Source organism: Callospermophilus lateralis (assembly GCF_048772815.1).
Source record: "Callospermophilus lateralis isolate mCalLat2 chromosome 11 unlocalized genomic scaffold, mCalLat2.hap1 SUPER_11_unloc_3, whole genome shotgun sequence".
NCBI lineage: Eukaryota > Metazoa > Chordata > Mammalia > Rodentia > Sciuridae > Callospermophilus > Callospermophilus lateralis.
The window spans coordinates 5,223,516-5,295,604 of NW_027510155.1; the positions used below are offsets into that span (position 1 = coordinate 5,223,516).

At 36.5% G+C, this 72,089-nt stretch overlaps 1 protein-coding gene, 1 long non-coding RNA gene and 1 other non-coding gene across 3 annotated transcripts; 2 read left to right on the forward strand and 1 right to left on the reverse strand.

Moving 5' to 3' along the window:
* Positions 1-2,359: 2,359 nt before the first annotated feature.
* On the forward strand, positions 2,360-5,086 carry LOC143386028 (uncharacterized). The gene is made up of 3 exons (XR_013089530.1): positions 2,360-2,388; positions 4,062-4,184; positions 4,991-5,086. It is a non-coding gene; the product is annotated as an uncharacterized LOC143386028 (long non-coding RNA).
* Positions 5,087-11,002: 5,916 nt separating this feature from the next.
* LOC143385978 (transport and Golgi organization protein 1 homolog) lies at positions 11,003-37,036 on the reverse strand. The gene is made up of 13 exons (XM_077107907.1): positions 36,835-37,036; positions 25,034-25,122; positions 24,716-24,793; positions 24,519-24,629; positions 23,228-23,299; positions 22,926-23,030; positions 22,162-22,284; positions 21,955-22,063; positions 20,859-20,914; positions 20,680-20,770; positions 20,367-20,508; positions 15,565-15,666; positions 11,003-11,156 (listed from the first exon to the last, which is right to left on the reverse strand). Exons 1-13 carry the CDS (start codon positions 37,034-37,036, stop codon positions 11,003-11,005), a joined length of 1,434 nt encoding a protein of 477 aa, XP_076964022.1.
* LOC143386033 (U6 spliceosomal RNA) lies at positions 31,147-31,253 on the forward strand. Its single transcript, XR_013089534.1, has one exon. It is a non-coding gene; the product is annotated as a U6 spliceosomal RNA (small nuclear RNA).
* Positions 37,037-72,089: the final 35,053 nt, after the last annotated feature.

Below are 72,089 nucleotides of genomic sequence, written 5' to 3' on the forward strand. Positions count from 1 at the left end.
TCATTCTTAACATTCAAAACTAATACTTGGTGTTAGAAGTTAGCAACGGTTGCTATCTTTTGAAAGAGTGAATTGAATAGGGTGTGGGGAAGGACACTCCCAGGAGGCTGATCATATATTTCTTAGATCTGATGCTAGTTATACAGGTGTATTCACTTTGTGAAAGTTCAGCAAACTGTGCTAACAATTTGTACATTTTAAAATGTATATGCTCTACTTCAACAAAAAGTCTTTATAAAAGAAAACTACTAAGAAGCTATTTGTAAAACATTTGTCCAGCAAAATAATAGAGACCTCCTACAGCTTAATAAGATAGACATCTCAATAAAAAATCGAGCAAAATATTTGAACACACTTCAGAAAAGAGGAAATCATTTATTTGATTTATTCGAAAAGGTGCTCAACCTTATTAATCTTCAGAGGAATGCTAATTAAAATGATTGATCTCTTGATACCAAAATTGGCTAACATGAAGAATCTGAGAAAACAGTACCTAGTGAATATGTGGAGCAATGGGAACACTACTGCACTTGGGCTATGAATAAAAATTGGCACAACCACCTTGGGAAATGGATTGTCGTTAAATAGTAGGTATGGAGGTAACATGCCAGGTGACTTAGTGATTTCTCTGTTTCAGAAATGGGTGCTTATGGGCACCAGAAAATGTTCAGAAGAGTATTTATAATAGCCTTGTTAACTATATCCAAACACTTGAATTAATTCAAATATCTATCAACACAAGAATTTGTACATAAACTGTAGCATATTTATACAGCCATGTACTACATAATAGAACGAACTTTTCTACAGAAAAATTCATATATGATATACATACATGTGAATATGTATGTATATAAATATAAATGTATACATATTCACATTTTTCATAAAATTTCAGAGGTGTTTCTTAGCTCTCTGAAGTTCATCCAAGATGTCCAGGTACAAGCCCCTCTTCTAAAAGTACCCTCATTTGTCAATCAAAGAAGATGCATAAAAGGTATTATGTATATATTTAATGATATCAGCCTGAGCCCATTTAGGTTTGTTAATGCAACAGTGGAATGCAGCCTCCAGGCCTTCCCATTCTTGCATTTGTCTGTATTGTCTTCATATTTGTTTAAATTAGAAAGTGATACATTTTTAACAGCATTGTTGAGGTATAATTTGTATATCATAACATTTCCCTTCTGTAAGAATAAAATTCATTGATTTTTGGCACCTCTATAGAGTTTTGCATCTGTCACCACTATACAAGTTCAGAACATTCCCATCACCTCCCAAAATTTCCTCAAGCCACATTTGCCATCAATCAAATGTGTATTTTCAAATATAGTGTGTTGATAGCTTCATGTATTTCAAATAACTCATCATTAAAAATAGCATAACACATTGATGAATAGAAACTTGAAAAACATCAACCAAAATCTTTTGTTAAATGTATTTTGAGGTTCTGTATACATACTTGATTAAAATCAGCTTATTTGCATCTGTTCTCTATTGGTAGTTTCAGAAAAGGGAACATACTGAACAGTTGATTTCTTCCTTCATATGTTCTTGGTGGGTGAATATTGTCATGTTGTTCTGGGTGGGTTTTTAGTTTTAAAAATTTTAGTTGGTTTTGGGGAAAATGTTCAGTTATACAAATGGCCCTTTTATATGGCAGTCTGTATAGTACTACTTTCTTAGAATAAATCATACAAAATAGAATGAAGAATAGAAGTTAGACTATATAGTTAAAGTAAAACATAAATATCAAATTGTAAATTATTCTTTATTAGGAGTAACTAAAGGAAAGAATGTATTGATCAACTCTGATATTAAATGTCTCAGACTTTAGAACAGAATAACAAGTATTTTAAAAGCTTTTCTTGTCTTTGTTCTACCACTTCATATTAAGATGCTGAGTATAATATAGAAGTACATATGGAATATAAATATTATGTGAGCATATTATACTATTATGTATAATTGGGTTTCCTCAAGTGATGTTTTTAACAAACTTTTATTATACATACTATACACTATTATTATAGAAATTATTATTTCTGCTTAAAGGTGATTGTATGGTTGGGAAATGCAGATATATTATGTGTAAAATTAAATATTTTTCTAAAAAAGTATAAATCAGATGTTCATGAATTTTGGACATAAAAATACATAATGCCTAGCTAGTTCTTAAGAGGTAGGCTATATTTTCTGTTTGTCAAAGTATTTACTCTGAATTATTGGTGGAGCTATCTTTTATTGAGGTTTCTCTGTTGCCAGGTACTTTATTACCAAGGTTGCCATCAGAACCGGGAATGACATTACTCACTATCAGGATTGAGAAAATTGGTCTGAAAGACCCTGGACAGTGCATTGATCCCTATATTACAGTTAGTGTAAAGGGTAAATAACTGGCAAATTGCATTATGTTTTTTCTCATATGGGACAAAGTTTTTGACAGGGGATGGTCTTGTATATGTGACAACTTGCTTTAATGCATTCTATAATGAGGCAAAATCCTAGAAGAGATCATAACAGAACATAGTTCTGAAAGACTTACAAAATATATTTCCTACTTGCTTTTGAGTTTGTATAGATTTTTGCTCTTCAGATTCCAGCTAACATGCAAACTAAACATACACATTGTCCTTAACAGCAGCTACAGCCTTCAGGATGTAGATTAACCATAGCACTCCTCACCTTCCATGGGTGTGTAGTTTTCTACATAAAGCCCCATGTCCTGTTTTCCCATCTCTCCTGCTTCAGCCCCTCTTCTTCCTGTGCTACTGAGGTATCTACATAGGTGAGTCCTACAGAGGCAGATGAAAATCAGGGGACAGGGAAGTAGGGTGCGTCCATAACATCCATGCCCTGAAAGCAATCCCGTGGGATGAAGATGTGATAAAGGAATAAATTATACCATTTTACAGAAATAACTATATTTAGTACAAATGGCTTATTTTAATCTGTAGTTTTGCACCAAAGGAACAGATCGGTGCTGAAATTAAATGGAGGAACTTTTATCATTGCAGAAATAAAGTTAGATCCATGGGTTCATTAGTGCTAATTAAAAGAAAAATATGACCACAAAGAAAAAGATTTATTTAAAGAACCTAATCCACAGCACTAATACTGGTACACTTTTAAATTCCGATGTTACTAGTTATCAAATATATAGTATACTGGAAAATATTTACATTGTTTGATAGACCATTTGTAAAACTGCATACTCATTCAGAAAGTATACTTAAAACACAAAAAATATTTAATGATGTTGTAAATGTTAAGTTACCTTTGCATATGTTAAACTGAAATATTTTATGTAAATATTTTTTAATTATTAAATGTACTAGATTGTTTTTGAGCTTTTTGAGACACATAAATGAATAACACATAAACACTGAGGAGTTATTAAATGAGTCCATGTTGAATTTGATTAAACTGAGATTTTAAAACCCAGAAAATTAAAACTATATATAACATACCATGTGGTTGTTGTAAATTCAGGGTATGTTGTAAACAGTATAACCAGAATTTAGATAATATATATGAAAAATTATTCATTAACAAAAGGGTTTTTGTTGGCTGTTCTCATCCATTCTTGGTTCTTAACAGGGAAATTATAAGGTTAGGTTTAAAGGCTTTTCTAAATAAGCCATATACTTGATCAAAGTTAGAAATTGGTGGCAGAGCTCCATTGTGGCAAAATTATATACTCCAGATTTTTTTTTTTTTTTTTTGCATAGAAAAATATAGTGGGCTATTCCCTAAGGAAAACATGTTTGTTCTTTTTACCACTTCACTATGAAGATCAAGTTTTGACCACTTGGCCATGTAAAGACTTCCTTGTCCCCTTCATGAGGTCTCCTATCCAGTCTATATTCATTTCTCTCCACATACCCCATGAACTTCAACAACTCTCACATACTTGCTCACACCAAATAGGAATTTCTTAGCCTGAGAATCTCCTCTCAGCTCTTTCCATGCCTCTTTAGGAACTGTAACCTTTTGCAGTTTCTAGATTTTCCATCTGTATATGTGAATGCTCATAAGCAGAAACTTATTTGTTTCTCCAGATCTGAATGGCATAGATTTAACTCCTGTGCAAGATACTCCTGTGGCTTCAAGAAAAGAAGATACATATGTTCATTTTAATGTGGACATTGAGCTCCAGAAGCATATTGAAAAATTAACCAAAGGTTTGTAATTATCAGATACTGACTTCTTAAGGACTTCTTAAGGACAGTACTTATCTGGGTTTGTGTTGATAGTGTACTTGAAAACAAGATCTTATGTCACATAGTTATGAAGATTGACTTAAAGTCAAATCAACAATTTTTTTAAAATATGAGAATTAGCAGTTGCATTATCTAGTTTGTAATAATGTGGTTAAATATTATTTGACAGGGAAGTATTTCTCATAATACAGAGTTAAGGAAGCAGGTTCTCTAATAGTTACCTTAAGTCCTTTTAGGAAGCTAATGATTACTTTCTAACAGTTAAGGAATTATTTTTTTTCTTTCAATAAGATGCATTGGGTAAAAAGATACTATAACTGGCAGTTAGTTTGTAAGAATATGGAAAGGACAATCTGGGCATGGTGGTTTCAGGAGGGAGAGAAATAAAATATCAAAGGAACTCTTTTAAATTTCTATTCTAATATAGGTGCTTATTGAAACCATTTTTATAGGTACTGCTGATACTTAAGTAACTTCTGTTTTTCTTGTGGTATTTAATATTTTACATTCTTTGGTAGTTTATGATTCTACCTGTGTACATAACTTACATTCTTGCTATACAATTTTGTTGTACTTTGTAGAATTAAATGATATGGAGAAATGTCACTCAGACATGGTAGAAGAGCTTGGAGTGACAGCCACAGTGAGTTATCAACAGTTGTGTCATCAGACTGTTTGACACATGTTACTTTGTAAAATCATAGGCTTCTGGTGACACATAAGAAATGTGTGGTCTCTGGCTTATGTGGTTTGTTTTAATTCCTTAGGTGCAGCTATCTTCTTTGAATTCAAACACTACAAGCCTAAAAAAAGGTTTACCAGCACCAAGTGTTTTGCTTTCATGGAGATGGATGAGATTAAACCTGGGACAATTGTAATAGAACTGTAAGTGATATACATATAGGATTCATACTGTTCTAATGGTTACTAGTTCATGTTTCTTCTTAGTCCCTCTTATCTAGAATGTAACATTGGAGTAAATCAATCATCAAACTATTTTAAATAATCATCTTTCTATTGTGGTTACAGATACAAGAAACCCACTGACATTAAAAGAAAGAAATTGCAGTTATTGACCAAGAAACCACTTTATCTTCATCTACATCAAACTTTGCACAAGGAATGATTCTGACATGAGTAATGTGGAATTTCTGTGAATTTTACCACTCAGTAGAAACCATCATAGCTCTGGGTAGCATATTCATCCTTCAGGAGGCAGGAAGTGAGCCGTACCTATAGGCCAGTGAGTCCCTTGCAAAGCTGTACCACAGAACTAAAGTCCAGCACCTCATTGTTATGACTCCTTTGGATACAAGGTTTATTGTAGATTTTGAAACATGTTTTTACTTTTCTATTAATTGTGCAATTAATAGTCTTTTTCCTAATTTACCACTGTTCCTACCCTGCTTCCTGGAACAATACTGCTGTGGTAGGTATGCTCATCTTCAAACTTTAAAATACAGCAATAAGAATGTGCTAGAGTTTACACATTTGCTCACTTTTGCTCCAATATGGTCTTTTGATTTGAATTAACTTCAAACTTTTGAATTGAATTGGGTAGGATAGTACCAGATTGCTTTGAAAGGAAATTGGATCAGTTATGGTCTGTCTTATAGGCTGTTCCTTAGAGCTGGCCTAAATTCACCCTCATCTGATAGTTCTACTTAGAAATAGTGTGCCTTGATCAGATCAATATCTTATATGGGAGTGGCCCCCAGATTGTAACTGTGATTTTTTTCCAGATGACCAGATTGTTTTTCTGAAAGTGAGCATATTTTTAGTCATGTTGATTAGTTGTTCTACATCACATTGCTATTGTTTCTAGGGTTAACATTAATGATTCTAGGGTTAACATTAAAACCATCTCTCTCAGAATAATTACAAATTTTTGGGTGGGTTTAAATCATGTCATCTAAAAATAATTGAGTCGGATGCTAATGAGATACTGCAGGAACAACTGCTGTTTTTCTGACAACTGATTGTGAAACCTTAAAACCTGCATACCTTGTCTTTATAAAGTGATGAGTATGCAAAATCTGGAAAGATATTCTATTTTTTTAATATAGGTAGATACAACTGCCATTTATTTCCTATTTAGATATATTGACATTCATATGAAATGAATGTCAATATATCTGAAAATATGCAGGTCATTAGCCTATTATAATTTCACCATTTACATTACTTTTAACTTAATGATGAGACATAAATAAAACTTTCATAGTACACAAAGTGGATATTTGATACACAGAACATAAAGATTTGTGAGGAGTTTTTTGTGGGTTACATGTAGAACCCATGTATTTTAATATTCACTATTTTAAATGAACAATGCATGAAGGGAATGCAATACTTGGCCTATTTTTAAACTAGTGTAAACCCTAATCATACCATCTGTTTGCTTTTTAAAACGAATAACAGTAATTTTAGCCCTTGCACTTCAAGAGATCTAGTCTTTAATTTTTCAGTTGTCTGTTAGGTCAATTTTGTTTACTAGATGAATGTTAATAAAACTATATGAGCCTGAAAGAATTCTCAACCAAATTTAGTCTTTTCTTTCATCTGGATTGGGTTAATTTCACAAGTGCAAAAAATAGTTCAGTCTACAGTAGTTCTAGGAAATGAAGAATTTGCCTTAATAAAATGTTCACTCAACTGAAACTCTGAGTAGTCAAAATTTCCAGACTGTAAACTTCTCAAGAGAAGGGCCTCATCTTCTTCATGTCATGTAAACTTTCCAAGGTGCTTGGCAGCACTCTGTACCCTGTGGAGTACTCAGTACCTTTTTGTTTGATGTTACTGATGTTGAAGTTGCTCCCTTAAAATCTACGATTAAAATGTAGCAAAACTGATACCTTGTTCTTTCTGTTTTTTCATTGACTATAAAACATGTATATCAAAGTGATAATTTAAAAAAAAACAAACCTTTTTTTTTGGTTGTAGATGGACACAGTACCTTTATATTTATATGTGGTACTGAGGATCAAACCCAGTGCCTCACACGCAACCCCAGCCCCTCAAAGTGATAATTTATATGAAGAAACATTTAGCATCCTTCACATAAGAATGCTTTTTTTTTAACTTCTATTTATTTATGTGATGCTGAGGATTAAACCCAGGGCCTTGCCTGTGCTAGGCAAGTACTCTACCACTGAGCCACAACCCCAGCTGCCACCAAAGAATGGGGTTATATGAAAAAAAAAGAGGATGCTTTGTATGAATGTCTTTCATCAGCATTAAACAAACTTAAATTGAACATTGTCATTAGCTTAGCTTTAATTCAGACCTGAATGACCAAACCTCCCCCGCCAAAAAGGTGGTTTTATCTTGAAGCAATTAACACAAAACAATCTGTATCTCACAAATTAGTTGTTTTAATTTACTTTCTAGTGTGGGAGGGGATGAGTCACTGGACAATAATTACAACTATAGCAGTAGTACTTTCAGGTTGAAACACTACTGCTTCACAAATGAAATGATTTTAGTAACTAAACTCAAACACAATTTGCTGGAGAGGACTTCTAAAACTTTTGAGATAGAAAAGTATAATTGAATCAAGGGACAGTATTCTCTCACAACCGGTATATGGGCATCTACCTTGGGCTTTGCTACAGAAGTGGTACAATCAGATGGATGTAAGGAGAGGAAACTATGGGTGGGCTCAGAACTGCTAAGATAAACTACGTAGAACGCATTATAGCTTACTAATAGAATAAATACAAAAAAGGCTTTAGAGGGAAAACTACTGTTGCTTTGAATAAAAAAATAAATCTGCCTTTCCTTGAAAATTTATCTTCCTAGCTGACATCACCTTTATTTAAATGCTATTTTAAAATTAGAAGTTATAGTAACTTCAGCATTGCCTTGTGTCCTGTAGAGGTTGAAAGACAATTGGTGTTTGTGACTTAAATTTTATTTTACATGGCTAAAAATGGCATAAGCTATTATATGGTTTTCCTCTTACACACAGTTGCTGCTTCTGATATTAAATGGAGGCTATGTAGATTGAATTCTTCCTAACGGACTCAAATTCTTTTTGATTCTGAGTCATCTTCAGTAGTTTAGAGATTTTGTTTCACAGAGATTTTGTTTCACACTGAAGCTTTTGCCTCTATTTTGAGAATACTTAGGGGACATAAAAAGAACAATGATATGTTCTAGGTTCCAACAATCCTATTACTTTCTAGAACTATAAAGCATGGAAGAATATGGTCTAGCAGTAAACAAAAGTACCAGGCTTTTATAATTTTATTTAAATCTTAAACCTCTTAAAATGTACTGTTAAAATTGCTGTAATTAAAATTACAGCTCTGGAGAGCTAGTTCTTAGAAACATTGTTTTAAAGACAGTAGTTACAGATTCAGGACTTGCTTTAATTGATTTTTAAATAAAACATATTTGAGAATCTGTAAAAAAAAAAAAAGAATTTAATTCAGCCCATAGTTGCTGATTAAAGACATTATAAGCCTTAGAGTTTCATTCATTCTTTCTCAGAGGATTATGCTTTTCTAATTTTTTTTATCATATTCCTTGAAAATCAGTGGCAAGGTGTACATTTTTTTAAAAGAAATTTCCTTATTTTTTATAGACACAACATACCACCCTATATTTTACTGTTTTAATGCAATAATGGAAAAGCAGTAGAACTTCAGGTCAAACAACTCTTGCTACTAATGTAAACTCATTCTCAGAAAACCATTCTCACATGGACAGTGGTTAGAAAAAAGTACATGAATGTGCTACAAAAATAGAGCCACAAGACTTCTCACAAGTAAAAGAAATTCCTCTGTATAAGTCCACAGTTGACCAAGGTCCAGCCTCCTTAACAGTGAGCAACAGGAAATATGCTGCCAAGTCACCATCTTCAGTTCTGAGAGTGAATTTACATGCTTCCCCAATGGCACAAAGTCTCATGACGATCCAATGAATCAACAGACACTTGGGAAATATTAATAAACAATTTTTTATGAACTATTACAACAAAGAACTTCAGCAAGAAGGAAAATGAAGTTTATGATCTTTGAGTAAACATTTTTAGCGTAACAGTCTCTGCGACCAGATATTTAAAGAGAAAACTCAAGCTTATAAAACACCATTTCTCTGTTATCAACTGGAATACACTAAAAATAGGATACTGGAAATACATGTTCTTAAAGCATTTCCACATGAAATGTCCATAATTATGACATTCTAAATCATTTAGCAATTGTATATGCTACATTAACTAAAACAAAGGTATTCCTTATTGCACATTTTAAAGTTGGAAGGATACTCTAGTTTAAGTGGGGGATATTTAGGGGGAAAATATTTTGGCTCCAAATATATACTGCACCAAGGCAGCTTCATTCTAAAAACATAAACCATTTAAAATAAACTTTTATATTTTGAAGCCAATAATCCTTCAACACAATGAATAGTTCATAGTCCACTTACACAATGAATAGTTCATAGTCCACTTTCTGACTAAGTGTCAGAGGTTAATTTTATGGGCCCTGTTTTAAGGCCTGTGAACAGCCCTCACTACTCTGAGAATCGGGTGTAGGTGGAGGTTCATCTTTAAAACCTGAAGACATTAAGTCTTTTGCAGCAGGTGGTGGCCCATAGTCTTGGGGACCATGAGTTGGAGGTGGTAATGGGGCACCAGGAATGAAGTACTCTCTTGGGCCAAATGAGCCTAAAGGTCTAAATGGTGCAGGTCCTGGAAAAAAGTCACGAGGGTCAAAAGGCAAATCCCATTGTCCAGGTGGAACACCTGGTGCATATTCTCTGAAGCCTATTGGTGGACGCATACTAGGACCTGGAAAATAAAAAGGAAGTTATGTAAATACCCAGAAATTTCTGAACTTGGGTGATTTCAAGTATGTTAATATAGTCTTTAATTTCTCCCAAGCCTAGAACATCAACTGGTGAACATCCTGACTTGCCAGATGAGGCAAACTGAAATGGAACAAGTTTAGGTTATAGCCTGGCCAACCAGCCATGAAGCAACATATTAAGGATTTAAACATGGCTCTACCTAGCTCCAGGCTTATCTTTTTTCTTTCCCTACTATATAATTGCAGAATTATTTCTATCTCACAAGAGCTCCGTTTATATTTGGAAGTACTATATTACCATGACAAGATGATAGATTATGAAATAAGAACTTTACTACATCAAAGAAATTTTGATAAAAGGAAATCCCACTATTTATTACTGTATCCATTAAAAATTCATGAAGTATTTCAGCATGGACTTTACACATGCCATCAGAATCAAGGTGCATGCCCTCCTGGAAAAGGCCTTCCACAGCCACCTAATTAAATCAGCAACATTTATTAGGTCACTGTTAAATCCTCCTCTTTAACACTTCCCTCTGACTTTTCTCAAGGTAAGGAGGGTTTGACTTTTCCTTTTCTATATTCTATAACCTACTGCTTATGCTTCCATTATGGGTGATTACAAACTTTATGTTATAGGATTTTCATATCTGTGACAAAATTTTAAGTTATGGCATGTGTCTCATCCACCTTTTCATCTATTGCAGTGCACATCAACATATTTTCAACAAACATCTGCAGAAGTAATATTTCTGGCTTTTCTCAATATAGCCCCTTATCCTTGTCTATGAGATACCTATTGCCTGTCTCAGTATAAGATTATGTAGTGTCCCATATGTCCCAAAAAAGTGGAGGAAAAGTTAAAATGTACTCAGCTGTATCCTTTCATTGTTAAGACCTGAGATAGCAACCAACTGTTTTAGCAAGCAATAGAAATGAAAGATGAATGTGATTTATAAGTCAATCACTACTGTTCAGATCATCATACCAAATGGTGGAGGAATTGGCCGTGGCCCAAAAGGCCCACTGAGCTGAAATGGCAGTCCATACCAAAAGGGAGGTGGAGGAGGCCGTCCCATCGGGGGTTCCATAGGGGGGCCCATGAAGGGTACCCCTGAGAAAGGAGGGGGCCCTTTCATAGCCATATTAACCTGCAATTTAAGATTTGAAAGCAGTTAAAAGTTTTAAAATTCCTATGTATTAAGACAAAGTACCAACACCGATAAAAGCTAAAACCCAAAACAGGCACCTGTCCAGAGAACACCATCAGTGCAACAAAACTCTACCCACCCCTCCTGTGTATTCCCACTGACAGCTTACAGAAGTTAGAAGGATTCCACAAGAGGGAGCAGTTTGTTAGTGATTATATCTGCACAGGAAAGGGAAAGGCAAGAGGACTGGCAGAGGTTATTAACAGAGGTGATTTCTGACCAGTATGTCATGCTGTATTCACTAGAATCTATTTCAAAGGGAGTCCCCCCACTCCCCATCACTTCCCTTTCATCACAATAGCTCATTACTTCCATATTAAGAATGAACAGAATAAAATGAAAAATCCATTCTGTACCCATGTAATAACAGCTACTATTCAGAGTATCTTCAGTAAGTCTTTCATAATTATTCAACCTCTGAGATCTGTAAGTAGACTGTCTTGTTTTAAATAAGAGGGAACAAAAGCAAATGGATTATCATAATTTGTTGAAGGCCACACTGCATATTAAAGGGTCTCAATCCCAGGTTTGCCTCCAAGCCATGCTTTTCCCACCTCTACTCCTCTATAACAACGGGTCTTTGCTCTCTTTTAAATCTTCTACTACAAAGGGGTTTGGGGGGTCTTATCTAAGCTGCCCTTAGATTGCTCCAGAGATGTATATTCCTGGAATATGTATACACTGGAACTTGAGAAGTATTTTCCAACACAATGCTATATACACAAATTAGGAAGACAAGGCTTTAATATTTACTTTATTTACTGTACATCATTTGAGATATTGATTTATCATTTCCTATGAGTAGTGGGTTTGAAACTAAATAATTAAAAATTTATTTTATTATAGAGCTGCAGAAGACCTACCAGATATAATAGCAATACAGTTACAAGAGAATGCACTTATGTGAACAAATGAGACCATTGCTTGGGACTGGCTCAAGAGGTCATTTCAGATTATCATCGTTGCACTGAAACAGTATTTCACTTTTAGAAAATCTGATACCAATCTAATTCAAATCACTCAAAATAGGATTTGCACAAATGGAGGAATTCTTAAATAGCATTCTTCCAAACAAAAATAAAAATGATGAATTATATAATTTATAATGAATTTACTTTGCCTTAGAACATTCAACACAAAACACCATATAAAGTTAGAGTGATAACTTTTCACATTCTGTAGTTCATTATAGTTGCACACACTTAAGCCACATTTCCAAGTTAAGGAGAAAAGTAAGCTCAATATTGCATGCAGTTTAAAGCAAACAAGATCAGTGTCATGCTCTGAATATCCTTCCCAGAAATGCACAGAATAAAACCCAATTCAGTTCTCAACCTCTAAGTACTTACTCCAACTGGATGCTCAGTCAAAGAAGTAATGGTAGAAACTGAGGGGGTCTCAGGTTCTTGGGGAACAGTTTGCTTTTTAAAAAACAAATGGGATAGTACAAATAGAACACAAAGAAGGATAAAGCAAAGAGCAAGTACTGTAGGAAAGCAACATGTTCCTGCACGACCACGTGATTCACAGTAACTACAGAACTTACCTTGCCCTCATCCGTCACCTTAGCTGGAGAAGAACTTCTGGAGCTGCTGTTCATGTGAGCTGGACCACATCCTGGGTCTGTTAGAGATCAAAGAATGGATTCAGACTTATTCTAACATGAAGAGAATAAAAATCCTGCATCCACAATTACAGATTCTTTGAAATTACTTGGTCTCTTTACCAGAGGCAACGGGTTTCCCAGATGCCTCAGAAGACCATTGAGTACGAGGTAAAGGTCCATCCATTGACCCTTGGGAAAGAAAGATCAGAGCCCTTGTATGTATTTTTCAGAAGAAATAAACCACTGGTGGACAGGTCAGGGTTCAACAATAACTAGAAAGCAACATTAAAAATGGGTTGCCCAGGGGTTGGGGTTGTAGCTCAGTTGTAGAGTGTTTGCCTAGCATGTGTGAGGCACTGGGTTTGATTCTCAGCACCACACCATCTACAATTAAAAATATTTTTAAAAAAATGGGTTGCCCAATACGTAAATCACAATTTATGAAGAGACTTAAGTAAAATAAAGAACTGCCTTGGGTTGATAGAACAGCAAATTAATTCGTACTGGTCCTAAACTTTAAGCTACAGACTTGAAGTATGTGTAAGTTGGCTTTTCTTTAGTCTGTATAACCTGACTTCCAATCTTACCAAGACTACAGTCCTATTTAGAATTGGAAATAAGACTCAGTATTTCATATTGGAAATATGTATGCTACATAAAGTTTAAGGCTACTTTTATAATATTTGGAAAAGGAACACCATAGAGATTTAATTTAAAGATAAAATTACTTTTAAATTTTACTTCACAATGTAAAATTTAAAAGAAAAAAACAATACAGGGACCTCCAGGAAAAAAAATAAATGTTTTCTATTCTAGAACAGATTTTACAGAAAACATTCACTAAGATAAAGTAAGAAATTATCTTCTATATATTGTACAGGCCCAAATTCTATGTTTTCATTAGAATATTCAAAAGGGAAAAAAAACCAAAACCTTGAAGCAGTTTACTATAAAGCAACATGTGAATGCTCACCAAATCCATTTCCAGGCATATCTCTTTGATTAAGAGTAGCAGAAGGAGGTCTCCCAGCTGGCTCTGCTGTCAGTGAAGGGGAACATTCTCCACCACTCATGGGGGATGGACCAAAAGAGCCATTATGGCTCAGTGGACCTAAAGACAACAATGCCATGTTACTACTTTAAGGCAGCCTTCTCCCTGACACCAACCCCCACACCTCCCGCTTTAGCAAATCATTCAGATTATTTCATAACCATTACACACAGAAATAAAAAGCAATTTACATACATTCTGCACCAAGAAATAAAATAGCTCCTTTTACAAAGTGCCCCCTACCTCTCTGAGGAGGATTTTGTAAATTTGGTCTCCCCGGCATTGGTTTTACAATCACAGGTTCATCTTGCCGCATTGCCATCTTTTGGGTCATTTCCAGTAGTCTTGAATATTGAGAAAGAATGGGCTGAATTATGAAACAGCAATCATAGATAATATCTAGCATAACCTTAAAACACTATAAAACATACAGTAAGATACCAAAAAATCACATACTTCTGTCTCAAATTAGCAGCTTCCCTTTTCTCTTCAGCTATAGCTCTTTCTGCAGAACGAGCTTTGAGCTATTAAAGAGAAAATATTCAAATTCAGTTGCGGTAGCTATGCAAAAAATAAAGAAAAGGGGAAAAAATCTTACCCAATTATCATGAGCTTTCTTCTCATGTATAGCAATCTGAAAAAGACAACACATTAAAAAAATGTTTTTAGGGATTCATTATAATAGCCTATAATTGTCTGTATTAGATATCAAAGAATTCTGCAACTACAGGACAGTATTAATTACTACCTGTTTTTTAAATGAGCGCTCGGTTTTCTGTAATTCTTCTTCCATCTCTTCAATTCTCCGCCTAAGAATTAAAACAATTGAATAAAATTTGAAACATTCTGACCATTTTCCCTTTATTCCATCAGCTATACTTTTAAAGACTTTTATCATACATAAGAAAAACATTTCTATAGTTATATGAATCCAGTGTGATCAAAACTAATACTACAGGCCAGGTGCAATGCCACATGCCAGTAGTCCCAATGATTGGGAAGCTGAGGCAGGAGGATCACAAGTTCGAGGTCAGTCTCAGCAATTAAGTGGGAACCTATGCAACTGAGACCCTGTCTCAAAGTAAGAAAAAGGTCTAAGGATGTAGCTTAGTAGTAAAGCACCAAAAATAAATAAATAAAATAAAAACCTAATACTAATAACTTCTTTATCATTTAATTGCTAGAGATTCTGAATTGATAAATTATAATTTCCTTAACTGTTCATCAGTGTGTTCTCAAGTAATTCTGCTAGAAATATCTTCCTCCTTAAAACTTTTTTTCTTTTTTTCAAATTATATCCATAGAAGATTTCCAAGGTCTATCAAATGCCACACTTTTGTGGGTCTTGATATAACACACAGCAAACTGATTTCTTAAAGAATTACTACAACATACGAAACCCCCAGAACTGTTTGCATTGACCAAGTTCCCTATGGTCTTGCCCATTGGGTACAAGTAAATTTTTGTTAACATTTTTCATTTGTTAAGTTGAAATTTATTTTTTCTCCTGTGTGAATTGAATGTGTTCATATCCTCTCGTTATTTATACTTCCATGCTATTTTCTTCTATCTCCATAATGTAAAAAAAAGATTAAAAAGAAAGCTAACACTAATTCATTAGACATTGACACCCTCCTTTAGAAACTGAACTCACTTGTAATTTTTAACTTCCTGTACAGCGGAAACCACCTTTTCATCTGCAGCTGACAGCTGCTGCTCTTTTTCTAGTCTCTCACATTCTTCTTGACTCTGTTTCCTAAAATAAAGCCAGTTATCAAATCAAAAGTTTCTCTTTATGAATATCACTTCCCACAATTCTATAAAATGCTTAGGCACATAAAATAGGAATTCAAACCTGCAATTTCATAAATCAAACTCTGGCGAATCACTTACATTTTCTAACTTCTCCTCTTAATTCTCTACTTACCAGTAAATAAAATAAATGTGAAAACAACATGTGCCCCAAGGGCAAGTCTCCTGTGTGTAAGATAATAAAAACTCACTTTACTTCAATGTGGAAGATCAAGACTGATCAACCTAACATAATTAAACATATTAGGATAAAGCAGGGGATAATTCTTTTCTCGTTTCTGCCATGGGTAGGACACTAAGTATATCTTTGTCATGGAGGAACTCTTTTCTCAATCCAAGACTGGTACCATATAGTCAGTCAAAGAAAAAATCTTCAAGAATATGTCTTTTAGCTATGCAATTAACCACAGAACATTTTTCACACTTTAGATATCTATTTCAAAAGAATTGTAAATTAAGCAAAAAGACAAATCTGAGTTTTGATAATGTCTATCAACCAGAAAAAGAAGCCAAACTGACCCACTGTCAGAGTATTATCTACTGACAAGTTTTAACTCTGATCATGAAACTCAAGATGTTCATCTACTGACACAAAGGTAGCCACATTTAATGATTTAAAAATACTATTTTCTGCTATCTTTGTACTACTTTAGCCATAGTTCCAATTCAAAAGATAATTAACTTGAAACTTAATTTTCCATAAATCAGAAGAACTACAGTAAAAAAGGATTACTGGTACCAAATAGAAAAAGGGGATAATATATTCTTATATAGCTTCTCATTTAATTCTTCAGCAAGTATTTTATGAGTGGCTATAATATACTAGTTACCTTGTAAGATGCTAAAGAATAAAAGAGCTCACTGTATCAGGTATAAATGATGCCTAAAGGAATATAATAATTTTCCCCACTGGCTTAAGAAGGAATATGGAGAAAACTGAATCTTGAAGGACAGAGAGAATTTTGTTTCCAATTATCAAAGAGTTAGTCTGAGAGCACTAAGAACAATCAAAACATCTTTATAAGAATATAAAATTAGTTTGAAGGGATCCAAGCTAAAAAGTCAGTGAAGATATATGTATGTGGCCAAGATCCATTAGAAAAAGGAATCTCAGAATTACAAGTAAGGCTGGCACTTTAAGGTACTTTTCTCCTATTGAAGATAACACAAAGATATGAGTCTGAACCAAGCCTTCATTAAATTCCTGGGCTTAGAGGAAAAATGAGGCTACCAATAAAGGGACCCTTAATAAAAGCCCTAGCCTTTGAGTTTAGATTAGAAAGTACTGCACACTTAAGTGATGAACAGGCAAAAAAATCCAAAAGGAACAATACTGAAACATTGAAAAGACAAGTCATTTTTGAATTATCTTAATTGGTGACTAAGTTTAAAGTGACAATCTTACTCAAGTAACCTCAACACTTTTCTATAAGAAGATAACTTCGTCTTAGTCCTCAAATTTCATCTATAATTATCACAACAATGTTGGCCAATCAAAACTGACCAGGCACTCCATAAGACAAAATTCTGTGAGAAAAAAATCCCACAGAAAAGGAAACCAGCTAATGGGGTTATCCGCACATGTTTTAAAATCACTGTGCTTTATATAGTCAAAAAAGTAAAGTCAAGATTATGAATTTCAGGGCTGGGAATATAGTTTAGTTGGTAGAGTGCTGCCTTGCATGCACAAGGCTCTGGGTTCAAACCCCAGCACCACAAAAGAGGAAAAAAAAGATTATGAATTTTGTCAAAGTATTAGAAAATATAAAACCAAGAAATAGTTGGGTGTGGTGACCTACCTACAGTCGAAGATACTCAGGAGGCAGAGGCAGAATTATGAGATTAAAGATAGCTTGGAAAGCAGTAAGACCCTAGTCCCTTATGAGAAAGAGCAAGGAGTCTGGGGAGGTAGCTCAATAGTAGAGCACATGGCTCAAGGTCCTGGGTTTGAGCTGTAGTACTGAAATAGGACTGGGGTTGTGGCTCAGTGGTGAAGCACGGGCCCCACATGTGTGGGGCAATGGGATCAGTCCTCAACACCACATAAAATAAATAAAATATTGTGTCGGGCTGGGGATGTGGCTCAAGCGGTAGCGTGCTCGCCTGGCATGCGTGCAGCCCGGGTTCAATCCTCAGCACCCCATACAAACAAAGATGTTGTGTCTGCCAAAAACTAAAAAATAAATATTAAAATTCTTCTTCTCTCTCTCTTAAAAAAATCCTATAAAAAATAAAATATTGTGTCCATCTACAACTAAAATAATATTTTAAACCCTGAATTTTTTAAAATCCTAAACTCAATGAATGATTTTAGCAACAGATTTGGGAAGTAAAATAAATCATAGCGCTTTTAACACAGGTCAGAAGAAAATATCCAGAAGAAGTAAACCCAGAATGTAGGAGGCAGGGGAAATCAAATTCTAATATGCATTATTATAATCAGAAGAGAGAATGAGGTAAAATCAACATTTAGAAAAAGACTCGAAAATTCAAGAAGTGTTTAATGGTCCAAACAACATAACTGCAAGAGGAAAAGTGGGTGGGGTGGGGAAAACTACACCTAGGCACTTCCCAATACAACTGTTAAAAAAACAGAGAAAGGACTACAGAAACTAGGGGAGGGATAAGACCAAACAACAATGATAATGGACTCCTTAAAGAAAAAATTTAAAACAGATGGTAATTAAATGGATATTTTAAAATTGCTAAAACTAAGTAACAGTCAAAATTCAGTAGCCAAAAGAAAGATCCTTTAAAAATGGAAACTGGTTTTAACTCTAATCATGAAGTTCATGTCAACCTAATACAGATTATAGCAATATTTAGTGAATAAAATACTATTCTCTGTTTATCCTTGTACTACCTTTGATACACTAATCAAATCTATCATTAAAGGACAATGTTCAAATAGAATGAAAATAATTTCAAATAAGAAACCAACAGTGTAGAATGCAGAACTACAGAAACTTTAAATATGTGTATAAATTGAATGAATGTCTTGTGGAGTTCACAGTATATGAAGTACTAACATACAATGCCACAACAGTTATCTGATTCAGGAGCTACTTAAAGCCCATAAAAAAAAATAATAAACCTATTAATCTATGTCAGGTTTTTATTAAATCCAGAATATATACCATGGCCTTTAAAATATGAGAAGATGAATAAAATTATAATTATATAATTATAATTCCATTATAATATATGATTACATCAAGCTTATACAGGGGATGAGGAAAATAATTAAAAATATTTAAACTATTAGAAAGATACAAGGAAGAAAAAAAGAACAGGTCATCAAATAGAAAGCAAATTCTTCATAAACCACAGGCACATATTGACATGGACAGACTTATATTTTAGAAAGTCCACTCAAGCAGCTATAGAGAAAACTACTACGAATTTGAAATAAGTTATATACAAATATAAAAAATGGAGAATGAAGACAGATGATCTAGGTTAGAAACAGAAAAGATGACAGAGGCATGAACTAACATAGTACCTGGGGATGAGTAAAAAGAGTACAAACCACAGATGATGACTGAATAAATTTTGGAGGAGTTGAGAAAAATAGTGCTACAATTTAATTGCATTAAAAGAAAATTAATTGCCATTTAGGTCATTCAGATTACTAGTAGGGACAGAGAAAACAAGTGTTCTTTTAAAAAAAAGTGATAAAATGAGAAATGTTTCTTTGAAACAGGCCAAGAATTTAGAACTGGCCTGAACAAAAATTTGAGATTCTAAAAAGGTCGCTTGGAGATCACAGAATTTTAGAAAAGTTAATGGAAAGGTTTCAATATTTAATGTATTAATTAGGCAACAGAAGTCAAAATACCTAAAAATAGTTAGGTCTGTAAGAAGGTCTGTCTTTGCTTTACAAGATATATATATATACACATACATACATATATATATGCCAAAGAGTAAAATCAGGTGCAAACAAATAAAATCTGACACAACCTATTTTTAGAGAATTCAAGTATTTTTGTGGATTAAAAACTTCAAATGAACTTTCAAAAAATAACTAGCTCCACACTGAGAAGATTAATATATAAATACATACTACAAACAAGTACTTCTGTAATCATAACTCCTAAGGTCCTTGCCACAGTTCAATTTTGTGTGAACATCTGAGATATTCAAGTACAAAACTTGTACCATCAATAAGTAAATATTATTCCTTTTTGAAGTTTTTATTCTACTAAAACATGTCATTCCAAAATCACTCAGTGTTTTTAAAGGTCCAGAGTTAGAGATACAAGTTCAAAACATTAGAATTACATAACTGATCACAATGAAAGGTAATTAAAATAAATAGGGGGATCATAGAAAGGGTCTAGAACTTTGAGAGGTATTTCCACATCAGTGACTGTTAATACCATTTTACCACTTCCTGCCTTCATATGAATTTGACAATTGATTACGATGTCCTCACAGCCTTAGTTTATGGTTCCAACTACCTCAGGACTCTTAAGACTGACGATGGAAAGAAAAATGCAACTTATAGGAAACAAAACACAAAGGAAAAAAGACAAATCTCTACTTATTACAACTAGAAGAAATTGTAAATAATCTTAAGAAAAGATAAAATTATCTATTAGTTCACACAGTGATAACAATAACAAACAATGAAAATCTTACTTTTGTATTGCCATCTCATCTTTCTGGTAGAGTTCATTTAAAATCTCCACTTTCTGCCTTAGAGTTTTGCATTCCTCTTCCAGTCCAACTTTAGAAGACTGTAGTGAATTGCAGTCACCTTCTTCTAATTTCTTTATTTGGTCTGTAAAGGATAAAACAGCTTATCTCTATATGTGTACAAGGACTTAAGAACTTGTTTGAGGGAGTAGTGCCAAGAAAAGTAAGAAGCATGAAAGCAAGAAGCCATTCTTTATCTTTCCAATAAAATTTTAAGTCTTTCCAACATGGCAATTTCTTCTCAAGAAGAACCTACCTTCTAGATTACATTTTGTGGACATCGAGGCTCTTAGCTTAGGTTGTAAAAGTTTTAGATCCTCTTCAACTACTGATATTGTAGTTTGTGTCTAAAAATTGCAGAAAAGAGAGGTATTCTTAAAAGTGAGGCACAGGAAGAATTCACAGGCACTATGGGACTCTTACAAAGAACTATACCCGAGAGACATCCATCATCTGCTTAATTTGATCTTTGATCTTCTCATTCCGATCACCTAAAAAACAAAAGACTTTAGCTTTTTCTTTCCTTACTTTTAACTCTATATTCTCCTAACTTCCCCAAACTAAATAATGATTGTGTTCAAACACCAGAAGAAAAAAAAAGCAATTGAATACCTAAACTGATTAGACTAATGACTTTTAAGAGAATTGCAAGCTTAGATTTAAAAAAAAACAAGAGAGAGAGGTGAATTTCAGGCTGGGGTTGTGGCTCAGTGGTAGAGTGCTCACCTAGTATGTGTGAGGCACCGAGTTTGATCCTCAGCATAAAAATAAATAAAAGTACTGTGTCTGTCTTAAAAACAAAACAAAAAAAGGTGAATTTCTAGTTTGCACAACTAAAATGTTATCTATGCTATTCTTGTAAGATAAAAGCTTTTCTTCTCTCTCAGATCTATCTTCACCTGGACAAGTAAGTGTCTTATTTAGAAAGATTCAATCCTCTATTTTCTCCCTGAATCTACTACCAGGTGTGGTTTGAAATACTTGCTATGTAAGCAATATCCAACTTGGGAGAAAACATCTGGAAATATTTTCCTCATCAGTAAACACTGTTACACTCCCTCTCTCTAGCTTTCTGATAGTCTCTAGCCTCTGTTCTCACAGCCTTAGTTTATGGTTCCAACTACCTCCGGACTCTTAAGACTGACTGTGGACCTTAAAACCACAGAGCCATAGAGATGATGATTATCAAAATCAACTATCATCTGCATAAGTTAAGAAACAAATTTCTCTTACTGTACAATGTTCAATACTCTAAGTATTGTATAGGATATGACTATTGTAGCTTCAGTGTACTTATTAATTTTCAATGGGATAGAAAAAGTCAGTGTTCTTCACATGCCTATTGCTACATTATACCCCAGCAACCCACCTCTGCCAATGCAACAGACATATCTATAGATCCAGTGATATGTGTCTACAACCCTGAAGCTTAAGAAGAAAATCAGCCAGCTGAAAAGTGGCATCTGTATAAATGCTTAATTAAAGACAGGAAAGCAAAAAAAGGATTCAACCTCCCTGAGACTGATCTTACCTGCTACCTCTCCGTTGGTTAATTCATCTGACTCATCTTCTCTATTTTGATCCTCAGATTCAGATTCACATCGTAACCGATTCAACTGTGTGATATAATTAGTCAAAACCTAGAAAAGAAGCAAAAGGTTGGAAGACTCTCGATTTTAATTCAGAAGATTTCAGGAGAATTCATGAGATGAAACATGTATTTGGAGTATAAACTTACATTAATAGTATCATCTTTGTGATTAAGAGCTACAAGTAAATCTTTCTGGGACTTCTCAAATGATTTGATTTGTTCACTGAGTTCAGCATGTGATGTACTCCAGTCTTTGACTTCCTGCTGCAACTGAAAAGTCAAAACACATGAATTCCTGTGGGTTAGGGAGGGGTTTTGCACTGGATACATCAGGACTACAAGACTTAGACAAAGAAATAGAGAACCATACTCCTCGGTGGCCTGCCTCAATCGAGGGGGTTGAGACCTTGGTTAAGGAAGAGGGCCGAGTGGCCCCAACTCTCACAGCTGCAGTAAGAACATCAGAGCTCTCAGGAAGTTGACCCTGTTTATTGCATTCCCCAGAAAATTGCTGCCAATTCAAATAATTTACCTCCAGCAGGAATGGCTGGGCACATATGACTGTCTCCTAAATTTAGATTCCTTATTATGTAATCTTCCCTTGGCCAGTGAATCAGTAACTACTCAAAAGAGGATCATAAAATACTTAATTTTCTGGTTTAAAAAGTTTCATTGAGGCTATGCAAGTAAATAACTGATTGACATTTGATAAGAAAAGCAATAATCCAAAAATCCAAAACAGATGGAGAACATATATATGCACTCAATTTAGGGAGCATGTTTAAACTTTGCATATCTAGAAAAGGTCCTACATGAATATTCCTTACCTCAGAAACAGATCCAAGAAAGATACAAGATAATGATATTCACTTCTCTAGTTTACATTATGTATGACATCAAATTTTCTTTACCTGCTCTTTCGTCTTCTTAAGTATGGCATTTTCTTTCTGAAGCTGACAGCATTCCAACTTCACCTTCTCTTCACGAAGCTTAGCTTCATTAAAGACAATTTGAAGCTAATGCAAAACACTAGAGTTAGTGAATTAATTCCAAAGAAAAAACAAAGTTATACTTTCCCAAACCAGACATCATATAGTTCTCATTTTTTGCACATTTTAGCACACTTCAAATTTTTGGTCCGCAACAAAACTAAGATGTAGTATTAATATCCCATTATGCCAACTATCCCATTAGCAAGAGTTGGCAGCTTTACCTCTGAAAATTCAGAAGTATTCACTGAAATGACATCTTCAAGCTTCTCTATAGATTTCTTATTTTCCATTATCTGCCAGGTGAAAACAGAACACAAAATATCCATTAGGATTTCAGTAGAAATAGTGATATGTGTGTGTGTGTGTGTGTGTGTGTGTGTGTGTGTACACACATATATATACTAAAAAAGATAAACACAACAAAATATTTGTCAAGCCATCCCATTACATTTCAGGTAAATGCAGGGGATCCAGCTTTGGACTAAGCAAAAAATCAAGAACTGAAAGAGATGAGGGAAAATGAAGTCATAAATATTTCATGGCATCCACAACCTTACTGTTTATGAGATAACCAGAAAAAAAGGTCAAAGTATAGAAAATCATAATGCAATAATAAAATGTTTTAAAGCATAGAAAATTAATTAATTACTGTTTCAAATAAACCAGTTCAAATTGGTAATTTTTTTTCTAGTGATAGAGAAAAAAATTTCCCAAGATAATTTTTAAAATTTTCTTATCTGAAGTAAAAAATGATAAAATTTAAGGGAGAATAGACTAATCTCACATACAGAAGAATTCCCAAAAATTTATAAAGATATTTGCTCCTTAAGGAAGTGGACATAACTCCCCAATCTTTGTTTGCAATGCCTGGGATTGAATCCTGGGCCTCATGCATGCTAGGCAAGTGCTCTACCATGAGCTGCATCCTGAGCTCGTAACTCTTCATACTTTAACTGTGGGCTGTGCATGGTAACTTCCAAAGAATATAATATGAAAAGGATTGGAAAGAATTTTTACAGTGAAGAAATCTGATAAATACTACCTCAGCTAGGTGATCAAGCTTACTTGGGGGTAGGATATTTCAGAACACACTCCCTACTATCTTTTGCAACTTTTATGTAATTACAGAAACTTATAGAAATTGAAAATGAAATATGTAAGTAAAATTTTTTTAAGTACAGAAAATTGATTAATTCATTACTCTTTCAAGTAAAAAGTAAACAAATACTGTTCAATTGGACAATAGTTTTTAGTTGATCTGCATGTTTCCAAGAGCAGAGCAAAGCAATATGAAAATTATCCAAGGTTGAGAATAAAAATATTTCCTAGGCCCATAAAAATAATTTGTTGTATCAGTACTTAAAAGTGCCACAAAATGGGCACAGACGTGGGTTCAACTTCCTTGACTCCTAATCTTACTTTAGTTAACAGCTGGACTAATTTCAACTTAACCAATTTTACAAAATATTTCAAAAGCCAAATTAAAGCAACACTTAGCAGCAAAACTCTTACCAAGTCGTGATTCTTAGCATTCTGTTCTCTTTCAGATTCTAACATAACATGAAGACTTTTAGCTCTCTCATCCAGAAATTCTTTAGCTTTTTCAAGAAGCTTTATTTTATCCTGGGAAAAAAGGTGTCAAGATTACTCACTCATTACATTTACTTTTGAGTTTAGAATGTAATTCCCCCCGAAGAAGGGATTTTTACCTTATATTTAGTTGCTTCACCAGAAAGAATCATATTTTGTTTCATGGTTTCTTGGATCTGTTTCTCTGATTCCTTCATCTATGTAAATAAAGCACTCAGAATTAAGATACACAAATTATAGTGCTACTATACAAGTTACTTCCAGACAAGTGACCCTTTCCAGAAGAAAGCAGTACTTAATACATATGACTGCTTAGAATTTGGATGATTTGTAGGAAATAATGAAATAAAAATTTTAAAATATGATTTTTAAATTAAAACAGGTAGAAATGATTCAAGCTAGAACCAAGGGAGAAAGAAACAAAAAAATAATTATACCTTCTCTTCATACTTTGAAAATTTCTGTATCAGTTCTTCATCTTCTTTCATGAAATTGATTATCTTTTGGGCAATTTGCTGTTCAGTGACTAAAAGGGGGAAATACACAAGATTATTACAATCACTAAATGAAATTCAATTACTCAATCTACTAAAAGCAAAGACATGCTATATGGTACTATGAGGAAATACTTCTTAGCATAACTATTATGCTTTTAAAAAGCAATCTATGCTTATTAGCAATAAGAGTATAAAATTATTAAAATTTAAGAAAAATATAAGAACAATGATATTTTGCTGGGCACGGTGGTGCACACCTGTAATCCCAGTGGCTCAGGAGGCTGAGCTAGAAGGATACCAAGTTCAAAGCCAGCCTCAGCAAGAGCGAGACACTAAGCAACTAAGTGAGACTTGGTCTCTAAATATAGGGGGTTGGGGATGTGGCTCAGTAGAGTGCCCCAGAGTTCAATCCCAGGTACCCCTCCCATCCAAAATGATATTTCAATTTAAGCTTATTTCACAGATGGGAAATACAGTAAAGTGTTGTAGCTTGATATTCCTCCCTTCTCAAAACACTTTCTTTTCAGAAAATGGAATCATTTAATTCTTTGCAAAGAAAAACGGAAATGAAAGCATACTGATTCACATTACCATTCTTTAAATTATCTACTCAATTACTTAATGCATGATTAAAACATTAGCATAGAAATACTCTTCAAATGTAATACATCTGCATTACATCAACATTCAAAGTTAATCTGCCCCAAATTAAAACTTATCATCTCCCTATCCACAATTTGTTCCTCCTCTTTATCTCCTATCTCAGAGTTGGAACCATCATCATCTACTCAGTTATCCATGCTAGCAACCTAGGAATAGTAAAATTTTCAGGAGGTAAAAAAGTAATAGACATTAAAAAACACACATCAAACACCAATACAATACAAGTTTAAGAAACCTAAAAATTTACCTTGATATACTCTATCTTTTACCTAGAAGAGAGAAAAAAGATTAAATTTGATGTCAAACATCTGTTCAATAGAAACAGCATTCCTAAAACAACAGTCAGAATCATAACCAAGTGAGAATTTAATAACATTCTGGTTCAGAATAATAAATTTATAGGATTAAAAATAAGTAAAAGTTAACAAGCATTTTAAATTTAATTGGTAGTTATATTTCATAAATAGGCTCTGACATAAAAACACTAAGATATGTACCTTATTTCACAGTAAAGATGTGTGTGTGTGTATGTGTGTGTGTGTGTGTGTACTCAAAATCATTTACTTGAGAATTCTAAATAACCAGGATAAAGTCTAGAAACAATGACTATTCAAAAGGAATCTGAGGAAATGATATTAAGGCATAATCTTTGTACTAAGATATGCCACTTTCACTCACCAGAAAACATCTTAGAACTCCAATTTAAATTTGGCTATTGGCTGAATTTAGAAACTAATAGGCTACATCATCTTATTTCTACAAACCACTAAATATATAGCAAGAAATCTGAAAGGGAAGACTGCTAGAAGAAAATGCACAAGCAACAAGAGAAATGACAATTAACATATTCTGGAAAGGACAAAAACAATCATTTCCTAAATACAGCAATAAACTGCCTGATAATAAAACCTAAGCAGAAATTTTTTTAAAAACATCACTAAATATCTTTGTAACTTAGCATATACTTGTCCTTTCAAATGTTATAAATGGTGATGGGATACTCAGATGTGTCCATGGATCATCCATGGGATCTTCGTAATAAGAAATTGCATTCAGAAAACTCCAACACAGAAAGAAATGGCATTTCTTTAATGTCATAGCCTTGCTAACCTTTTACTCAAAATGACAACAGAAGAAAATGGGAAGTAGCATAAAAGCAGTCATCTAAGGAAGAGACTAAAGCTCCAAAGTCAAATGCTGAAACTGAGGAGCAACAGCTAGGAACCAGATCCCACATAACCTAGTGAAAAGAGAAACAGGTACTGGGGTTCTTGAAATGAAAGAAACAAGAGAGAAATATAAAGTGTTTTCATGTTTTTCCCTTCTCTTTATCCTTCTATTTCCTTTTTCCTTTTAGCTGAGAAAAAGTTCAATGAGATTGAACTGTGAAAATTCCTCACAGGAATCCAGGCAAACGATTCTTCTATTTAAGAAGGGAATGCTTTTTAAGAGATTTTACACTCAATTGTACAAGGAGAGGAAACTTATCTTAACAATGATATGTCTGATATAATTAAGAAATCAGAAAAAGAACACTCAGATTTGAAAAGATTTGTATCCAATGCTTTTGGCCTCTTTAACTGTTAGGCTTTTCATATGCAAAGTCCATTTACCTAAAATAATTTTCTTCCAATTATGTTAAATAACTATGAAACAGAATGACCTACAGTACAAACATATGTATGTATAAGCTTATATATATACGCTTATACATATATGTACACACATACACAGAGATAGACTAATTCTGCTCAGAAAAAAAAGACTTAATGAACAAAACATTTAATGGATTTTTGGATAACACATAATCTATACTTCCAAATAAAAAGGTATTTTCCGAACATATGATCAAATCATAAAATCTGGGAAAAATATCTATAAAAGACTGGAAAAATCATCTTATCTCCTTTTTCTCATTTTACTGTATTTCTTTGTAGCATTTCCCCCTGTTTATATGTGTTTATATTAACATACAGTTCATCAACATTTAAATCTTAGTTTCTGCTTTTTTTTCCACTTCACATTTAATTGTGAGCATTTTCTGTACCTCAAAGCTTTGAAATAGATAAATCTGCCTACTATTCCATTAAGCGAACATACAATATCCCCTAAATGAATTATGTTGTGTTGAGCCTTCAATCTAATACACTGTTCCACTGAAAAACATTACCAAAATCTTCAAAGCATAGTTATTTCTTTAATATAGACTACTAGACATATATGCTACATAAAAGGATATTTATCTAACCTATCCCATCTTTTATCCCACTTTTAAGACTTCTGATACGTATGAAACTACTGGTCAGGATGGCTTTAAGAATTACCAGTTCTACCAACTGCACCCACACTAAATTATTTTATAAGGTTAGTTTGACTTAAACCACTAATTTGTGTTTTAGCAACTGAAAAGGAAAAAAGGGGCGGGACAGTGACTATATAAAATAATCCTTGTGCTTATGTGCTAAGGTATAAGTAAGTTAATTTACTCACAACAAGAACAGTTCTCCAAAAGAAAATGACAAAGGATACCAATCCAAAGAAAACAGTGAAAACTACAGGCTCCCATGGTAGTCCATAAAAATCAGGCCCAGGTTGATACTCATCAGGCAATATAGTAAACAGCTGAAACAGACAAATTAGAAGAAATGGGAAACCTTAAATTTATAACAAAACAGTCACAAAGAATCATGGCAATTCTAAACCAACCTCCTCGTCAGAAATCCACCTCCTCAATATTTTCCAATAGTTTCTTCAAGAGAAAGGATACTGACAGTCTCATATTTTTTGTTCACTTGCAGTGTTTTCAAGTATAATGAATCTAAATACTTTTTTAAAAAATTTATTTATGTATCTTTAGTTTCAGGTGGACACATTATTTTGTTTTTATATGGTGCTAAGCATCAAACCCCTAACCCTAACCCTAACCCTGACCATAACCCTAAATCTAACCCTAACCCTAACCCTAACCCTAACCCTAACCCTGTGCCTCATGCATGCTAGGCAAGCGCTCTACCACTGAACCACAACCCCAGCCTGAATCTAAATACTTTAAATTGAGCATACTTTAAATTTTCCAGTTTGTAACAGGCCCTATATCATCACATTGTCTAACACCTGGCTAGAATCCCTCTGGATCATTCTTTTCTCTTAGATAACCTGGTTTTTATAATTTAAAAAATTCATTTAAGACAAAAACTTAAATATATGAAAGAACTAATTAATTTTATGGCAACAAGTAAAAACAATGAAACAATAAAAAGATTTCAAGCCCCTTTGGGTATCATTTGATAAGCTAGAAGAATACCTTACTATTCTGAAAAGTGTTTAAATAAAGAAAAGGAATCAAATATTTATCTCCTGCCTTAACTATACAAACCAAATATCTGTGTAAAGAATAATCAATCATAGCCAGGCGCCGTGGCACACACTTGTAATCCCAGTAGCTAGGGAGGCTGAGGAGGGAGGATAGCAAGTTCAAAGTCAGCCTCAGCAAAAGGGAATTGCTAAGCAACTCAGTGAAACACTGTATATAAATAAAATACAAAATAGGGCTGGGGATATGGCTCACTAGCAAATGCCCCTGAGTTTAATTCCCAATACCCCCCCCCCAAAAAAAAAAGAATAATCAAGTTTTTATTTGTATAGGCATCCCATCCTTTAAATGAAGAAAGAAAAATCCAGCAACTCAGACCATTGCTATTTTGCAATCTATAATATATTAGCAAATCTCACCAACGTCACTGTTGACTAGTAGTCAACATCAAAGGAGAGGATATGCATATGTCAATGCAATATTTCCTATTAAGTTTTCATAAGAAAAAGAATTGAACCTAAACCTGACTACGAATTTCCAAGAAATATAAAGCAACAGAGAGAAGCTGAGGTTGTTAGCTCAGCACTTGCCTAGAATGCATGGAGCCCGAAGTTCAATCCCAGCACCACCAAAAAAAAAAAAAAAAAAGGCAATAGAGAAAACAGGTTAAATTGTTGTACCAGGGGGATGTCATTTATTCACCAAAACTACAATATATCCTAGAAGTCCCACAAACATATTTTTTTCAATATTGTAAAAAGTTACAACAAAAGGAGAAATCAATAGATAGTAACTTATATGAGACTTGTTCTCCCACTGAAAGCAACCAGAAAGTTGGAATATATATATATATATTTTTTTTTTTGGTACCAGAGATTGAACTCAGGAGCACTTGATCACTGAGCCACATCCCCAGTCTCAGCCCCATTTTGTATTTTATTTAGAGACAGGGTCTCACTGAGTTACTTAGAACCTCACTTTTACTAAGGCTGGCTTTGAACTCATGATTCTCTCTCAGCCTCCCGAGCCACTAGGATATTAAGGAATGTGCCACCATGCCCAGTCAAAATATATTTTTAAAGAGCTATTTTTCAGATAGAAAGCCACAAGGGATATGCAACTGTCACCCCTAAGAGCAGGAGAACAAATAGGTGAGCATTCTACCTTGAGGCACCCTCTAGACCTCAGTTTGGGAAGGGGAACCCAAATGGGGCCTAACAGTCTCACTGAGGAGAAAGAGACCAGAGTTCCAGGAGATTAAGCAGCCAAAAACATGTAGAGAAAACTACCAGAAAGATGGGAGCCACAAAGAAAAAGAGTTCTAGAAATCTGCATGGAGGTGGTCTTCAGTTTGGGGCTACATTCTAAGCAGTACCTGCGAGGGCCAAGAACAACTATAAGCTAACCAATCCCACAGTTGGCACAGAGCTGGGAGAAGTCTGGATTCCAGCTAACCAGAGAGAGTTGACATACAAAAACAGTATGGTCAACAAGCTCATGAAGAAGTATTTGATCCAGGCATGATGGCACATGTCTGTAATCCCAGCAGCTCAGAAGGTTGAGGTAGGAGGATCCCAAGTTTGAGGCTGGCAACTTATCAAGAGCCTAAGCAAGTTAGTGAGACCCTATCTCAAAAAAAAAAAAAGTTCACTCAATATCATTAATTATCAGGAAATAAACTCACAAAGACATACCCACTAGAATGGCCCAAGTGCTAGTGAAGATGAAGTCAAGTGGAAGTCTCCTAAATTGCTGGTGGAAGTATAAAATGATTGTGGTCATTTATTAGCATGGCTTGACAGTATCACATAAGATAAAAACATACATTAAACGTAGGAGGCAATTGCACTCCTAGATATGAGTCCACTTATAGGGGCATATATATGAAATAGTACTGTAGGAAAAATGAATCTATAGTTTAAAAAAAAAAAAGTTATCAGTGGTTGCCTGGAACAGGTGGTGAAGGAACTCACTGGGAAGGATCCCAAGGAAACCCCTTTTCTAGTGAAAAAACTGTTCAATATCTTGATTATGGTAGTTTTTACTTGGGTATCTACATTTGTTAAAACTCAAGAGTGTGATTGCTTTGGCAGCACATATACTAAAATTGGGACAATACAGAAAAAATTAGCATGGTCCCTGAGCAAGGATGACACCCACATTTGTGAAGCATTCCATAGTTTTGTGGAAACAACCCTTCAACAGATGAATGCATAAAGAAACTGTGGTACATATACAAAATGAAATGTTAATTATAGCATTAAAAGAGAAAAAAATTATGGCATCTGCGGGTGAATGGGAATATCAGGCTAAGGGAAGTAAGCCAATCCCAAAAACCAAAAGCTGTATGTTCTCTCTGAAAGTGGATGCTGACCCATAATGGGGGTGAGGTGGGTGGCAAGGGGCATGGAAAGAATGGAGGAACTTTGATTGGGCAAAGGGGAGGTAGGACAGGTGAGAGGGCATAGGGATAGGAAAGATGGTGGAATGAGATGAACCTCATTACCCGAGGTACATGTAGGACTACTACACGTGTTGTGTACAACTAGGAAAAGTTTTGTTCCATTTATGTACAATGAATCAAAATGCATTCTGCTATCATGTATAACCAATTAGAACAAATTTTAAAAAAAACTCACTGATATTGGCTATCAAGGAATTACTGTTAAGTTGGGTGATGGCCTGTGGGTTCATTATACTATTCTCTATGCTTTTCTTTAAAGCTTTTCTAATTAAATTTATTTTTTAATTAGTACATAGAAATAAACATTATAATTATTGAAGTAGGTAACATGACATTTTGATGCATGTATACACTATGTAATGTTTAAATCAGGTTAAATATATCTACCTCCTCAAACATCATTTATGGTAAAACTTTCACAATCTTTTCTTCTAGTATTCTGAAATGTACAATATATTATGATTACCTATAGTCCCCTACTATTCTCTCTGCTCTTATTTGAAAGTTTTCATGATAAAAATACTAAAAATAATTTTTAAATTAAGATATAACTTCAAATATTTAAAGGATTTCTATGTAGAAAAGAATTCAATTTTATAGAGGAAATCATGTGGAGGAAAATTTGCAATCACTACAAGGATGAACTAGACAACAGAAGAACATATAGCCTTGTAAGAGAGTGACTCCAGCTAGGAAATACTGGTGTACAGGCCTCATAACTACTCGTCAGGGCCACAGTAAAGAAAATTACAGCAATGAGTGAGAAACTAGACTAACAGCCTTCCAAGGTTTCTTCTAACACTAAGATTCTACTAAGATTCCATTGATCAATGAATCTGATTGGTGCACATCTCCCAAACACATCAGAGCCTATTACTCTCCAGTCCTATCAGATATCATACTACTTGTTTAAGATTTTACATTGACTTGTTCATAATTTTTGCATATATTTGTTAAGTCCTTTTCTTAAGGCTTTCAAAAATCACAATCATGCCTTACACCTGTTAGACTCTTTTAGTCCTCGCACAATGTCCTGTACATACTGGGCCATCAAAATGCCTTTTTGAAGGCTCCTTTCAAATCAGTCTCGTAACATTGTGCCTCTTCTTTGCCACTCACGTCAATGTCTTACCTATCACCGCAAAATCACTGACCATACCTGCACCACATTCGTGTACCCCGACCTAGACCTAGAGGAGGGCTCTGTGCATACCTAAAAATATGAATAAAGAAATCCTTCCCATATCGTGAGGCTGTAAACTTTCCAAGTGATGTTGATTCATTCTGATAATCAAATTATGACTGTGGAAGACTGGGCTTTAATCACTGGAAATATCATTATTCTAACTGCCTGGCTTGTACGTACTCCTTACCCAGGTGGCTGCCACCACCATGAACAAACATGGAGCCAACTGAAAAATGATTCATTTCTCCCCATCACATCTTTTCCACCCTGGTGGTCTCTCCTCCCCAGGTATTCATTGTCTTTATACCACCTCTGACTGCCTACATGAGAATTAGGGGGTGCATGGGGGTAAAACCCTACAAAATGCCAGATGTCTCACCAGACACTTTACCTTGTCAAATCATTTAATTCTTATGATTGGAGTAAGCATTATCTACATTTTTCAGATGGGGAATCTGATATTCAAAAGTTTAGTTATTTGCCCAAACTTCTAAATGATAACCTTGGGATTTGAAACCAGATCTACCTGGCTTCAAAATCTATACATTTTACAAGGAAAACAACAACATCACTTTTCTTACACAAGTCTGGAAATAACACAACCTACAGGAAATGACTTCAGTTGAGAAGGATTACTGTCACAATGGCCCTAGGACCATCTTATCCTCCAAGCTCTAAAAGCTTTCTCATTCCTATAATTAAACTCTAAAAGTCCAACATCAACAAATACCATGAGGGGGAGGTAAGTCCTAAAATGCTTAGATAAGCTTCTAGACAGATTAAATGTCTTCTTTGGATCATGATTTTCTTTAGAAAGGTCAGCCTTAAGTGACTCTTTCTAAGAAACAGATCTAACCTAATTCCTTTCATTCTTAAAACTTTCTAAGGATCCTCACTATTAATGGTCTAATGCTACTTTGGCTCAAGACTTCCTTTAAGATTTGCTGGCCTCTCCAACAGACCATCCCCCTCCAACTTCACACGTTATACAACACCAACTATTCACATTCTCCTGGCCTCCCCAAATATCCTTTTCTTCATGTTTCCATTTCTCTGAACACATTTCTTCTGACTGCCAGCTTCCCCCACCATCCTCCACCCCAGCCTGTCTAATCAACAACAAACCACATGTCACACTCCTGTTTGCCTTTTGCCTGTGCTTCAAACACATCTCAACTACTTTCTGACCTTATTGATCACCCTTCCAACCATAATAAATGCATTTATGGACAATAATGTTCTACCATCAAATAAATACCTCTCTTTCTGCCATTATCTTACTGTGTTTCAAGTGAATGCTATTATCTCCCTGCCAGAATGAAAGGTTCTGAGGGGAAGAACCAAGTTTTTACAGGTGTACAAATGTCCAGCCTTGGTAGACAGCAAATCTTCCTCATATGCTAAACTAAGTAGCCATTAAGCCACACCCCTATGGCTTTTGTTTTAGGAGCTATCTACTCAAAGGGTCAGGAGTCATTTTCATAAAGACATTTTAAGTTCTTCACTTCATGACCAGAAGCCACTTAAAAACTAATAAATAATCAACATTCTAATTGAAGAAACTATGTCAAACTTACCATCTTAGTGAAATAAAGCAAGTATGAATATAACAAGGAAAGCATGTTGTCCAAAAGGGTGGCATCTGCTGGCTCTTCCACCTTTATCTCCTTTAGTTGGTTTTCTGTATCAGCATCATCAACAGGAGTACCTTCTGTTATAAGTAGCTCTAAAATTGAAAGGGGAAATGGCTATTTTATTTTATGCTATAGAATAAGAATTGTCTCTCTTCAGTTTCAATATTCATCGAGTGTTTCACTAAATATATGAATCACAGTGCCTGGAATATATGGCTCTCCTAAAGACAATTAACACAGAGAAAAAAACTTCAAAATCCTAATTAGAGCTGTCAGACCCTTCAATTATAAAATGAACAATCTCCAGTCTACTCTCCACTACTTCCATGGCCATACAACTGCTATCAGAACAATATTTACTTTACTAAAGGAAAATTTTTAAAACCAGAGATATATAGACAGGGTCACATTCAACAAACATGGATGTAGTGCTGGTGAAACTTTGTGTTAAAAATTTTAGGAAAGCTGAAAGAGAGGGAGTCTTGGTTTGCAGATTTACAGGTGGAATGAGCCAAGGCTTAACACAGCATCTGGCACCTGGCAGAGATACTCAACAACTATTAATTGAGTGGACAGATGACAGCTATTTAAAAAGAACAAAGTAATACCAAGAGAGACTAAAGGGAATTGGGTACAGACCTGCATTGAGGCTCTGTGAATGAGGTAGAATTCCAGTTAGACCTGAGAGCTTGTGGGGGTGGAATTTCAGTATGAGTTACATGAGCCTGGGGTACGTTTGATTAAACAGCTAGGAGTCCAACATGCAGTTATTAAGAAGTTGGACCAGTTGGGCTGGGGATGTTGCTCAAGCGGTAGTACGCTCATCTGGCCGTGCGGCCAGGGTTCGATCCTCAGCACCACATTAAAAAAAAAAAAAAAAAAAAAAAAGATGTTGTGTCCGCCGCTAACTAAAAAATAAATATTAAATATCTCTCTCTCTCTCTCTCTCTCTCTCTCTCTCTCTCTCTCTCCCTCTCTCTAAAAAAAAAGGAAGTTGGACCAGTTGCCTCTAAGGTCTTTCTCAACCCTGAGATTCCATTCACTACTATTTTTTTAAGCTTTTGCCTAATTTTTAAATTTTTTTTTTTAGTTTTTGATGGACCTTTATTTTATTTATTTGTATGCAGTGCTGAGAATCAAACCCAGTGCCTCACATGTTAGACAAGCACTCTACCACTGAGCTACAACCCCAGGCCCTCCATTCACTATTGGTCTATGAATTTGACTGCTGGTGAAGTCTGCCCATTGGCTCAGCATCTCAGCACCTGAGACACATTAAATGACATTTGGAAAGATTTTACATATAAAGGTGATTGACATCATTTTGTGGTGGAACCTAAAAGGCCAGGGAAATAATTCATGCTTAATTTTGTAAGCCAAGTTTTCCCTAATCTTGAAAGTTTTGGAGCATGAAAATAACAAATCTTAATGGTGCGTGATTCATTTTCAGAACCTTATGGACTTAAAGACAGTTCAGAAGTCAGTAGTGTTCATATATGAATGCAATGTCTTCTGGAAAATGGGAGAACTGATATGTTATTCCTTCTCAAATTAACTGAATCCCCCCTGCTATGAGTTCTCCTACACTGTGTGTGTGCAGATGGGGGCGGGGTCAGGATCAGTGCTGCTAAGCCCTGCACTGGTGCAGGATAATGCTATAGCTATGCTTACATACCAGAACCTTTAAAAACACAAAATACAGTAATTATGGCTTCACAGCACCATACTGGATGGATAAAATAAAACAATTAGTCATCATCTAATTTACTGATAAAATGAGAGTGAGCAACACAAAAGTAGAATGCTATTGATGCCATTATTGGGGATTTTTTTGAAAAATTGTTTCTCATCTCCCACTGGATACTGTGCACTATGATGAAGTATTCATAAGTGTCAGTCTAAAATGGACTGCAGTTCTGTACTGCTTCCTGTAAGTATATAGTATAAAGATCTGGACGATTGACTGCATTTGAAAAAGTTTAATTACCATGTCCAGGAAGCAAGTCAAAACAGGACTTGACGTATATTACATTCCATTTAGAAGAAAAGGGAAAAAACACAGAATTTATGAGACTATGAACAGTGATTCTCAAGCTAACTTGTACCATGCCAGACTTTCCTGGAAGGCCTGCTAAACACAGATTGTGGGTCCCACCCGCAGAGTTTCTGGTGCTGTTGGTCTGGTTGAAAATTATAGTTTTAGAGCATAAGGCCTTTGAAGAATAATATTTTAGTTGTAAATGGTTTACACAAGCTAGTCATAGCTAAACACTTGCTTTTAGGTGAGTTACAGTCTCTGGCCTATTTTTGATTTCTAGTCATCTTTATTCTTGATTTTCTCTCACTTATGAGATTTTTTTTTGAACTCACATGTACCTATATTACTCTCTGCTCTATTTTGTATCTTTGGCAACAAATATCCTTGAAAGCCTTCATTATGATAATGCCTCTACTTTGTAGAGAAAAATTGGCAAGCTTTACCTGGGTCTACTTTCTCAGTATTTGGAATCTGAGACACTTCTAAGACACCCATGTCCTCAGTCACAGGTTGACTCAAGAGGCTGGGCTCTTCAGGATGGTTCATATTTAAATGATGACTCAGGAGGCGAGGCTCTTCATGAAGATTTCTATTAAGATGATTTGTGTTCTCTTTAGGAAAATCATCTTCATGGGGTGGCTGCATCTCTACAGGGGAGAAGAATGCATTGAGCCAGCTGGATGACACTGCCTACCCCCACTTAAGCCCAATGATCAGCACTCCCCCTCAGCACACAGCTCCAGATACCTCAACACTGCCCTCCATGTCCTGGCATGCACCCATGAGAACAACTGGGCAAGGATACAGGAGGGTTAATTGTTTTCATCCCATTTAAAGGATGACTGAACTATACAGTCAAATTTATAAAGAAGCCTTTAATCCAAAGTATTTCATAAACAAATACATTTATGATAGAGGCTTCAATAACTTAACTTCCCTTGGCAAACCAACATACACCCACATGAATGAATGTGCAGAAGAGAATTCTGGTCCAGAACAAAAATGTGAAATGTCTATTCTGCTCAGAAATAACAGGAACTCTTTCATCTACAAGTGTGCTGGTCTCACCGAGCCAGTATAGAGAAGGGAATTCCGTAATTCTAGCTTGCTAATGTGACTTTCAAATATGTTCCAAGTAACCTAGGAGCCTAATGGTGAACCTATCTCCTTCCTGAGCTCAGGACATAGACCAATAGGATCCAGAGCAAAGATTATCTCTTTACAGCTTCATATTCTACCCTGAACATTCACTTGTACTTTGTATTCTTATCCAAAATATATCTGCTTTGATTAAATGTACAACTGTTTTCTTCCCCAAATTATCAGGTAAAATTAGCATTCTTGGGAAGTAAATTTTTCCAATGGCTTTATGTCCTTCTGGAATTCTTATCATATACTCTCAGTTGAAATATTTCATTTTGAAAAACAATGGATAGAGATGATCAAATATGAAACCAGGAAACAGAAAGCTTTTATCAGGATATTGGCTCATTGTCAGTTTGACGAATATTTAATTGAAAGGCTTCTATGTGTCAAGCACTACATTATAAGGCTTGTCATCCTGGTTCCATCCTTGATTAATATGAATGCAAGGACCTTAGAACCCAGTGGAGTAAAACCAGAATAAGTGACCTCTCCCCCAAGAGACTGGAAATAGCATGGTATCCACAAAAAATAAATGCTGGGGAGGGGAATTCAGGCAAGCTATCCATTAAAAGTTATTCTAGGGCTAGGGTTGAGTGACAAAGCACTTGCCTAGTGCAGATGAGGCACTGGGTTCGATCCTCAGCACCACATAAAAAGAGATTAAATTCTAAAAAAAAAAAAAAAAGTTATGCTAGTCACTCCACACCCACATGATCTAGTACAGATATTTTATAAACTGAGAGCTGTCCCTGGGGAATCGTGTTTCCCAACCCCCATCTCAGTCAGTAGAGAAAAATAAAACGCTGGCAACAAGTGGGAGTCCAAGCCCCCGCAACCCGAGCGGGGGATCGGAGCCCCATGCAGCCCCGAAGAGCCACCGCGGAGACCCCGCGGAGACCCCAGGCCGCCTGCCCGCCTACGCACTCACTGCTGCATTCGTCGTCTGCACAGAGTTTGTGCTTCCAGAAGCGCTGGCCAGTGCTCGGGTCCGGTTGGCCCAGTTCTCGCCAGGTCGGACAGAGCACGAACAGCCAGAAGAGCAGCCCCAGCGCCGCAGCCATGTTGTGGTCACCTCGGGGAGCCGGTGACGCAGTGGAGTAGGCTGCGGCGGGCGTCAGGGCTCAGGGGGCAGGTGGGTAGCGAGGCGCGGAGGGGTGGCACCACCCGGGAAGGCTTCAGCCTTTCCCGGTTGACACGTCAGCAGGAATATATGGGGGTCGATGCACTGGCTCTACTGGGGAACGCACGGAGCCGAAGCTCCCCGTCCTTCTCTAGTGGAGACCTGCTCCTCAACTGAAGACCTTCTCCTCTAGTCGCTGCCATGGCAACTAGGACTCTCTTTCTCGTCCAATCACCTGCCTTTGCTTTGGTGCCCTCACAAGCGACCCTCTGCGTGATTCCATTCGTCACCCACCATCCCCCGCCACTCCGCCAACCGGTCTTTTCTGGCTTTCCTCAACGTCTCATTTGTGGTCCATCCTGAACTAGCCTGATCCACTTCACCATCACTCCCATCCCCCATTCCTGGTCTGGTACCACCTTTTCTGAACTACCAAATCCCACCCATGACTTGTCACAGCTAGTCTATGGTTCCAAGCTCCCTCCCCTTCAAACTCCTAGAGGTTCCTTGAAGCCCCACCCCAAGATCCCTCTGATTAGGAAAGGGAAAAGTGGGAAAGTTAATGGAACTGTGAGTGAGGGTGTAAACTGGAGACTATGGCCTGCTTTTTTTTAAGGCGGGGACAAGTGAGGGCAGAGAGATGGACAGTAGTCTTCGGGCTAAGATCTTGAGATTCTTATCTTTATCCATAAGGGAAGAAATCATTTAATTCAACAGCATATTTTTAACTTTCATTTTGTGCTACCATTCATGCCAGATGCTGGACAAAGCCCTAGCATGGTGTGGGAGTGGATGAAAATCAAAAGACAAGATATCTGGTCCTGGTCTGAAAAAGTCCACAACTTCGTGGGAACCAACTGTCAAAACCGGTTGTCAGAGAAGAAAGCTATTAGCTAACATTTCTTGAACACTTTCTTTATGTCCAGTTGTTATTCTGAAGGTTTTATACATATCAATTCATTTAATCTTAATAACAATAGTACCTTACAGTAGTAGTAGGTCCTATTCCAATCCTTATTTTAGAGTAAATTGAGGCAGTCACACATCCAGTTGAAAGGTTAATAAAACAGGAACTCGTTACTCTGTTTTTCTGTATGCTCAACAAAACACCGTTGAAATCTTAAAAAACTGTCTGCTAATCTTGTTCCCAGAATGTGCTGTCCCCAACTGCCGAACTGTTTGCTAATCTTGTTCCCAGAATGTGCTGTCCCCAACTGCCAAACTGCAGAATGTAACTTCCCTCCCTGCCCTCTCCAAGGAAAGTATATAAGCTCTGCTTAAGCTGTTGTCAGGGCTCTTTGCTCTCTCTTTGCTCTGTTCAAGTGAGCTCTGAGCCCCAGCATGCTGGTCAATAAACCCTTTGCCATTGCATGAGATAGTCTCTTGGTGGTCTCTTCCTCCGATGCTCGCCTGACCTTTACACAGTGAGTAATGGAACTAAGTTTCAAACCCAAGGAGTAGACTCCTTTTCATCACAACCCATCAATTAACAAGCAAATGTTGTACTTTCTGACAAGAGGAGCAAAATATGATTTAAATCATAATATAGCTGAATTACTGATATGTACAGTTAAGGGGGGAAAGGCACAAGCTAGCCAGCCCAAGGAAGAGTGTCTGCAATGCTCCCATCCTTGGTGGAGCCATTCTCATTTGTCTGTGACCAAGGGCTTGTTACTATAGTCTCTCCTAAAGTTATTCATCAACCTCCAACAATGAACCCATCAGTTGTTTCCCCAAATTAACTGAATCTTTAAAACTTAGAGAAAAGAATGTAGTCCACCATGTTCATAATGTTAAATAAAGAAAACAATGGAAAAAAGGTGTGCACAAACATTTGTCTACAGGGGCCATGAGAGGTCCCCGTTGGTCCAGTGTACTTCTGCGCTTTCTGGAGAACCAGTGGATCATAGAGAGAAACTGTCTGAGTCATTCTTCATTTCTTTTCTACCATGTATTTATTATGTTATAAAATGTATCTAGTAGGCATCTCTAACAACATGTTGAAAATTGAACTCATTTTTCTCTCAAAATCTGCTCCTTTCAGTCTTCCCTATCTCAGAAATAAGAATGACAATTTAATTCCCATTATCCAGGTGCTCAAAGCCCAAAACTTACAAACCATCTTTGATCTCTTTTCTCTCACATTCCAACTCCAGTCCATTAGACAATATTATGTCTTTATTTTTATAATTTTATTGAGATATAGTTGACCTACAATAAATTGCAAATGTTTAAGGTGTAAAATTTGATAAGTTTTGACATGAATATACCCATGAGACTATCACCAAAATCAAAAGAGTCTTTCATCCTTCTTTGTAATCCCTCCCCTCTCCTTTTCTGACTGTCTCCAAACATCTCCTGTCATTATAGATTGTTTTGCATTTTCTAGAATTTGATATAAATTATACAGCATTTTATTTATTTATTTATCTGACTTCCTTCTTTCCAAGTAAGCATTTGAAACATGCCCAGAATCTGACCACTCCTCTGCATCTGCTAAGCCAATATACAGGCCAAACCCACATCATAAGTCACCTGAATGATTTCCATAGCCTTCTTCTGTCCTTGCTTCTGCCCTCATTTTCCCCAATATCTATTGTCCTGATGGCAACTAGAGTGATATTTTTAAATATAAATTTGATTGTGTCTCTCTGTTCAAAATTTTCCTATAGCTTCCCATTTCCAAATAAAAGGCAATGACTTTAGCCAGGCCTGGTCGTACTCATCTGTAATCCCAGAAGCTCAGGAGGCTGCCAGGAGGATCCTGAGTTCAAAGCCAGCCTCAGAAATGTAGTGAGTCCCTAAGCAACTCAGTGAGACCCTATCTCTAAATAAAATATTTTTAAAAGGACTGTGGGTGTTGCTCAGTGTTTAAGTGCCCCTGGAGGTTCAATCTCTGGTATCAGGAAAAAAAAAAAGGAAAAAAAGCCATGACTTTATTATGGACTGCCCTGCCTTATTATGGACTGCTCTTAATCAATGTGACTCCCCTCATCCTTTTCTCCCCATTTCCTAACATTCTTCTCTTGCTCTGTTAGTTCCATTTAAATACACCAAGCCCACCCCCTGCTTCAGAGCATTTACACTTGCAACTTTGCCTCAACCTTAACTACCCAAATTATCTGACTAGCTAACTACCCCCTCACTTTATCATGTCTTTGTAACAGTGGCATTTTATGTGATAAAGGCCTTCCCTGGCCACCCTACACAAAATAGAGCCTCTTGCCATGACTATCAAGCCCATCACCCTGCCTTTCTTTCTCTTCAGACTTGCCTTACCACTTTAGAATTCTCTTACTACTTGCCTTACATTTGTTTATCTACTTGAGTGCTCCAACCCAACCTCAAACACAATTTCCAATACGAGCAGGAAATTAGTTGTTTTGTTCACTACTGTTACATCAGTGACTAGGGAAATGCCTAGAATGTATGAGAGAGTTAACAAATGATTTGTTGGATAAACTCATGGTTCCAATGATATTATAAATATACTACACTATTAACCTAAACACATATATTAACTATTAAGCCCCCATATATAAATAGTACTGAGAGGAAATAAGCTATGAGAACAAGGCATTTAAGGTCCACCTCTCAGCAGCATGCATCCTCAACTCCAGGAATGTACCCCTGAATGTTTGTGTTGAATAAAAACATAGTTGTTGTGGAGAGTAGTTGTTTGGTTAGATGATACTGGAATATTTAAGCAGATCTTTAAAAACTAGTTTTAATTTTTTTTAAAAGAGTGAGTGAGAGAGAGAGAGAGAGGGAGAGTGAGTTTTAATATTTATTTTTTATTAGTTATCGGCAGACACAACATCTTTGTTTTGTATGTGGTGCTGAGGATCGAACCCGGGCCGCACGCATGCCAGGCGAGCACGCTACCGCTTGAGCCACATCCCCAGCCCTAGTTTTAATTTTTTCTTATTTTTCTTATTATAGAATATGGTATGTTGTAGAATTTTTCTTATTATAGAATATAGATTAATGATAATTCATTGGTGGAAAAATCAGAATAGCAAAATGATCTAATTGCATATTATCTTCTTTATATTTACTTTGACTCATAATTAGATATAATTTTATATTCATAGTTAGTGCTTCCAGTTACTGAAAAACTAGCTGCTTAGTTTGTAGAGTTTTCAATATTTGGATTTATCAGTATTATTTTTTAAACTTATTGCCTTAAAGACATATTAACTAGTCTGGTGGATAATGAGAAGAAAATTTCTCAACTGGCCACAATAAGGTAGTGGTAGTTCTTTCTACCAGGATACATACAATTAGTGGATGAATCAGCATTCACTTTTACTCATAGCATTTAAATATGTGGCATTGATGTTTAATGTAAGGTTATGTTAAAAACCTTCAGAAAAGTAACAGGAGAGAATGTGGTGGTGATTGTTGGCATGGAGATAAATAATCTCAAGTGCATTATTCTTTAATACCTCAAAGGGAATTCTTACGGGGTAAGGGTTGAGTAATTGTTAAAGGTAAATGTATCCAGTTTGGGTGGAGGGGACATAAAATTGTAAGTATGAAGGGATCCTAATGTCAGAGTACAATCTAAATGAGACAAGAAAAACATATCTGAAACAAATAATTGGCAGCATAATAACATATACCATTGGAAACTTGTGAAGGCACTTGCCTAGGAGCATACAGAAGGCCTAACGCTGCCGTTACCAGGAAGAACCTCTCTATTGTAAATGATGTGCCAGAGAATAGTGTTAAACATTATGGAGGACTAAATCTCTCCAAGAGGGGCAACAGATTTACCCTCGCATATGAAACATTGGAAAAAAGTGGACAAAATACAAACAACAACAGTTCTCAGATATTAGATAGTAAGCAGCATAAGAGTGACCTCTAAGATAAAGTTAAGCATGAGAGATGAGTTAGGATTATCCCAATTTACTCCCTGGAAAGAATTTTTCAGGCCACATTCAGAGAAGGGAAACTCAAATAGAAAATCTCCTGAGTTGAAGAGATGGATTTTAAAGTCTGAAGAGACCGATGCAGCTAGAAGTCACAGATCAGAGTAAAGGAGAGAGTAGAGAACTGCAGAGGGAGAGAGAGTGTGTACATGTACTAGCTCTCTAGACATCTATGGAGGGTTCCCCTGAAGTCTGTGGTTAAGTAACAATGGGCACACATGTAAGGCCAGAGAAAAAAATCTTCAGAAAGGAACAGGATGGAAGGTGGTGGTGATTGTTGGCATGGAGATCAATTTTTGTAATCACCAACTGGAATGGAAAGTCTATAATAAAAGGGCATCAAGTAACATAGTCAGTAAAAGGCAAAAATTAGCCCAAAATTGAAGGTAACTCCTGTCTACCAGAATCTTAAAAAGATAAAAATGTTTCCAAGATAGTTCAGAAAAAAGCTGTACACAGCTCAAGAATATTTAAAAGAATACAAAATATCCAATACTCAACAAGATAAATTCACAATGTTTGGAATCCAATAAAAATGTATGAGGCATGCAAAGAGGTAGGAAAATATAACCCATGTTGAAAAGAAAATTAATAGAAATGATCATTAATTACACTGTGATAGAGTTATTATACAAGGACATTAATACAGTTGTATACCATATGTTCAAGATGCTATGGAAAAGCATAAGCATGTAAAGGAGAAAAAAGAAGATATAAAAATGATCTAATTCAAACTCAGATAAAACAATGGCTAAGGTGAAAATTACACTGAAGGAGATCAACAGCAAATTCTACATTGAAGAAGTCAATATCAGCAAACTGAATATGCAGTGATAAAGACTCTCCAAAATGAAACACGGAGAAAGAGACTGAACTGAACAGAGCATCAGTATGCACAGCTTCAACCAGTCCAATATATGTATTATGGTAGTTCCTAAAAGAGGTGAGAAAAACACATTTGAAGAAATAATAAATAAAAATGTTCCATATCTGATGAACACTCAGATTCAAAAAGCTCAATGAACAAGAAAAATGATAAAGATGACACAAATATACACTAAACGCTTAAAACCAGTGCTAAGAAAAAAATTGAAAAGTATCTACAGAAAACAGATACCATTATGTACAAAGGAGTGAGAGTAAAATGTCAAAATTCATTCAAGAACCATGCAAACCAGAAAACAGTACATCAATATTTTCAAGTTCTGAAAGAAAAAAACACTGACATCCTAGAATTGCATACCAAATGAAAATATATTTCAAAATGATGTAGTCTTTAATGCAAAAGAATTAAGTTAAACCCTACCCCACATAAAAATTACCTCAAAATGGACCACAGACATAAATGTAAGAACTCAAAATGGACAACACATATATATGTAAGAACCAAAACCAAATGTAAGAAAGCATAAGTAAATCTTGGAGTAGACAATGACTTTGTAGTTAAGAAACCAAAGGCCCAAGCACCAAAAGAAAAAATAATAAAGTAATAAACTTCATCAAATTTGAAACTTTTAAAGGCTACCATCGAAGAAAGTGAAAATACAATCATAGAAGAAAATATTTACAATTCATGTAGTTAGAATATAACTACCTAGAATACATAAGCAATTCTTATTGTTCAATATGAAAAGACAAATGGCAAGAAATTAGAATAGACATTTCTCCAAAGAAAATAAGCAAAAGCCAATAAGCAAATGAAAGGATACCCAGCACCATTAGGGAAATGTACAACCTCAGTGAGATACTACTTCACATCTATTAAGATGGTTATAATCAAAAAGGTAATAATAAGTTGGGAAGGATGTGGATCAATGGGAGCCCTCACACACTACTGGTAGGGATATACTACAGACCTAAATGTAGCAGCTAAACCTATACAACTTCTGGAAGAAAATATAAAAAGCCGCTTGGCAGAGACTCTCTCTGCCTCATGCTCTCTTTTTTCTCTCTCCTCTCAGAAATAGATCAGACTTAAAAACTTTGTCTCATGCTGGGCGTGGTGGTACATACCTGTAATACCAGTGGCTCAAGAGCCTGAGGCAGGGGGATTGCAAATTCAAAGCCAGCCTCAGCAAAAGTGAGGCACTAAGCAACTCAGTGAGACCCTGTCTCTAAATAAAATACAAAATAGGACTGGGGATGTGGCTCAGTGGTGGTATGCCCCTGAGTTCAATCCCCAGTACTAAAAACAACAACAACAACAACAAACTGTCTATTCTATATTCATTGTTATGGAAATGGAAAGGTAAGCTGACAGACTAGGACAAAGTATTGGCAAAACATATATCTCTCAAGAGAATGATATCTAGGATATACAAATGATTCTTGCAACTTATTAATAAGAAAAATGACCCAATTTGAAAGGATGGGCAGAAGATTTTTTTCTTCACCAAAGTAGATACAAATATGGTGAATGTGCACATGAAAGGATATCCAACATAATTTGAAATGTAAATCAAAACTGCAGTGTTATTACACATACAGTAGGATGGACAAAATTTAAGACTCATCATAACAAATGTTGACAAAGATGAAGACTATGGTATCTCTCTTAGAACTGGAGACTATAACATGTAGTACAAACAATGGCAAACTGTTAGAAAACTGTTTGGCAGTTGCTTTAAAAATTAAATCACATCTGTCGAGATATTTACTCCAGAGAAATAAAAGCATACATCCACATTGAGACTTGTGCACAACTATTCATGGTGGTTTTATTTGTAATAGTCAAAAAATCCCCAATGTTGGACTGTGGGAACATGTCATGCCTCAGAATCCTTATACTCATATTAACCATATAGTAGGCATTTGATTACTAACTATTCCATGAATGTAGAGATTGATTTTTTTACTGTTAATAGAACTTCTCTTTTATTAAATATAACAGCCAAAAAAAAATCACATATAGCACGATGAATTATCACAAAGTAAACATATCCACTAAACCCTAACCCAGGTCAAGAAATTGGACATCAAATGCACCTTCATGAGCCCTCTCTCATTGCTCCCCTAATTATTCCCTCCGCTCCCCCAGAGTTAGGCACTATTTTAACTTCTAATAACAAGGATTAGTTTTGCCTGTTTTGTTACTTTATTCAGTATAATCATACACATGTGTTCTTTGGTGTGTGGCTTTTTTAGCTCCATATGTATTTTTATAAGATTTATCCAAGTTGTTGAATGTGAATGTACTTCTTATTTTCATTGCTTAATAATTTTCCACTGTATAAATATAACCTGGTTTCCTTAAAAAAAAATCCCCAATGTATATCAATAGGAAAATAGATAATAAATTTTGGAAACATACTTAGCAAGAATAAAGAACTATTGATAATAGCAAAAACAGGGAGATTCTGAATGAAATAAACTAGACAAAAAGTAATATGCATTGAAAAATTCTTTTTTTTATATACTCCCTAGTACAAATATCCAAGGGTCCTCTACTGCTGAGCTACATCCCCAGCCCTTTTTATTTTATTTATTCTTTTATTATTATTATTATTATTATTATTTTTTTTTTTTTGCTATCAGAGATGGAACTCTTGGGAACTCAAGCACTGAGCCACATCCCCAGCCCTCTTTTGTATTTTATTTAGAGATAGGTCCCACTGAGTTACTCAGGGCCTCGTTAAGTTGCTAAGGTTGGCTTTGAACTCCCAATTCTCCTGTTTCACCATTCTGAGCCACTGGGATTACAGGTGTGTGCCACCATGCCCAGTGTAGTTTTTATTTTGAAACAGAGTCTGGCTCAGTTCCCCAAGTTTACCTCAAACTTGCGATCCTCCAGCCTCAGCCTCCTAAATATCTGGGATTACAGACTCTGCCACCACCTCCCAGCAGATTCAGTTATATTTAAAGGTAGAAAGTTATAAACCAGGTGTATCCTAGTAAAGGTCTTAGTAAAAAATTAATAAAAATAGGAGCACTATGCTTGGTCACAATATGGTAAGACAGAAAATGACAACAAATATCCATTTTCTCTCAGGTTGACCAGAACAATATCATTTCTCAATGGATTTCAAAGGGTCTCCTTCCTTCTTTCCCTTCCCTCCCTCCCTCCCTCCCTCCCTTCCTTCCTTCCTTTCTGAGTTTTGGCGTGTGTGTGTGTGTGTGTGTACATCATCTTCTGTGCAAGTGTAAGAGGTTTAGGCAATGGATCAACCTTTACACCTGTGCCTAAGGACCCCAATCTTGGATCTATCTCCAAGGGTGGAGGTCACTCTAGATACTCATTAGGAGTGGGAACTCCTAAAAAATAAACAGGTCTTTCTTGGTAACACCAGTTTCCTCTTTGGTAAGAGTTAGTGTAGTGGGAGGGTGGCAAGGGCCCTACCCTGCCACAAAATAAATGCTAAAATGTATTTTGGTACAAATTGTAAACACTAAAGAGTTAAAAGTAAGAGATGAGCCTTGGGATTTCATTTTGACTTGGATAAGTACATAGGATTCAGATTCTAAAAAGAGAATAAAAGGCAAGTGAATTAAACAGCATAAGAAAGACTCAGCAGAAAGAAATATGTTTAAAGGACAGTAAAGACACCTCATTTTGCTAAGAGGAAAGGATTCTATAAAGGATGACATATTTGTGTGCTTAGGTCAGATTATGAAATTCCTTGAAAATCAAGCATAAGGATTTAGACTTAATAGAATAAAAATGCAGAAAATATTAGACTTTAAGTAAAGGGATCATATAACTTCAGTGGAATTTAAACAAGTATCTTGTCCTTAAATCCAGGGAAGATGGAGGTTTAGGCTGGGCATGACCAGTAGGGCTGAGGCATTCCCCATAATTAGAAAGTCATGTCGAAGTGTACTGTACTAATGGGAGTGAGTCATATACAAGGCAAGGTCTTCTGCCAGCATCTACTGTTTGTCTAGCCCTGACAAATATTATTCCACTTTCAATTGTACAAAGAAAGAAACTCAAACATCTGAAATTGCCACTAATATATGGCATGTATATGAGTTCCTGTTTCTGGTTCTGCCTAATTTACCTTGGCATTCTTTTCATGGAGGTCAAATATTTGGTGTGTTGAAATAAATGCAGAACAGATATTGGGGACATGTGGCCTATACATCTCAATTTCCACAGTGCACTGTTTGGCTTTTTTTTAATATTTATTTTTTAGTTTTCAACAGACACAACATCTTTGTTTGTATGTGGTGCTGAGGATCGAACCCAGGCTGCACGCATGCCAGGCGAGCACGCTACCAATTGAGCCACATCCCTAGCCCTGCACTGTTTGGCTTGATCCATTTAGTTTTCAGAAATATAAGTTACTTCCTTACCAGAACAACAGCAGAAGTAAGGAATATAGCCAAAAGGATTGTAGTAAGAGTCAGAAGTCTAATTGTGTGACTATAGGCAAATCATTAACTTTTCTGAGTCTCAGATATTTCATCTATACAAATATGGGTCAAAGTTAAAATTGTATAGTTCATTTTTTAAGAAGAAAATGAGATAATATATGAAAGATTGCCCATTTATGTGGTTTAAATAATTAAACAGCAAAATCCTGGCTGTTACAACCAATATAGACAATTGACAAAGCAACAAAAGTCTTGGCAATAAATGCTTTCATCACTAAGGAGCCATTTTTAAATAGTGCCTACTCTGGAAACTGTTCTCTTCTCACTGAAACAAAGTAAGGCTGATAACATCCTCCCAAAGTGTGCTTGGAAGATCACAAGCACCTCTTGGAGGAGACAGGGAGAGTGGAGGAGAAAATATGTTCTTTGGGATAACATATAGTCTACCAGAGCATACATTGAAGCAAAGCAAGCCCTCCTGAATCTTCAGCATTTTAACTGATGCATGCAGTATAAAATTAGAAACAGGATCATAAACACTATTATGAAGACTATACTCAGTGGGGGACACTGATTAAACATATATGGGTAAGTAAGTTCTCTGCGATTAGTATGAAAGCTCAGTCTTACCCAAATCCACATGAAATTTGAAATGGTTTGGAATACATACGAGGATCAGTGAATGACATCAAACCCAAATTATGAAATAGAGAATCTGAACATGATCTTTCTCTTATTTCTCACTGATCCCTTAGAACCACCAATAGAAATATAATATTAACTCTACATGTAAATTAAATTTTCTAGAAGTCATATTTTAAAAAGTAAGACAGATGAGCTTCATTTAATAATACATTCTACATAATTCACTATATTCAAAATGTCATCCTTTTAACTTGTAATCAAAATAAAAATATAACTGTTATTTTACACTCTTCATAATAAGTCTTTGATATCTGACTTATGGCACATCTCAGTTCAAACTGGGCACATTTACAGACAGTCGCAGCATAAGAAAGTAGGGATTGCAAATTAACACTAGGCCATTACATATATTTGCACTTATTTTAAAGAAAAGCCAAGTTTAAAAGTATGTTTAAGGTTTTAAAATATTTTTGGCCAACCTCTCTTGGTACTTACGCAGAAGTGAGAAAAGATGATTGAAGGTATCTCAACATCCCTCTTTTTTTTTCACTCAGAGGTTAAGATTTCTGTTGCAATAGCTAGGGATTGCATTGTCATTTCAGATGAATCTCAAGTCTGTAATCAAAAAGTGTAAGTCATCATTAGGTTCCCACACTTGTCATTCTTTTATTATTTTTCATTTTTATCTTAAATATATTTACTTCTTGACAAGCATAAAGAAATAAAGAATTATATTTAAATGGATAATAAAACAATTTGACTGCATAAAATCCCTTTTCGTTTTAGGTAGACCTACTGGTACAAACAAGTCACCTGGGTGGTCTATTTTTCTTTGGTAAGAGGGATTGAACTCAAGAGCTCTAGACCACTGAGCCACATCTCCAGCCCTATTTTGTATTTTATTTAGAGATAGGGTCTCACTGAATTGTTTAGGGCCTTACTTTTTGCTGAGGCTGGCTTTGAACTCAGGATCCTCCTGCCTCAGCCTCCAGAGCCACTGGGATTACATGCATGCAGCACTGCACCCAGCACCTGCTCTGTTCTCTTCCTTAACTGCAACTGTGTTTTCCTTGCAGTTAAGTAAGAGACCTTGGTAGATTACTTCTTTGCACCAGGGTTTCTTGATAGAACTCTATTGGTACTTTGGTTTGGACTCTTCCTTCTATCTGAAGGTTATATAGGATCTATGGGCCTGGCCAAAAAATGTTAGTAGTTTCCTCAGACATGGTGAAACAACAACAAAATGCCCCCAGGCATTTTTAAATTTCTCTTGATAAGATAGTATCACTCTCCCAGTTTGAGAGTCACTGCTTGAAACTTAAGTTAAACTCTGATCATTTAACAAAGCACCTTTAGTTGTAAGTATCCTATATTTTGTAGTTTGCAAGTATTCTGTATTTTGTAATTTCTCTTATCAGCTAAAAAGAAAGGATTCTAAAATCAACATTTAAGGCCGAGCTTCATGATGCACACTGTAATCCCAGTGGCTCTGGAGGGTGAGGCAGGAGGATCTTGAGTTCAAAGTCACCCTCAGCAATTTAGCAAGGCCTTTAGTAATTATGGATTCCCTATCTCAAAATAAAAAAATGTAAAAAAAGGGCTGGTGATGTGAATCAGTGGTTAAGCACCTAGATTCAATCCCCTGTGCCCATCCTCCACAAATCAACATTTTAAAAACCAGAAGCACTAAAACAAAAAAGAAACCCAAAGGCCCTTGTAAAGACAACTGACTTAGATTCAAAGGTTTTTTGCTTTTTGTTTTCCACTTCAAGTTAACACTACCTTTAAAAAAAATCACATTTTCGAATTTAGTTTTTCTGACATCTAAGAGGGATCTTACATTTTTCTACTTCCCTTTCCAAGACTATTCCCTCTTTTGCTCTGTGTAATCTTAAATCTAAATCTGAATTAGTTGCATTGATTTTCCTTTGTGTTAATAGTCAAATTATGATACAATTTGAATTATTGAAATGCATATGGAGGGGTTTATTGTCTTATTTTTAATGAAAACTCATGTTTTTAAAATTAGCACCTAGGGGACTATAGGTGGAGACTTAATATGTAGAGTCATCAGAATGATAATTGTAATTAAATAAACACAAATCAGTTCATGATAGCTGATTTCATTTACCATTATAATCAACTTTCTCCTCTATAAAACAGCACAATTAGTCCTAACTTGACATTCACTAATTATATATTAGAGTTTCAAGGAAAACACTGAAGAGTTAGTGACTATCATAATGATTGAGATGTGTTTTGACATCAGTAATTATTATTATTTTTAAGATGGGGGTCTTGCTATGTTGCCTAACCTGATCTCCAACTCCTGGACTCAAGCAATCCTCCTGGCTTGGCCTTCTGAGTAGTTAGGACTACAAGTCACCAAACCAGCCCAGTAATTATTGTTTAGTAGATCTCTTTTTGGACACTAAAATCACTACTAATATGATTGTATATGTTTGAAATTGGTTTTATGAGCAACATACAGATTTGATGCAATTCCCATCAAAATACCCACGAATTGGTGTGAACATACTTTGTATACAACCAGAGATATGAAAAACTGTGCTCTATATATGTAATATGAATTGTAATGCATTGTTTTCATACATGTATTTAAAATAATAATAATAATAATAATAATAATAATATTAATAACAATAAATGTCATTTTTCCAGAACTAGAAAAAACAGTCCTGAAATCCATTTGGAAGAATAAAATATTCAGAATAGCCAAAACGATTCTAAGTCAATAAAGCAAGCTGGAGGCATCATCACAATACCTGACTTCTTTCTTCATGATCTTCAGGCTCTGGAGCAGCAGGGTCTTGCTGGTCCAAATCTGAACTACCACTGCTGGTACTGGAGCTGTCATCATCATCGGACATTTGCTTATCACTGGCCATCTTCATGAAGTTATCACTTGGAAAACTTTTTTAAAGAGAAAAGGGAAGAAATTTTAATCTAAGAAATCAATCAACAGCTTTTCCTTATCTTAATATCATTCCCAAATTGTATCTTTATAAAAAGGCTTCAAAAGTGTTCAAATTTATGAAAACGTTACTGGGGATAGGATGAGTTTTACAATGCCAGCTCTCAGGGATTGTCCGAAATCACCCACTCACATTTTTTTTTCCATTCCTTGGATAATCTATCAATTGTCTACTTTCTCAGAAGGCATGAAAAAGATTTGCCAGGGAACTTAAGGCAAGGAGTGTTAACAACATATGACACACTGTAAATAACAGATTCTTATGAAAAATGTTAAAAAGTCACTACAGGTCTAAATATTCACAGACTGACATGGGTCAGAGCTACCAAATTCCCTTTCCCAGAGGAAAACATTCCCTGTTAACTGCTCATATGCTTATTTAAGGTGAACGTAAAACCTATGCACATTAAACCTTTAAACACAATACTGGGAAATTTAAAACTCAACTAACAAGCTTCCCTAGCCTTTTCCAGGGCCAGCAGTGAAGATTCATCCAGCTGCCACCATGGGAAAAGCAGAATCCAAACTGCACTTTCTGCAAAGCTCCCCATGTCACCAAAGTTCCTTGCTCAATCTTTACATCATGGGGGACATTTTATCCAAAATTAACGAAAAGAAGAGTAAAAGCCCAAGGAAAAACAACAAAGCCCCAAGAACTACAACAAATGACTGTGCCCTCATAGGTGAGCTGCTGCTGGTGTCGCTGCTGCTGCCGGTGTCCACGCAGCTCCGCGGCCCTTTGTGGGGAAGGCTGCCCACGGACAGCTCGCTGCCCCAGCCGCCAAATAATAGGAGCAGCCAAAAGGCCCCGCAACTCATGGACACCGGTGGCGGGGATGCCTGACGGGAATGTAGCTGCCGCTGCCGCCCTAACTGCCCACCCCCCAAGACCCCAGCCCCGCCGCCCTACCTTGCCACCTGAAGGAAGCTGCTGCCGCCCCTACTGTCCCCCACGCGGACCCCAGCCCGGCCGCCTTACCTGGCAGCGGGAATGAAGCTGCGCCGCCACCGCCCCGGCTGAAGCTCACACGGACACCATCCCTGCTGCCCTACTTCATGGCGGGAACAAAGCTGCTGCCACCGCTACCACAGCCCTAGCTGCCCCCAAAGCCGACCTCAGTCCCGCCACCTGAGGAGGAGGAACGAGGTGGCGGCAGGAACGAGTCGGCGGTCGGAGGAGGAGGAAGGCGGCGGCCGGAGGAGGAGGAACCAGGCGGCGGCCGGAGCGAGGCGGCCACCTGAGGAGGAGGAGGAACTAGGCGGCGGCAGGAATGAGGCGGCGGCGGCGGCGGCAGGAACCAGGTGGTGGCCGGAGGAGGAGGAACCGGGCGGCAGCCGGAGGAGGAGGAACGAGGCGGCGGCCGGAACAAGGCGGCCACCTGAGGAGGAGGAAGGCGGAGGCGGCGGCCGGAAAGAGGCGGCCACCTGAGGAGGAGGAAGGCGGCAGCGGCGGCGGCCGGAGGAGGAACCAGGCGGCGGTCAGAGGAGGAGGACCCAGGCGGCGGCCGGAAGCAGGCGGCCACCTGAGGAGGAGGAGGAACCAGGCGGCGGCAGGAACGAGGCGGCGGCGGTGGCAGGAAGGAGGCGTCGGCCGGAGGAGGAACCAGGCGGCGGCTGGAGGAGGAGGAACCAGGCGGCTGCCGGAGGAGGAGGAACCAGGCCCCGGCCGGAACGAGGAGGAGGAACCAGGCGGCGGCCGGAGGAGGAGGAACCAGGTGGAGGCCGGAAGCAGGCGGCGGCCGGAAGAGGAGGAACCAGGCGGTGGCCGGAACGAGGCGGCCACCTGAGGAGGAGGAGGAACCAGGCGGCGGCCGGAGGAGGAACCAGGCGGCGGCCGGAGGAGGAGGAGGAACCAGGCGGCGGCCGGAACCAGGCGGCGGCCGGAGGAGGAAGAACCAGGTGGAGGCCAGAAGCAGGCGGCGGCCGGAAGAGGATGAACCAGGCGGCGGCCGGAGCGAGGCGGCCATCTGAGGAGGAGGAGGAACCAGGCGGCGGCAGGAACGAGGCGGCGGCGGCGGCAGGAACCAGGCGGCGGCCGGAGGAGGAGGAAGCAGGCGGCGACCGGAGGAGGAGGAACCAGGCGGCGGGCGGAACCAGGCGGCGGCTGGAGGAGGAAGAACCAGGTGGAGGCCGGAAGCAGGTGGCGGCCGGAGCGAGGCGGCCACCTGAGGAGGAGGAGGAACCAGGCGGCTGCGGCGGCGGCAGGAACCAGGCGGCGGCCGGAACGAGGAGTAGGAACCAGGCGGCGGCCGGAACCAGGCGGCGGCTGGAGGAGGAGGAACCAGGTGGAGGCCGGAAGCAGGCGGCGGCCGGAAGAGGAGGAACCAGGCGGCGGCCGGAACGAGGCGGCCACCTGAGGAGGAGGTGGAACCAGGCGGCGGCAGGAACGAGGCGGCGGCGGTGGCAGGAAGGAGGCGTCGGCCGGAGGAGGAACCAGGCGGCGGCCGGAGGAGGAGGAACCAGGTGGAGGCCGGAGCGAGGCGGCCACCTGAGGAGGAGGAGGAACCAGGCGGCGGCAGGAACGAGGCGGCAGCGGTGGCAGGAAGGAGGCGTCGGCCGGAGGAGGAACCAGGCGGCGGCTGGAGGAGGAGGAACCAGGCCCCGGCCGGAACGAGGAGGAGGAACCAGGTGGCGGCCGGAACCAGGAGGAGGAACCAGGCGGCGGCCGGAACCAGGCGGCGGCCACCGGAGGAGGAGAAGGAACGAGGCGGCGGCAGGAACCAACTAGGCTGACTTTGCCGGCGCCGACCCCCGCGCCCCCATTGCCTTATCTCCTGGCAAGAGCGAAGCAGCTGCTTCTACCGCCCACAGGAGCCAAGACCCGCTGCCTACCTCGAGGTGGAACGAAGCTGCTGCTGCCGCTGCCGACCTTGTAGACCCCAGCCCTGCTTCCTTACCTCTCCGGGTGAGTAGTTTTGCTTGTGTATAACTACCCCACAATAGACTTTTGTCATTTAAGAGGGCTGCAGGAAATCTTTGCCTGTTATATTTAGGAATACAATGACAAGGAAAGTGTGAGTTTCTGCATGGGTGTACTCATAGCTATGTGAATTGAGCGCTTGACCCACCACGTTCATTCACTGACTGCAGAACCATGTCCTGTGCACCTGACAGAAAATATGTGCAATATGTATCTCAGCAAAGCTAAAACCATCACCCATCACAGACTACTTTAACTTCTGAGAAAGTGTGGGAATCAGTAATCTTTATATTCTAAGGGTCTCCCTATCATATGTAACCATATAAATGTATATGTGATATCATTAATTCTAACATGTGCCTTTTATCATCTCTAGAATCAAAATGTACCATCCAATAAATGATGTTTTCAATCACTCTTAGACAGGCAGCAATTGTGATGCAATTATCATTGCTTGGGACTGCATGAACTTGTCCATTGCTCTTTATATTGTGATGTACGATAAAAATCCAAGAACAAATAAGTTTAAGAAAATTATTTCAATAAACATAAAATAAAAATTCTAAGTAACAAAAAATATTATTACAGTTTAATTGGTAATGATTTTTCATTTATAATGGCACATAAAATATTGCATCTTTGAATTAACTCTTTAACTTGATATTATAATTTATGCCATTGTTTAACTAACAACAATTTTTTTAGAGGCAAAATAATGATTATATTATAATCAAACGTTCAATTTCATGTCATGGCAAAAGCACATACTAATTTTTCAGACTAGTCATTTATCAATTTGTTGACTATGTTAAAGAACTCTGAATTATTGATATAGTTAGATGCATTTATCTATTAAGCTAGGCAGTAGACATTACAAAATGTTTATATTAGATCTGGAAAGATGATTATAGCTAATAGTTCTTAAGCACTTACCATATGTCATGCACCATTCTCAGTTCTGTACATGTCCTAGGACTTAATCCTTTTGCAGCATGATATGTTAATTGAGACTTTGTGTACTTGAGTTCACTTTATGAAACAGTAATATTTTTAATTCCATGCACTTAGCAAGCATTGACCTTGTTTTGGAGGAGATGTGGTGACGTTCAGGAGCACAAGGTGCTGGAGGAGTACCATGAGGGCATTTCCTTTTCCTTTAGAGCTTTAGTTCTCTCATTTGTTTAAAAGTAGAACTGCAGGATTATAGATGGAAAGGTTAAGTAATATATGTAAAAGTCTTTGCTCTAAGCCTTTAGTCAGTATTGGTCTCCCTTCTTTCCTTTTTAGCACTTGAGATTCCACAGATATTTACCAAGTTTTAACAGTAAATCTGATTTTTACTCTGACTGTAGCCTTCTCTTTGTGGTCTTATTTGTTCTCATTGTGTCCTCTGATTTTTTCACAGAAGATCAAGTATAGCTTGTTGTATCATTGTTTATACCCCAAGCAAGAGAAGTGGCTTTCTTAAACATTTAGATGGTAAATTTAGGTTCTTGCCTGCTTAGCTAGAGGAAGAAATCCCCAAGCAAGACTCAGGTTTTCTGGATGGACCTTTCCAAAGAGAATACTTGGACATTTCATTTAATTCAGCAAGGTGCTGATTCCTTAATGCTTCCTACCCCTACCCTTACGTTATATGCTATTAGTCACATTAAAACATTATTTGTCAAGTGTCTAGTTTTCTAATAGTGAAGCCTTTAATGCCCCTTATCACCAATTGCTTTTATGATGATAAGTTGGTCATTTCATGGTTTCATATATTGTCTTATTTGTTTAAGTTTTTCTTGTGAATTTATGTGATGGCTCGTCGTTTTGTCACCTTAATTTTCCCCCTTGGTATAGCAACAGGGGTTTTACATATCATTTCTACTTCTGTGTCTAGTAAATACTCAAATCAGTTTCCTTTTTAAATATTACAGGTAATGAATTCTGGTTTTGGAGTGGCAAGTTTTCTGGTTTACCATTTTTTCAGTCTCTTCTCCCTGTAATGCTAGAAGTTTTAATACCTCATTGTCATTAGATACCTCTGTGCTTTCAGTTTACTTGCTGTGCATCGCCTTTGTCTGTGATCTGTTTGTATGTCTGTCATACTCAGCACACCGTGAGTTCCTTGAGTCCAGGAACCACATCTTATTTCTATTCATCTTTGCATTCCCCTTGCATGACAGCATGTAATACTTTGGTTGGCACTTTATAAACCCCCATTGAGTATATTCTATGGAGATTTATTCTGACTTGCTTTCTGCATTGCTCAAAGAACTAAAAATTTGTTGGGGCTATATTTTTCATGTTTGGGGCTTGTGTACACTTATAATTGGAGTGTTTATTTGCATCCTTTCCTAATACTGACTTTCCTAATGTCCTTTAACATGATATCCGATTTGAATAGCTCTGGATTAGTATAAGGATTATACATTTTCAGTAATTAGCAAAGGTATTAAAACAAGAGTCCTTTGATACTGCTTGATCTACCGACTTCCCTTAGCTTCTCAAATTCCATTCTTAGGTTTCCTTTCTTTTTTTTTTTTTTAATCTGCCACCATCCAGATGTCTCTAAATTCAGTTCAATAATCCTATTTCTGGCACAGGAGTGCTGACTGTGTACATAGTTTATGAAGGTTGTAAATTTCACTGTGCTAGATGTGTGCGAAGCTGCATTGGTAGCACAGAGAAGCACCTTATGGCAACCTGTAGGCGTGGGGCTGAGGGCCTGAAGAGAGGGTTAGGGAGGGCTCCAGAGAGGAGGGATTCCTAAGGAGAGAGTGAAGTGTACATGGAAATTAGTATATCAGGGAGAGAGGGGGCTTTAAAAGCAAGAACAAAAGTACAGAGTTGAGAAACAGCAAGCTGTATGTATGTGTTGGGGTGTGGGGGGAGTAGAGGAAGGTTGCTGGAAGCCAGGGAATCTAGAGTTATAATGACTGACCACCAATATGGAGTCAGTGCTCAGCTCAGTAGCCTTGGAAACTGGGCTATTAGATATCCATGTTCTGTCCTAGTAGTTGGAGGAAGTAGCTTCTATATTAACATATTGTCTGCATGTATTGATTTCTGGCCACAGTTCCTATAGTGGGGTGGTTCAGGGCATAAACTTTGTAGTAAAGTCTGAGCCCTGGCTCTGCCACTTAATTGCTGTGTGATCTTCAGAAACTGTACTCAGTTTCCTTATCACTAGTATGGAAATAATAATAGCACCTACTTGATTAAAATTGTCACTGAGGTAATAGTCACCTTTTTCTCTTTTTAAACTGAATACATATTTTTTTCTTATAATATTATAAACTCTAAGCTTCAGGATATGGGGTGGACTAAAAGTGAGGAATGAGGCTGGTGTTAACTTAAATCTTTCCATCCACTATTCAGAAAGATTTGAGAGCAAGAGAAGTCCGGAGAAATGTTTGCTTCCGGAGTTCTTCAGCCAGTATTTTAATATAGACTAACTGAACAGACTTCTACTTCCTAATACTTACACTCTGAAATATGATACCAGGCCATCACTGCCTGGTATGCAAATTGTCACGCACAAAGATTTTGTGAAGAATTAATCTTACAATTATTTGAAGGTATTTTTCCCTCTTAAAAATATTACTTGGGCTGGGGATGTGGCTCAAGCGGTAACACGCTCGCCTGGCATGTGTGGGGTGCTCGGTTTGATCCTCAGCACCACATAAAATAAAATAACGATGTTGTGTCCACCAAAAACTGAAAAATAAATATTAAAAAATATTTTGTCTCTCCCCCCCCCCTCTAAAAAAATTCTCTCTCCCCCTCTTTTCTCTCTCTTTTAAAAAAACTTATATATATTACTTGGTTTTCATTGACTCTAGTTAGTTAGAACATTCCAGAAATGCTAGGTCCCAGGGCCAAGGATTTGGTAATCTTTTTCATTTGAGTATCTCAGAATCCTTATACTTTATTTGTCTTTAAAACTTCCTTGAAACTGGCTTGTTAGTACCCAGTATTTATACTTATCAACATATTGTCTGCATGTGTTGAGTTCTGGCCACAGTTCCTATAGTGGGGTGGCTCACGCCATAAACTTTGTAGTCAAGTTTATGTGGGCAGAAGTAAGAACATTGGTTTTTCATTTTTGTTTTAGGAGGTTGATTTTTTTAAAATACCATGTCAATTAGAATAATTTGGCAAGTACATAGTTTTACAATAATCTCTTTTTCATAAACAGAATACTGGGAAGTCTAGCAAATCATACATTTTGTTATCAAAATATAGACATTTGATATGATGCAATTTCACAGAGAAAGCCATTAATCATTTAAGTTATTTTTCACCCAAGTGTTGCCTTTGAATCCTTTACATCTCTGCTTTCTATTTCTTCCCCCATTAGGATAGGGCTGCTCTGTAATTAGTGAATGTCTGTCTTTAGGCAATAGCCTAATCTCTATGGCCATATGTGCAAGAGCAGTATAATTACAGTAGATATTAATTGGACCATGTGACTGTTTTTGTTTTAATTATTTAAAGTCATCTTATCTTTCTCTTCCTTAAAGCATGTTAATGGGTCAATCCATGGGTGCCATGTTTATGTCATTTCTATGGAATTAAATATGTACACATTTACATAAACAGTACTCTTTTATATGTTATAATATTATGGATGTCTCTCTTAGACATCATTTTAGACCTGGAGAAATAAAATATTGTAAAGAATTGATTTTTTTTACATTTTGCTCAATTTATAGAGCATAGATGAGAATGCAGATTTTTCCAATATAATAGGTTGTTAGCAATTTCCAGATTTATTTCTTAATGGATTAGGGATTTATATGCTAATCCTGGTACATTCTATTTAATAATTTGGTAGAAAATTTAGTGAAAGGTATCCATTTTCTCTAAATTCAAATATTTGTCAGACTATATATAGAAACTGGCATTTGTCTGAATTCAGGTTTTAACTTTTGTTTCCCTATTTTTTCAGTTGTTTTTATTTCAGTTGCTGCGAGGGCTGTCTTACATCCACCAGTGTTATATTTTGCACAGAGACCTGAAACCACAGAATCTTCTGATCAGTGACACGGGGGAGTTGAAGCTGGCAGATTTCGGTAGGAAAGCAGTTAATTACCAGTCTATTTTGTCACACAGTGAAAGTGCCAGGCAGATGGTGGCACTGCATTTGTTAGTTGCACCACTTCTGTCATCATAGAGCATGGTAAATTTTTTTCTGGAAATAAGATTTTTTTTTTTCTTTTTTAATATAACGTAAAACATAATGGTGGATAGATTTTTTAAAAATCTAGGCTGCTTACTTAAATAACTATAAGCATGAATCAGATCTCAATATATGTTTCCAAAGGAAATGGCAGTAAAATGTTGAGCATAAAATATACTCAAGGCCATCTTTTTTAACTGTTTATTATGATAATGTCAAGTATACTCAAAAATAGAAGGATATGATAGTTCATCACCGAACTTCATCAATTACAAATATTTTTTTCTTAAGTAATTTAAAGTCAAATGAGCCATTTCAGGGCATTGTAGGATATATAGCAATCAATAATGTGCTACCTAAGGATTTATACCTTAGAAATATAGGGACAGCTTGACCTTTTCCAAAATGACTTTTGTATCAAATATTTTTTACATTATAATTGTAGGCACATTTCTATTTAAAAATTGGGGTTCTAATGGGCCCATTATAATTCAGTCCTTCCTAAGAAGTTTTAAGATTGGCTTCTTCCAGCTTAGACACTTTCCTCCACACATGGCTTTGAGCATCTGAAGGGGTTCAGAACTCTTGTGTCCTGTTTGCTACCCCACTTTATTTGGCCAAGGCTTACATTGCTGCATTGCTCAGGCTCTGTTTTCCACCAGACATTCTGTTCAGTTGACTCCCAGCACTGGGGGATGTTGCTTGATGGCAGCATCACGTGTTGACATTGCATTACCTCAAGTATGTTTGAATACATATTCTGATTAGAAAATCATTCCATTAAGAATGGAATAAAAATATTACCCTGGGGACATAGATGCCTGAGGTTGCGATATGGGCTTTTGCTGAAATATGATTATCTTTTCCCAGTCCAAACCCCAATAAATAAAAGAAGGCAGGAAATAATTATTTTTGTATTTCAAGGTTAGCAGATGGTTGAATGACTTTAGAATGAATGTATTCTGTTGGGCTTTTTGTATTTTTTCTTCCAAAAGTGAAATAAAGGGAAAGTTACCATTACTAGTGAAATATTACAAAACTTTTTTGTATTTACCCACTTTGATAAAAAATGATGAAACTGTGTTTGTATATTTGTGTGTGTGTGTGTGTGTGTGTGTGTGTTGTTGTTGTTGTTGTTTCTAGATTTAGCATCAAGATTATTCTAAGTGGCTAGATATAAAGTCTACTATACTGTAGAAAATAATGGTAGTGTAGATGCATTGGGCTGAGAAGGTTTACTTTTCCTTAAATTCAGAGGTATTAATTTTCCTGTGAATATATTTTGTGGATTGTCAGTGTGAATAAATTACAAGGAACTTACAGTGATTTCTTTATGGCATACCAATATACTATAAGGTGTTTATTGTAATAAATTATTATATTGACATTTAATTGTATTGAACATGGTTTTGTGTAATTTTAAAATATATTTTCAAAGAATTGGTTTGTCTGTATAGCCAAGGATACAATAGGATTGTATGGATGTGCTTATTGGAAATTATTTTTAAATTTTAAAATGATGATATTATAATAGCCAGGTAAGTTTGTCTTAAAAGATTCTAATGAATCTTTTAAATTGGATAACACCATGCTCAGTGAAATAAGCCACATTTAGAAAGTTAAGGGACAAATGTTTTCCCTCATATACAGAACCTAGAGATAAAAAAAGGAATAAAATGAGGGATCTGATGAAAACAGAAGGAAGATCAGTATAAGAAAGGTAGGAGATCAAGAAAGAGGGAGGAAGAGAGGAGAAGGGGAAGAACTGGAGAATAAAATGAATATACCACACTGAATTCCACTTTTATGTATAGTTGTAATACAGCAATGAAAAACAATATATATGTAAATTAGTAGAATAAAGACCAGAATTGTAGAGGAAGGGAAATGGGGGTGTGAGGGGAGGGAGGGGAAAATACTGAGGAGTATATTGAAGCAAATTATTTTATGTATATATATGAATGTCAGTGAACCCCACTGTAATGTATAATTATTATATACTAATAAAAACATAAAAACTGATGTTTTATAATACTGGATTGAGAAACAACTTAGAATCTAATTTTTAAACATTTTTTTTAGAAAATTTGGAAAGCATGAACAACTCAGAAATGACAATATTAACAATTTTGTTTATGAATTTTCTAGTGCCTTTCTCCTCCTCCTTCTACTCCTCCTCTCATTTACTGCCTCATGTGTTTATTACCTATCCTTAAAAAATGAAATACTGTTTTTCAAGCATTTTTCATGTAAGAATATGCCATGAACATTTTCTTATGTTATTAAGAATGGGAGAATTGTTATGCTTATTGCCCACAACCTAGTCAATCTTCAATCCCTTATCAATGAGAATTCTAGTTCCTTCTAATTGGCACAATCCTTTACTGAGCATCTTTGTAGTGAAAGCTGTATGTGCTACAAGCATTTGGTTCTTCCGCCCAGACTGCTCTGCAGAGGGTTGAGCCCAGGCCCCTCCCCTTGGTGTCTTGGGCTGATTCTTCTAGCTTGGAATGCTCACTTGGCGTACATCCTGTGCAGGGAGTGTAATGAGCAAGACTCATTCGCCAACTGACAATTTCCCCCAATTAATTGTGCATTATATTTGTCTTTTAAGACATGCAATTAACTGTGATTTACTGTGTTTGGGCACGTGTGTGTCTGAGATGAAGGAAACACACTGAGAACTATAGAGAAGCAAAACAGTCAAAATAGGATGGTTCCAGGCAGCAGAACAATTAGAAACACAAGGTCTTAATTTAGAATTTGACATATAAAAAGTTTTAGAAACTATTTCTTTGTCTTACCTTTCTCTCTTATGTGAGCAGCACCATGAAATTTTGATTAAGAGACAAATGCAATCTGTATAATTGTATTTTTCGTATTGTAGTTACTACTTTCTTATTAAAAAATACATTGTAGGAGTAAAAACACTGAAATTTATTATGTTTGTTCTTTGCATTAGATACTTAGAAATTCTTGGTTCATTTCCTCCACAACCATAGTATACCAAAGCATACTTATTTATATTTTTGAGAAAAGACATGAGATTCAAGGAGGATTAGAAACTTGGTAACACAGACAGCTAGTTGCAAAGTTGGGATTTCATATGCTTGATGCATGTCCTTCAATCTCAAGTGACCCATGGTTTTTATTTTTAAATGTATGGACATTTAACCTAATATGGATACCTAATTCTCTAATAAATTTGACTTGACAACAGCATATGGAATGAGTCAGAACCTATTTTAGGACTTATACTTAGCTCTTTGGTCTCTTTATGAAAGCATAGTCATTGGAGGAAGTGGACCTTTTAAAGAGATTACCAAATTTTACTGCTACGTTCCCATTCTGATTATTCTGTTACTTCGTTTTGCCTGAATTGAGGTTAGACAAAACCTTGCAGAGGAAAGAAGAGGTTATTATGTAAATATGTTATTAGAAATAGTTATTCTATCCATGTGCAGGAAAATTGAGTACCATGCATATAATCTATATATTTTAATATGGAATGCTTTAAGCATTGACCAATTTATAATATACTTTCACATTATTATAAAAATTTCACTGTAGAAAAAAACTGAGTGTCTATAACCTTGGTTGAATTTATGAAAAATTCTTTAACTTACCTGCTTGCCTATAAATTCTAATTTCACATGGAATACAGAAAATAGAATGCTGTGTTTAATAAGCAGAAAAACTCATGTTCTTAAATACTACATAAAAATTTATTAATCAGAACATTAAAATGAATATGGAAAGGAGTATGCACTATTAAATGTTTTGTGTGCTTTGAGCATCATAGTAGTAAATATTACTTTTTATTGTATTAGTAAGTGTTGCATTGCTGTGACAAAATACCTGAGATAATCAAATTAAAAGGAAGAAAGGTTTGTTTTGGCTCACAGTTTCAATCTATGGTAGGTTGGCTTTATTGTTTTTATGGTCTTGGTGAGGGAGAATACGATGACTGGAAGTTAGTGGTGGAGAAAGCTGCTCATCTCATGACAGAAAAGAAGCAAAGAAAAAGAGAAAGAGACTGGTATACCAGTATCCCATTAAGGTCATGGACCAGTGACCAGGGCCTTCTATTAGGTGCTATATCCCAAAGGTACACCATCTCCCAATTGTACCACAGGCTAATGACCAAGTCTTTGGCATGTGGGCCTTTGAAGAACACTCCAGATTCAAACTGTTGCATTTGTTATCAATGAACATACCAAATAGAGGTCTATCACAGTGTTTTTTTCTTCTAAAAAATAATATCAATAGATTTTGTGATTTTTAAAAGGATGATATATTTATTGCACAACACTTGGAAAAAAGAAAAAATTTAAAAAAGAAAAACCCTGTATCCTAGAAGTAATCACTGAAGGCATTCGCCCTATTTTCTGCCAGTCTTTTTCTGTGTGTAAGGATTTTCAGTTATGAAGTCAAGCTGCATGTACTTCTTTCACTTCACATTGTGATCATTTCCCCAGTTTTTAAAGATTTTCAGAAAAGACATTTAAATTTATTATATACTCTCTTATCACCTATATATACCAGGCTTATTTGGTGATTCCGTTATAATTGTTGACTTTTAAATGAGTTTCCCTACTAAGTGTTTCCTAGTGAGTATTTGAGAGAAAGCTGAAAGTAAAAAAAGTTTTGGGACAATCCTTTGAAAAAAGTATCATACACTTTTCCTGCAGATTCACAATACATATTAAAAATTAGGGGCCCTGAGAACTCTTCCAATTGTGAAACTGTATATCTTCCTAAATCTCATTTTTTTCTCAAAGGAATCCTCTCTTATAACACAAATTTATAACTCTCAGAATAGAATTCTATGAAACATACTTGGAAAAATCCAGGATATATCTAAGCTTTTCTGCTAAGTCTGATAGTCTTTAATTTATTTGTTTACTGATTCATGATATTAGTGCTTATTTGGAAATATAAATGTTTTAATGGTTATAACCATGTGTCAAAACATAGAGATCACAATATATTTTCCTCATGGTATGGCATTCATGATTCTGAATTACCATAGTGTGTTTGACCTTTTAAAATTATGAATGTTCAGATTTAAAGCCCTTGTTCTATTAATGCCGATTTAACTTGTTTATGTTTCATCTTATGTTTCATCATGTTTTTATGCTAAGTAATGCATATAGTGAACTTACTCAAATATTCATTTATTCAGCAAAGTTAATAGACAACTATTCTTTGCCAATCACTTTGTCTATAGGTGGTAGCACAAAACACATCTTAAAACTGTGGTTAACTGAGCTGCATTGGAAAAGCTTCCAGAAAATCAGATCAAAAGAATGTTGTTCCTAAACGTTTATGTTTTGGTTAATGTAAGGAAACAAAGGAGTCAAGGATAACTTAAAAGTTTCAAGTTTGGGAAACTAGGCAATTAATAATGTCATTTCAAATAATGGGCACATTATAAAGGAGAACCAGTGAAAATAGATGAGGAAGAGAACTCAAGGTAATGGCCTTCATGTCTTTATAGGTGATCCCAAAGAAGATGTTCAGTATACAGCTCATATACAACAGCATTAGGAGAAAGATGGAAATCGAAAGAGACAATTGCTGAGTGTCTCTTTTCATAAAAGAGATGATCTCAGACTTCACTCATTCTTGGATAATGAGAAGGTGGTTGGATAATGCAGTGGAACATGGCCTAAACTTTAGGGGATACTCACAAGTTGTGGGAGTAGAGTAGGGTTGGGGAGCCAGACCAGGAGAGTCAGTGCAGTAAATCAGGTCAAGGAAAGAGTGACAGTAAGAAGTAAATGATAATAAGGAAGAAAAAAAAATCCCTCACTTGAGGGAGGATATACATCAACTAGTGTGGGGGAGAAACAAAACCAGAACCCTTCTTTAAGCTCTGTCAGCATTGTCTGCACCATGCCCATACTGTGTCTGTCATGCTGTATGTGTTCAGTAAATGCTGATAGCCCAGGAAAAGAGAAGAGTGTTCTGCCAAAGAAATGTGAGAGTCAACACAGAAAACACATCTGGGTTTCATTAGAAAAGTGTGAACCTCTCATGTTTTTTCAAAGGAGAAATGTGATTCTCCTCAGTGTCTCCGTGATGCTGGAGCCTCAGAGGAAGGCACAGTTTCAGGCCATAACTTTTGGCTCTACCTTTATTAAGATTTTATATATAAAAGGAATCCTGATGCCAAAAAAAAGAATGAATGTCCCTGAACTAATGATATCTTAAGGTCCTCCTTATCAGGAGTTCTATGAGAAAGGAGAATAAAAAAGGTCCATGTGGAAAAAAATGTTGAAAAAAAATCCAGTGAAATTGAAGATGTTAGAGAAATGAATATTGAGGAGCTCACATATGTAGACATTAGATAGAGGTTCTAATAAAAGAGAGTTTTGTGCTTCCTAAACTAATAGAAGTGTAGGGAGAAAACTTCAGTAAGATAATTTGTATTGAGAAAAGATGAGAACAGTGGGCTCCCACTATAGAATGACAACTTTTTGAAAAGAAACTTCTGTTATAAGACAAGCTGTCTATTATATAGAGATTTGAATTAGCTTACATAGCTAATTTTTTTGGATCCAAGTGTTTTTTAATTACAGTGTTACAAATTTGTGTAGAATGTAAAATGGGAATACTTTATTTAAATAATTTTCTCATGAAAGTATTAATTTCTTTGACATATATTTATTATGGGTCTACTCTGTGCTAAATACTCTTTCTGTGTTCTATGGATACAGCAGTGCACAAAACAAAAAGCCTCTGTTGTTATAACACTTAAATTCTCTTAAATGATACTGCAAGAGATGCTAATTTATGTAGCATGTTCTGGGAATGTATCTTTGAAGGTGATAACTTGTTCATGGAAGGTCATGGGACACAGACACAAAGATACCAGGGATCAGAGCATTTCAGGCAGGGGAACTAGTTAATGATAATAGTATTAAAATGAGAGTTCCCCATCCTAAGTTTGCTATATTGAGGATCTTTCTTCATGATGACCAAGGTGATTTTTGATACTGCTGTTACTCTGGCTTCTTTATACAAAGCATTTTCTTACCTGGGAAGTGCTTGCTGTGTGAAGCATTCAGTTCCTGTCTATGGTACTGATCACATTAGGTGGAGTGAACCAACAAAGAGAGCTTACAGCACATCTGAGGCAGCTTCAAGCCAGAATCATGCAGAGGTTAGAGATTCGGGGTTTCTGTGTTAATTCAGCATGAGAGTTCATAGAAGAAGATGGGAAATGTTTCTATTCGGGAGAATGGATGATGGTTCAGAGAAAAGAACAAGAAAAAGAATGTTCAGACTACAAAGAAAACCCAAGAGCACTGTTTTTTTTTAAGTTAAAGTAGAGTTTCAAGAAGGAAAGGATTTATCAACTGCCTCAAATACTGCAGCAAGGGCAGTGAAGGCTGCTGCTGAGACAAGGCCACTATGGGTAAATCTGAGAGAGTCATTCCAGGAGTGTTGGATGTGTGCAGCCTCATGACAGCCTCATAACATGTGAGTGGATGGTGAGGAAATGGAAGACATTGAGCAGAGATCACTTTGAGAATTGATTGAAGAGGATTGAAGTCATTCTGAGGATATTTTTCAATTAATATTTATGATATATGGTATGTCATATTTTTTTAAAGAAATGAAGACTAGGATATTTATAAGGTAAGGGACACTTAACATGTAAGAAGACATATTTGATGGATCAAGGTATTGGAGCAGGCTCAAGAGGATAGATGGTGGAGATGGTGCCTTGAAATGTGGATGAGAAGGTTTTCCAAAAGATGAAACAGGAAGGGAAGGAAGAAGGGAAAATTTGAATAAATAGTATAGAGAAGAAGAAAGGAATTTGGGGATAACATGATCTGCCTGATTCTTAAATGAAAGTGGGGCCAGCAGAGTGATGTGCATGTAGGGAGCATATGTTTGAGAGAATGTGTTATATTCAAAATGCTGGTACAAAAACAAATGGTTTGTAACCATAATGTGATGACAAGAGGAGTAGTTGCTGACTACCTTCTCTGATGTTTTAAAATCTATTGTTGATTTGAACATTACAATAGGAATAGAATGTCATATTTCCAATTGCTCTAATTTGTAATTTGTACTTATTAATATTGGATTACTTTTAGCTACATCATCCTCCCTACAAATATTTCCCAGTTATAGTTAGTAGCTTTTAACAGAAACTTTTCTGTCTTACATTTAAGTTTTGAAAATTTTTAATTGAATATATCCCTGTTTTATATTACCATTTTGTCTGTACATTAATTTATTGTTAGTATATGATGACTTCCTGGCTATTCCAGTTATCTCTTATTATGCAACCACCTCAAAATTGTATCAGTAACAAACTTAAAAAAAAAATCTTGTCATGATTTTAGGGTCAGTAAAGTATAAAAGGTTGACTGAGTGATTTTGGACTTGGTGGCAGACAAATGGAGGCTAGAGCCAGATCAATCAGGAGTTAGAACAGCTGGGGACTGGCCAGACATCTCTGTTTTCATCATCATAGAGTCTTAGGTCCTTCGTGGGTTCTTTCCATGTGGGCTAATTTGGACTTGTTTATGTCAAGACAGTTGGGCTGTGAGAGTGGGTGTCCCAAGAGGACCAGGTGGAACTGTGTGCCTTCCCTTAACAGAGTCTCGGAAGTCATGTGTTGGTCAAGCCCGTCATAGACTCATCCAAAGTCAAGGGCAGGGGACATAGAACCCAGTCTAGAAGGGAGATGTGTCAAGAATGATGGCCACATTTTAACTGCCACACTAACCATGTAAATTTTCACTAATGTATATATTTACATGTCAGGCTGATAAACAGCTTGTGAGATGGAGTCGAGGGGGGAACCAGTAAACAATTTTATCAAGTTCCTAAATTATTTCATATTTTTCCTATATTCATTAAACCCATTACAATGCCACTTCCCATGGTTAATATGAAAGGATTAATTGTCGATATTACTTGGAGGGCTGTGAGTTTCCCTCAATCACTCACCCTCCCTTTTTCACTAGCAAATTCACAGGTGTGTCAGACAGAGAGAGGTGGCAAAACACTGCCTTGGTGTGACATACCTGAGGCAGGTGAGAGGGTGTTAACACTTTTTTGTCAAGTCCCAGAAGATTATCCATAAGCAGATGTTAATAACTCATATTCTGTCTTGAAATCTTTGATTTGTAAAGTTCATCCACACATAAGAATATTGCTTATCTTATGTAGGGAACATTGGAGGCAGCTGCCAATGAACACCCCTCCTGCTGTTGATGCCCTGTGTAAACAAACTTTCTTTCAGTGTGGCCTGGACCTGGTGACTTGATTCTAAGAGAATAGGTTAGAAATGAGGCAGTATCACTTCTGACACTAGGTTACAGAAAGTTTGTTACCTCCTTCTGGTATCTTGATAATAGATGACTGTTATTGTGTACATAAGCAAATGAAGATGTGTAGTCATCATACACCAGCCCCATAACTTCTTATCTCTCCTGATGACTCAATTAACATTATGTTTCCCACTTTCATGCTGCAGCCTGCCTTTTCTTATTCTGAAGACTCTGCTCTCAAGTGTAAGTCTGTCTAGGCCATTAATCTTTTTGTGGGACATGATTTCATTTAAAACCTGACCTTGCATCATCTCCTGCCCAAACCCCTGCAAGAAAAGATGCCTAATCCAAGCACTCTCTCCTCAATTGATCTCTCGTGTCTTGTTATTATGTAATTTGGTAAAAAACTAGAGATATTTGATTATAATTTCTATAACATAATCTACCCAAGTCATTGGAGCACATCCCTTAGAGAACAGTTTTATTATAAGTCAGGTTAACAGATTATCTAACCTTAAAGGTGAATTTGTCCTCTATCTCACATTTTGCTTTGATAGTGACAGGCATACCTTTTCCAAATAGCCTCTATGCTATGATTTTGGATCCTTCCTAAAATCTTTTTGTGAATTTAGTTGCAGTGAGAGTGTCAAAACTGTGTATTTTAAATGTACCATTGAATGAATTTTTCTTAGTATAGTGCATAATCTAAATCTAGGGTTCTGTTATTTTTTAATAGCATTAGATAGAAAAATTATCAGAGAACGTGAGTCTCTGCTTGGGAAGATTCTTCTCCAGGTAAAAAGCAAGTGTCAGTCTGAACTTCCTTTACCTATCATGTCAACCAATCCCTGTAAAGATGCAAGATTTAGTTTGGGGATACATCCTGCATTATCAAACCCTAATGCTTGCCTGGTATTCCTCTTTCCTTATCTCTAATGTCTATAACTCTTCACTCCAAATACTAGACCTGTCCCCTCTCACAGTGGATATTTCTCTGACTTCCCAAAAGAAGCTCTCTCTGCTCCTGGATCTCTGATCTGTTGACCCAAACCCCTCTGCCGTCTCCCTTCAGTTTTGACCTTGCACTGCATTTGTTTTTGTTCTTATTCTCTGACAGAGTTTAGGATTTGAGAGTAGGGGTTGGAAAGGAGAGGAGTGCTTTGTGTGGAAAAAAATTTGTTGTGCACTCTGACACTGTTCAGATATTGACTTGTGATGATGGAATTCTTGCAAAGGCCAAGGATATTTCTTGAACCTCTTTGCTCCTTTTAAAATTCATCTTTTTAGAGAATTCTGTGGAGATCACTTTAAGAATCATTTTAAAAAATAAAAAAATGATTTTCCTTCTTTTATTTGTTTTAAAATAATAAGGGCGGGAACTGTGGCTCAATGATAGAGCACTTGCCTGACATTGTGAGGCACTGAGTTCCATCCTCAGCACCATATAAAAATAAAATAAAGGTACTGTGTCCACCTATAACTAAAAAAACACATATTAAAAAAATAGATAAAGGTTTGGCTTTTTCCTTATTTTCTCCCTTTTCCGTTGTAATAGTATAGAAACCAGTAATAGCAGATAACATTTAACGTTCTCATGCAAAGTTCATCTTATTGAAGTTCAATAGAACAAATTACTATTTATTTGCTCTAAGAAACGTTCAGTACTAAAAATGTTTCATGTTTGCCAGGTGGAAAGTAAATAGCTGTAAGATGTTAATGAAACCTTTTTTGGAAGTAATGTTAGGCTCATTTTATGCATCCCATCTCTTTTGTGACAAAATGTCTATGTCTCATACAGAATAGTGATGTGTGCATATTACAGTTGGTTATTGACTCTTGTTATGTGATTTAGTTCATTTAGCAATTGTGTCCTCAATATGCCCAGCTAAGTAGACTTTTTGTTTTGTTTTTGTTATTTTTAATTAATTAATTTATTTTAATTAGGTACATATGACAGCAGTATGCATTTTGATCCATTGTACACATTTGCATCACAACTTTTCATTTCTCTGGTTGTACATGGTGTAGTGTCACACCATATGTGCAGTTATATATGTACCCAGGGTAATGATGGCCATCTCATTCCACCATCTTTCCTGTCCCCATGCACCCTTCCTATCTCTCCCTCCTCTTTGCCCAAAGTTATTCCCTTTTTC

Coding starts and splice junctions, on each gene's coding strand:
- LOC143385978 (XM_077107907.1), bottom strand. CDS start 37,036: ATGCAGCCACCCCATGAAGATGATTTTCCTAAAGAGAACACAAATCAT. Junction 24,794..25,033: donor TTTCAAAGTATGAAGAGAAG/GTATAATTATTT, acceptor TTATTTACATAG/ATGAAGGAATCAGAGAAACA. Junction 11,157..15,564: donor CAGGAAGTTAAAAATTACAA/GTGAGTTCAGTT, acceptor CTCCTTTCTCAG/GGGTACCCTTCATGGGCCCC.